The sequence below is a fragment of the Vigna umbellata genome, chromosome 1, assembly GCF_029865625.1.
Source record: "Vigna umbellata cultivar VRB3 chromosome 1, Vumbellata_1.0, whole genome shotgun sequence".
Taxonomy (NCBI): Eukaryota; Viridiplantae; Streptophyta; class Magnoliopsida; order Fabales; family Fabaceae; genus Vigna; species Vigna umbellata.
The window spans coordinates 26,761,077-26,822,024 of record NC_142165.1 but is presented as its reverse complement, the minus strand read 5'-3'; the positions used below and the strand labels follow the sequence as shown (position 1 = coordinate 26,822,024).

Genomic DNA, 60,948 nt, shown 5'->3' with positions numbered 1-60,948 from the left:
CTTATAAAGCCTGCTAAGAGAGCTTGTATTTTTTTATCTTTAACCTGCAAATGTCTTAAAAAAATAAATATTATAATATAATAAAGCAAAATATCAATAATAACCTTCAATTTAAGGGTTAAATATGTTTTTAGTCCCTAAACTATTGGCCGTTTCTGGTTTTTGTCCCTCTTTCAAAGTAAGGTACAATTTGTTCCTCATTCTTTTCGAAACGTTCGTTTTAGTCCTTGGAATTTTGGTTTTAGTCCTCATTTGTTGCTAAATGAGGACCAAATGTTTAAACAGTGTTTAGTTTTCGAGGACTAAAACGAACGTTTCGAAAAGAATGAGGACCAAATTGTACCTTACTTTGAAAGAGGAACGAAAACCAGAAACGACCAATAGTTTAGGGACTAAAAACATATTTAACCCTCAATTTAATTGACATTTAAATTTCATAACAGATTATTAAAAATAGATGGTACAAAAATAAATCTAAAATTAAAATAATGTAATATTTATCTACTTATATTTTTAATGGATTTAAAGTGATTACTAATATGAAATCATATAAAAATTACAAAAAATAAATTAAATAAAACAAACCGTATTCATGCATTAGACATATCATATTTACTGTAGATTTATTAATTAATATTTACATTAAAATGTTAATCTCATAATCTCTTTTTAGAAGTAATATTAAGAATTATATCATATTTACTAAATTAATTAATTATTGTTCCATACAAATTAAAAATGTTTATCTCATAATTTTAAATAAATAAACTTAAAAGTGCAGTATTTATATTTTCATTTACTGTAGATTTATTAATTAATATTTACATTAAAATGTTAATCTCATAATATCTTCTTAGAAGTATATTAAGTGTGACATCCCAATTATATAGGAAGCATATGTAAGACTCATGAAAAATAATTATAATAGTAAATTTTAGCATTTTATTATAATAATAATTTTAATGGATAGAAAAATGTAAATTTTGGATATAAAATTATAGTAATTCTAGAAAGAGAGGTTCAAATTTTTGATAACTTATTCAGGATTTTTTTAAAAAAAATTGAATAGTAAAAAGTGAATAGTAAAAAGTGAATAGTAAATAGTAAAAAGTGAATAGTAAAAGTGAATAGTAACAAAGGGATAAGCCATCCACGTTGGTGTAGAGTAAGATCAGATATGTTTAAGATTAAAATAATATTTTTAATAAAATAATGAATAGTAAAAATATATAGTAAAAAAGTGAATAGTAAAATTTTTTTGGCTATAAATAGCAAGGGAGGGAAGGCTAAAACTTACACCAAAATTCTAGAAACATTTGTGAGAGAAGAGAGTTGGAGGATATTCTAGTTGTAGAGGGATTCTGGAAGTTTTCGGAGAACGGTTTCAGAGGAGGAAATTAAGTCTGGAATAGAGGTAATGGGAGTTACATTTTTTTTGTATTATCTTGAGTATTGCATATGTTGCTTTTGTTTGATCTTAAATCTTAAATATGAAGTATTTTGTTTCTGTATGATTTTGAATTTTGAATGAGAACATGCTTCTGTGTTTAGATCCAAGTGTGATAGTTGTAAAATGTGATGTTGATTATGTTATGTCATTTGTATGTAATTAGTTGTTTATTTTTGTATTTTTGGATGGATTAGAAGTTGTCTAATCGGCTCTGCCAGATTCAACTTCTTGTTTCCCCAAACTTTTTACTTCTTTATTACATTTTTGGAAGGATTAGAAGTTGTCTAACCGGCTCTGCCAGATTCAACTTCTTGTTTCCCCATACTTTATATTGTTTTCCTTATTCGTTTTTTTTTTGGAAGGATTAGAAGTTGTCTAACCGGCTCTGCCAGATTCAACTTCTTATTTCCCCAGACCTGTTATTATTCTTATTATTTAATTACATTGTATTCCTAGAAGGATGAGAAGTTGTCTAACCGGCTCTGCCAGATTCAACTTCTTGTTTCCCCAGAACTTTTATTGTTCTATTTAATTTTTATTGCATCTTCCTGAAAGGATGAGAAGTTGTCTAACCGGCTCTGCCAGATTCAACTTCTTGTTTCCCCTGAATGTTTTTTTTATTAATATTATTTTGATGGTAATGGGAGCTAATTATTTTTGTATGAATTTATTTTATAAAAATATATGCATATGAATGTTGAACTGGTGTGCTCTTGTGAAACTATTTTATGACTTTTATTATATTGGGTGTTATAACTGAAACTGTGAAATTGTACATGTTGTGATGTGATGAAGTTAATCTGTTTGGAATGAGTTTGTTGGCTGGAATTGACCTTGTTGGAAGGTCTGGAGTAAGGGTTCTGTAATAGCTTGTATATGGGTATTTAATAGATGTACATATATTGTTTGAGGTTGTTGTGAGAGGAAGTGAAAATATTAAAAATTTGGCATTTCAGATTGAGAGCATAAAAGAACAGGGTAGATAATTTAAATAAATCAATTGTTAATTATTGAGGGCCTTTCTTTATTGGTAGGATAGATGAACCTTAAAAACCTGAGTTGGCACATCCCTGATCATAGAGCAGCCCTGGCCTGGTCCAGTCAATTGTGACTAGTCATATGTGCTGGCGTCGAAGGTGAGTTTGATGCGTTCAGACATCTGGGTCCTCTCCGGTGACCAATTGGGGTAAAGAAAGATCTCTACTAGGATGAAAATAAAATAAAACAAGTTGATTGTAAATGCTTAATGTTATCATGGTAAAAACTTCATATATATTTCATTTATCGTTACATTGAGCCCAGACTTTAATATGTAGTTCCTAAGATATGTTGATTTATCTTGGCTAATCTATGATCTTTGATTGGTGAAAATATGTTGAGTTATACTCGTTATGGGCAAAATGAGTTTATAATATGAAGTATGATATCTGGCAATATGTTTAATTTATTGACACCAAAACGGATTATTGTAAATCTATGATTAAAGAATGAACATGATTGAGTTAGGTGGATAAGAGGGTATGAATTGTTGATTTTATGAAATGTTGGAGTGGATATGAGAAATCATTACTTATGAAATGATGTTTACTACTGGAGTAGTATGTTCGAGTTATACCATGAGAGCTTGATATGAGTAAAGTAACACTCGAGGTTTATGAAAGCAGGCAGAAAGTGGTCTGACCATAAGGCTTTGACATAAATATATGGTTCATAAATTTTATAGAAGCAGGTAGAGAGAGGTATGACCATAAGGCTTCAGAAAGTAAGACATAGTATACAGGTGAGGCTTAAGGAAGCGGGCAGAGAGCGGTCTGACCATAAGGCTTCGTGAGTAAGCATGGTACACTTGTAAGGTTTATGAAAATGAGAAAGATGATTTTGATAATGATGAATTAATGACATCGGGATAATGATATTTTATCAATTGCAGAAATACATGATTGAAATATTTTTTTACAAGTTTAATGATTTTATGATATGGTTGGCTTACCCTTATTTGTTTGTGCTATGATCATATAACTCATGTTATATGTGAATAGATAATGTTGCAGATGCGGTTGAAAAAGCTTAGAGATGAGAGAGATGCGGGGAAAAACTTTCAGGGATTTTTGTAAAAAGAATAAATTTGTATTGGGAAAATTATGTTGTATATAAGTGAAATTTCAAATTTATGTTAAAGTGGTGAAAACTATATTGTTTAAAGTTTGTAAGTTTGGTATTGTACTTTGGAGGAATTGAAATAAAGTTTGATTGTTTATAGGAGATATCAAATTAATTTAGTCTCTACTATCAGTAATACCCTTTCATTATATGTGGGTGTTACAGCATATATATAATAAGGACGTCATCATGCGTAATATAGGGAAGCAGTTGAGAGTAAATAGGATTACAGTCATCCTCAAAATAGTTTCAGAATTTAAACTTAAACTCTAAAGAGATCTAAATATAAGCTAGAAGGAAAAACGGTATCCCAAATTTCAGGAATAACTAATAACACCACTGGAGACTAGGCGGCAGCATTGTCCTCAACATCCAAAGTCGTCTCCAATGGAACCTCCTCGCCATCTGCTCCTATCCAAATGGATGATCATCGCAAGAAGAAACATACACAAGCAATACAAACAAGCAAGGGTGAGCTAGATATAAAAATCATGTTATTCAATCACACACAACATGTAAAAGCCACTCAAACATGATACATTGACATCACAAGACTCATTGTTTTATAGACCGACTCGTCCGAACCAGAATGATTGCCGAGCTATGGCGGGTTATGCACTCGTGGTGGCCTCTACTACTTTGCAAAGCCGTTTCCAATGGGTTCCACCCTACCACACTCACGAGGTTAATCCGTTTCGCGCCCTAGAGCATACTGGAAGCCTCCAAGACTAGGACCTCCTGCTACTCCTCACCACATGGATCAATCCTCTCTACTTGAGAATGAAAGACCATTGGAGCGTCAGGAAAACCCCAAGATTGAGCTACCATGCAATCATTCTACACTAAGGATCTCACCAAGAGATCCTACACAGATGGAACTTGATTTATAACTTGGATCATACTTTCATCACTTTGTAATCATATACTTTCTGCCACAATCAACATATACACAATCTCAACAATACACATTACTCACCAGTCACAAATTATAAAAATAACATCTCCACAATTGAATCTAAGTTAATCAATACCAAGAACCAAACAACTCCAACTAACCCATAACAGCTCATAAAATGCATCAATTTGTACATACCAACAAGTAATATAATTATTGATTAACACTCACGTTTCAATATAAGAAACAACTATCCTTACTTTATTATATATATATATATATATATATACATATATATTATGTATTTTATCTTATAAATATATATATTTATATATGGATCCTTACTTTAAATTTCAAACACATAGTGACTGATTTCCTAAAATTATAATTGACTAGAAATTAACACATGATAACTTTATGCATCTACAATCAACTTGTTTTATTTTATTTTCATCCTAGTAGAGATCTTTCTTTACCCCAATTGGTCACCGGAGAGGACCCAGATGTCTGAACGAATCAAACTCACCTTCGACGCCAGCACATATGACTAGTCACAACTGACTGGACCAAGCCAGGGCTGCTCTATGATCAGGGATGTGCCAACTCAGGTTTTTAAGGTTCCTCTATCCTACCAACAAAGAAAGACTCTCAACAATTAACAATTAATTTATTTAAATTATCTACCTTTTTCTCTTATGCTCTAAATCTGAAATGCCTAATTTTAATATTTTCACTTCCTCTCACAGCAACCTCAAACACTATTTAATACCCATATACATGCTATTACAGAACCCTTACTCCAGACCTTCCAACAAGATCAATTTCAGCCAACAAACTCATTCAAAACAGATTAAATTCATCACATCACAACATGCACAATTTCACAGTTTCAGTTATAACACCCAATACAATAAAAGTCATAAAACAGTTTCACAAGAGCACACCAATTCAACATTCATATGCATATATTTTTATAAAATAAATTCATACAAAAATAATTAGCTCCCTTTACCTTGAAGTTGAGCAGTATAGTCAACTAGAGTGCCCTAACCGTGCCTTCACAGAGAAAACCCAAACATTGCCCTACAACCACCTAAATGGTGATGGAAACAACTCTTAGAGCTAGAATAGACAGAGAATCAAAAGGAGCACCATGCAACCAGTAAAGTTGCATGCCCTAAGTTCAAGAAAAAGTGGAGAAATTGACTTACCCATCCAAATAAAAATCTAATCGGATAGAAGGGAAGCTCTCAACTCCGTGAGCGAAAGAACACCACCTATTTGAAATTTCAATGGTTCAAATGAGTGCAAGGGTAGAGAGAAGGCAGAGCAAGAAGGAGAAAATGGAGATGAGTTTAGAGAGAGAAAGGGGAACTGAAAAAATGAACTCAGAGCTGGAAAAATGAGGCCTCTTCTGAGGTCCTAGTGTCCTTAGCTTCTTAGGTCAGGCTGCAGGACCCAGTAGCCTTTCATTTTCAGACTCTTACATTAAGTATTATATCATATTTACACTAAATTAATTAAGTATTATATCATATTTACACTAAATTAATTTATCTCATAATCATTATTATGCTTATATTTTAAATAAATAAACTGAAAAATGCAGTATTTATATTTTTATATTTAATATATATATTATATATATATATATATATATATATTATATATATATATATATATATAAAAGGATATTCTTAATAAAATAATTTTCAATTGCAAAATAAACATATTTACATCAGAGTCGCGAAATTAAAATAAATTAATACTTTTACATAATTAACATTAAAAGGGACTTTTTAAAATATTACTTTCTAATGTTAATTAATATATTTGTTAATCTTTTAATATATATTTTAGTTGAAATATTAATTAAAATTTATAAGGTATTTATAATCAATCACTAAGTATTTTATAATACTAAATATTGAATAGTAAACATGTTTGCATTTTTTACAGTGTTAAAGAGAGTTAAATTAAACTATTAAGTTAATTTAATTGTTATATTTATTAAAGTCAGTTACTTAAAGAAAATTCAGATTATAGATTTCAAATATGTGGTTTCAAATTTCAATATATTATTTCAAATTCTAACATTATTGGAATTATTATTTTAACTATTGAAATTTTGTATCACTTCTTTTTTCTAGGATATATGTGTTTCAAAAACAAAACTTAGATAACATATAATGATTATGCATTGTAGTACACAATATTTTTGTTCATATTTTGTACTATAATATTTATATCAAACATTTATATACAGTATAAATAAGAAATATTTTTTTAAAGGAATAAAGAATTGATTCTTAATTTATATTATTATATGTGTAAAAAATATATACCTTATATAGTGTTACTTATAAAGACTATTATTTTATCAAAAACTTATTATAAAGAATAAAATATACATTTTAAAAATTTATATGACGCACTTAAATATTATTATGGATGAAGTATAATGCGAATGAAACATAACATATGTATAGAAAATTTAAATATAGTAAAAATATTAAAAATATTTTTAATGAACATTCATGGTTTATGTAAAGAAAAAATCAAGTTTTAAACTATATTAATACAAATATGGATTTTTGATGAAGTTATTGTGTTTAGAAACTTGAATATATTATTATTATTATTATTATTATTATTATTATTATTATTATTATTATTATTTTGTTTTGGTTATCATTTTTCTTATGTTAAGTAATAATATAAAGATAGAAATAAGATATATATATATATATATATATATATATATATATATATATATATATATATATATATATATAATAGACATATTAAAAAAGTACTGCTAAATAAGATTATTTAAGTTTTTTTTATGAAGCAGTTCACACCTGTTTGAGTTACATCATTTGGGTCACATTCATGTATTGTAACTAAATCTCAGTAGTTTTGCATGTTAGTTATTATGTATCGTTATTTTATTATTTGTTATAGTATGATTATACTCATCATGTAAGTACTATTTCAATAGAAATATAGATTCAAGATCTATGTTCATCTTATAAATATAATTAGTATTCTTCGAGGAATATATTCGGTTAGAAAAGAGATGCCTTATATCTTTGGTTTTTACCTTAAAAAAAGTAATCATTTGAAAAGTTTTGTAAAATCTTTGGTTTTCTTGAAATCAATAAAACAATAAGTGATGAATCAACAATAAAAGAGAAAAGGTAGAAAAAGATTAACACAAACAATTTATACTAGTTCAGCCAAGCCTACATCCAGTCTTCGTTGTTGAAGGGATTCCACTATAAATTTGATTGAGTTTACAAGAATTTAGAGACATCCCTCTTAATGTATTTCTCACCACACTCAAAATCAAATATAGCAAACAAGAGAGGTATACCCCCACTCTCTTACAATCCTTGAGAACATTCACAACTCTCAAACCCCTCGTCAACACGCACAGGTAGACAAATACAAATTGTCAATGATGATCCTGATCTTCCAGTTACACTCCTCTTAGTGTAGATTAAATAAGAACATTTCAACCCAGTTTCTTGATAGAATCTTGTTGTGTAAGTAACCCAATTTGCACTTGATTCTTCAAGAACACCTCTTGGACGCTCTTGTAATCAAAACTTAATGAAATAGTTAGTTATGAAACTGATAGCAATTGAATTGAATTGAAATAGAGCTCAAGACACGTATTTATAGGATTTTTTGAATCTTGACGCATTATAATCGATTAAGGAATTTATGTAATATTAAGTTTTTCCTTCTGGTTTAACAAGTTTGCTTTTGTTTTAACATGTTATCTAAGCATGTAATCAATTATATAATCTCATTAGCCAATTATACATTCATTTGACTATTATGACAATTCAGGATATTAAATGAAATGGATTTGAACAAAGTAAACTTATTTAACCGAGTATACAACTTATGTAATCGATTAATTCTATACTTAAACAATTTTTTAATCCAATTTCCATTTTAAACAGATAAACTCACTTATCAAACAGATAATGGAATAACTTCGAGTTTTAATCGATTATACAACTTATGTAATCAGTTACTACTGAGCAGTTTGCCCCTATTAAGCATACAATGATATCTGAAGAAATCTAAGAGATTATATACTATGTTAAATCAATTATTTCTACCAGAAATGATATATTCAATCTGTTTAAAGTATGATTCATTTATCAATTAATGAATTCATATATCAAGCACAAACACAATAAAGATAAATAAATTGTTATGCCATTTGTGCAAGAAACCATAAAATCATTCTTTTGTTCATCATAAAAAACATAGATATAAAAGGTAGGTTTAACTCCCTCTATCAACATATTTTTTCTTAAACATTGATACACACGATATTTACAAAGATTCTAACTCTCTTATTGACTTGAGCATCGAAGAGTCAATAATATTTCCATTGGATATTAAGATAACAATGTTATCTAGATGTGAATGTGTACTTCCAAGAGTTCAAGAGAAGGAGACAAGCTCAATTAATGAAAACAAAAACAAGAACACAAGAGTAACATAAATGGCCGAATATAAACATGCTTCAAATGAACAAAGGAGAAGAAAAATGGTAAAAGATAGAAGATAGAAAAGGGGTGGGGAGCTCAAGGATGAAGACATGCTACTTAGGAGGCATTAAAGCTCACCAACCTAAGATTAATGATGTATGTTGTCACTTGAGTGATAATCTCAAGATGAGGCTTGACAAAGAATACACTCTAAGAAAATAGCTCTTTCACAAGGTGTGGTCAAATAGTGTTTTTACTTAAAAATATTCAATCATTTCAAGAGTCTTAAAGAGCTCGTTATATAGTTAAGGGTGAGGGGTCTGTTAGCAATAATACAAGCCAAAGGATGTACACCTAAAAATATTAACTAAGCTTCTAGAAATTAGGTTTAGAGGAGATGTCTTGAAATTGATAGAACCCTAATTTGGTCCCTAAGCCTCTCGTATATGTCCTTGACCTTCTAGAAGAGAATGCCAACTTTAAGTTCTTCCTTTCTCCAAACATGCACCTTATCATGAGTTACCCTAAGGTTAGGACTCTTCTCTACTCCAAGTAGTGCAATCCTCCTCCTTTTTTGGCATAAACTTACCTTACAAAATAAACAACCCAAGAGTCAACATGTCAACTTAAGTCAAGTCAATTATGATCAATAAATTAACCAAAGTCAAATCAACATAAGTCAACTTAGGAAAAGTCGAACATAAAGAAATAGAAAATAAAGATAAAGAAGAAAGGTTAGAGGTCTCCCTTATAGTCATGCTTCTAGTCACTCTCTTTGAAAGGTCTTCCATTGCTTCATAACGAGTCATGAACTCATCATATGAAATTTCAATTTTTTTATTTTTTTAGTAAATTTCAAATTCTATCGTTTTAATTATTTGAAATACCTTTTTAAAATTTTTCAATTTCAATTTCCTTTTAATTTCTTCATCCAAGCAAATAATTTTATTTCAATTAATTTCAAATTCTCCAATTAAATGAATTATTCTCTTAAATTACCTCATCAGAGTACACATTAAGTTATTTTCTATCTTTACTACCCTGCTTTCGTCATATATAAAAAGCTAAATATCTCTTATACATAAATTTATGTATTTTACTTCTTAAAAAACTTTTATTCTAGAACTAAAATACACAATTTAATTGTATTTTATGAAAAAGTATTCAATTTGTTTTACATCATAGTACAAAGATAGGAACTTTGTTGGACATATTGTATAATTTGGAATGTAATTTTATAAACACAACTAATTACATGTAACATGCATTAGGTTGTTATTTCTTATGACAAATAACTCCTTCATATACAAATTACCTGACTAATGCTGATTTTGTATGTTTAAATAATCGTAATATATATCTTCATGGGCATGACTATAGGTAACTTGGACTATAACGACAGCAGCAGAAGCATATATACATTTGTCAATTTACTATACAACATAGCGACGGAGATAATCCAACCGAGCAGGGTGCTTAAGCTTCATGAGAGCCTTGACTTCATGCTTCCGAACCATTTCCCTTGAAATATTCAAGTTCCCAGCGATTTCTCCCAAGGTTCTGTCACCCTTGCCATCAAGTCCATATCTCTGTCTAATCACTAAGCTTTCCTTTGGCTTCAAGGAATCAAGCTACAAAAAAATTCCCAACAAATGACAATGTCAATTCCATAGCATGGTTTTACAAAATTTACTAACTGGAAGGACATGACATGAAAACAACCTTCCAAAATGACTAACTTAGTCTCCAAGGAAAATTTGGAGGATCAAAATCATACATTTTCAATACTTAAGTAGATCCATTTAAGGCAGTTGAAACATGATAAACAAAAGTCGTAAAATTGCATTACTATATAAAAAATTAATCTAGAGACTTTGATTTTCCTCTTATTATGAATCACGAATAAAATTTCTGCCAGTGAATTAGTTAAGCGCTTATTTATGTATTGGAAAGTAGACTGTTCATCACTAGAAGCACGATTAAGGATCTTGTTAAATTATTTTCTTATTTTTACATTTCATGGACTTAAAAGTCTTAGGGTTTGTTTATAATTTTAGAATATATTTTAATTGAGTTATAATACAAGAACAGGCTTGACCTAGCTTTGTGGTGACTGCCTTAAAGACAAGGGACGAAAACCTACTGAAGGGCGCCATTGAGGTAAGGACCTAGATCATTTTGAGCATTCAATACATAGCTTGCACTGCACCGTCCATTGAAGATTCTATGTTCTTTGAACTGCCAAGCATCCTGGCGCATCACACTTGAAACACGCCCCCATAGAAAGCTTCTACGCTCTTCAAAGACCAAGCAAGACAAGGAAAACAGCATCAATTGGTGCGCCTAACCAAGAATCATCTAGACCATTTTAATTCAAATTTAGGCGCCAAGTTGAATGGAACTTCCTTCAACTTGGCGCCTAAATTTGAATTAAAATGGTCTAGATGATTCTGGTTAGGCGCACCAATTGATGCTGTTTTCCTTGTCTTGCTTGGTCTTTGAAGAGCGTAGAAGCTTTCTATGGGGGCGTGTTTCAAGTGTGATGCGCCAGGATGCTTGGCAGTTCAAAGAACATAGAATCTTCAATGGACGGTGCAGTGCAAGCTATGTATTGAATGCTCAAAATGATCTAGGTCCTTACCTCAATGGCGCCCTTCAGTAGGTTTTCGTCCCTTGTCTTTAAGGCAGTCACCACAAAGCTAGGTCAAGCCTGTTCTTGTATTATAACTCAATTAAAATATATTCTAAAATTATAAACAAACCCTAAGACTTTTAAGTCCATGAAATGTAAAAATAAGAAAATAATTTAACAAGATCCTTAATCGTGCTTCTAGTGATGAACAGTCTACTTTCCAATACATAAATAAGCGCTTAACTAATTCACTGGCAGAAATTTTATTCGTGATTCATAATAAGAGGAAAATCAAAGTCTCTAGATTAATTTTTTATATAGTAATGCAATTTTACGACTTTTGTTTATCATGTTTCAACTGCCTTAAATGGATCTACTTAAGTATTGAAAATGTATGATTTTGATCCTCCAAATTTTCCTTGGAGACTAAGTTAGTCATTTTGGAAGGTTGTTTCATGTCATGTCCTTCCAGTTAGTAAATTTTGTAAAACCATGCTATGGAATTGACATTGTCATTGTTGGGAATTTTTTGTAGCTTGATTCCTTGAAGCCAAAGGAAAGCTTAGTGATTAGACAGAGATATGGACTTGATGGCAAGGGTGACAGAACCTTGGGAGAAATCGCTGGGAACTTGAATATTTCAAGGGAAATGGTTCGGAAGCATGAAGTCAAGGCTCTCATGAAGCTTAAGCACCCTGCTCGGTTGGATTATCTCCGTCGCTATGTTGTATAGTAAATTGACAAATGTATATATGCTTCTGCTGCTGTCGTTATAGTCCAAGTTACCTATAGTCATGCCCATGAAGATATATATTACGATTATTTAAACATACAAAATCAGCATAGTCAGGTAATTTGTATATGAAGGAGTTATTTGTCATAAGAAATAACAACCTAATGCATGTTACATGTAATTAGTTGTGTTTATAAAATTACATTCCAAATTATACAATATGTCCAACAAAGTTCCTATCTTTGTACTATGATGTAAAACAAATTGAATACTTTTCATAAAATACAATTAAATTGTGTATTTTAGTTCTAGAATAAAAGTTTTTTAAGAAGTAAAATACATAAATTTATGTATAAGAGATATTTAGCTTTTTATATATGACGAAAGCAGGGTAGTAAAGATAGAAAATAACTTAATGTGTACTCTGATGAGGTAATTTAAGAGAATAATTCATTTAATTGGAGAATTTGAAATTAATTGAAATAAAATTATTTGCTTGGATGAAGAAATTAAAAGGAAATTGAAATTGAAAAATTTTAAAAAGGTATTTCAAATAATTAAAACGATAGAATTTGAAATTACTAAAAAAATAAAAAATTGAAATTTCATATGATGAGTTCATGACTCGTTATGAAGCAATGGAAGACCTTTCAAAGAGAGTGACTAGAAGCATGACTATAAGGGAGACCTCTAACCTTTCTTCTTTATCTTTATTTTCTATTTCTTTATGTTCGACTTTTCCTAAGTTGACTTATGTTGATTTGACTTTGGTTAATTTATTGATCATAATTGACTTGACTTAAGTTGACATGTTGACTCTTGGGTTGTTTATTTTGTAAGGTAAGTTTATGCCAAAAAAGGAGGAGGATTGCACTACTTGGAGTAGAGAAGAGTCCTAACCTTAGGGTAACTCATGATAAGGTGCATGTTTGGAGAAAGGAAGAACTTAAAGTTGGCATTCTCTTCTAGAAGGTCAAGGACATATACGAGAGGCTTAGGGACCAAATTAGGGTTCTATCAATTTCAAGACATCTCCTCTAAACCTAATTTCTAGAAGCTTAGTTAATATTTTTAGGTGTACATCCTTTGGCTTGTATTATTGCTAACAGACCCCTCACCCTTAACTATATAACGAGCTCTTTAAGACTCTTGAAATGATTGAATATTTTTAAGTAAAAACACTATTTGACCACACCTTGTGAAAGAGCTATTTTCTTAGAGTGTATTCTTTGTCAAGCCTCATCTTGAGATTATCACTCAAGTGACAACATACATCATTAATCTTAGGTTGGTGAGCTTTAATGCTCCTAAGTAGCATGTCTTCATCCTTGAGCTCCCCACCCCTTTTCTATCTTCTATCTTTTACCATTTTTCTTCTCCTTTGTTCATTTGAAGCATGTTTATATTCGGCCATTTATGTTACTCTTGTGTTCTTGTTTTTGTTTTCATTAATTGAGCTTGTCTCCTTCTCTTGAACTCTTGGAAGTACACATTCACATCTAGATAACATTGTTATCTTAATATCCAATGGAAATATTATTGACTCTTCGATGCTCAAGTCAATAAGAGAGTTAGAATCTTTGTAAATATCGTGTGTATCAATGTTTAAGAAAAAATATGTTGATAGAGGGAGTTAAACCTACCTTTTATATCTATGTTTTTTATGATGAACAAAAGAATGATTTTATGGTTTCTTGCACAAATGGCATAACAATTTATTTATCTTTATTGTGTTTGTGCTTGATATATGAATTCATTAATTGATAAATGAATCATACTTTAAACAGATTGAATATATCATTTCTGGTAGAAATAATTGATTTAACATAGTATATAATCTCTTAGATTTCTTCAGATATCATTGTATGCTTAATAGGGGCAAACTGCTCAGTAGTAACTGATTACATAAGTTGTATAATCGATTAAAACTCGAAGTTATTCCATTATCTGTTTGATAAGTGAGTTTATCTGTTTAAAATGGAAATTGGATTAAAAAATTGTTTAAGTATAGAATTAATCGATTACATAAGTTGTATACTCGGTTAAATAAGTTTACTTTGTTCAAATCCATTTCATTTAATATCCTGAATTGTCATAATAGTCAAATGAATGTATAATTGGCTAATGAGATTATATAATTGATTACATGCTTAGATAACATGTTAAAACAAAAGCAAACTTGTTAAACCAGAAGGAAAAACTTAATATTACATAAATTCCTTAATCGATTATAATGCGTCAAGATTCAAAAAATCCTATAAATACGTGTCTTGAGCTCTATTTCAATTCAATTCAATTGCTATCAGTTTCATAACTAACTATTTCATTAAGTTTTGATTACAAGAGCGTCCAAGAGGTGTTCTTGAAGAATCAAGTGCAAATTGGGTTACTTACACAACAAGATTCTATCAAGAAACTGGGTTGAAATGTTCTTATTTAATCTACACTAAGAGGAGTGTAACTGGAAGATCAGGATCATCATTGACAATTTGTATTTGTCTACCTGTGCGTGTTGACGAGGGGTTTGAGAGTTGTGAATGTTCTCAAGGATTGTAAGAGAGTGGGGGTATACCTCTCTTGTTTGCTATATTTGATTTTGAGTGTGGTGAGAAATACATTAAGAGGGATGTCTCTAAATTCTTGTAAACTCAATCAAATTTATAGTGGAATCCCTTCAACAACGAAGACTGGATGTAGGCTTGGCTGAACTAGTATAAATGTTTGTGTTAATCTTTTTCTACCTTTTCTCTTTATTGTTGATTCATCACTTATGTTTTATTGATTTCAAGAAAACCAAAGATTTACAAAACTTTTCAAATGATTACTTTTTTTAAGGTAAAAACCAAAGATATAAGGCATCTCTTTTCTAACCGAATATATTCCTCGAAGAATACTAATTATATTTATAAGATGAACATAGATCTTGAATCTATATTTCTATTGAAATAGTACTTACATGATGAGTATAATCATACTATAACAAATAATAAAATAACGATACATAATAACTAACATGCAAAACTACTGAGATTTAGTTACAATACATGAATGTGACCCAAATGATGTAACTCAAACAGGTGTGAACTGCTTCATAAAAAAAACTTAAATAATCTTATTTAGCAGTACTTTTTTAATATGTTTATATATATATATATATATATATATATATATATATATATATATATATATATATATTAATAACTTATTTCTATCTTTATATTATTACTTAACATAAGAAAAATGATAACCAAAACAAAATAATAATAATAATAATAATAATAATAATAATAATAATAATAATAATAATGAATATTCAAGTTTCTAAACACAATAACTTCATCAAAAATCCATATTTGTATTAATATAGTTTAAAACTTGATTTTTTCTTTACATAAACCATGAATGTTCATTAAAAATATTTTTAATATTTTTACTATATTTAAATTTTCTATACATATGTTATGTTTCATTCGCATTATACTTCATCCATAATAATATTTAAGTGCGTCATATAAATTTTTAAAATGTATATTTTATTCTTTATAATAAGTTTTTGATAAAATAATAGTCTTTATAAGTAACACTATATAAGGTATATATTTTTTACACATATAATAATATAAATTAAGAATCAATTCTTTATTCCTTTAAAAAAATATTTCTTATTTATACTGTATATAAATGTTTGATATAAATATTATAGTACAAAATATGAACAAAAATATTGTGTACTACAATGCATAATCATTATATGTTATCTAAGTTTTGTTTTTGAAACACATATATCCTAGAAAAAAGAAGTGATACAAAATTTCAATAGTTAAAATAATAATTCCAATAATGTTAGAATTTGAAATAATATATTGAAATTTGAAACCACATATTTGAAATCTATAATCTGAATTTTCTTTAAGTAACTGACTTTAATAAATATAACAATTAAATTAACTTAATAGTTTAATTTAACTCTCTTTAACACTGTAAAAAATGCAAACATGTTTACTATTCAATATTTAGTATTATAAAATACTTAGTGATTGATTATAAATACCTTATAAATTTTAATTAATATTTCAACTAAAATATATATTAAAAGATTAACAAATATATTAATTAACATTAGAAAGTAAATTTTAAAAAGTCCCTTTTAATGTTAATTATGTAAAAGTATTAATTTATTTTAATTTCGCGACTCTGATGTAAATATGTTTATTTTGCAATTGAAAATTATTTTATTAAGAATATCCTTTTATATATATATATATATATATATATAATATATATATATATATATATATATATTAAATATAAAAATATAAATACTGCATTTTTCAGTTTATTTATTTAAAATATAAGCATAATAATGATTATGAGATAAATTAATTTAGTGTAAATATGATATAATACTTAATTAATTTAGTGTAAATATGATATAATACTTAATGTAAGAGTCTGAAAATGAAAGGCTACTGGGTCCTGCAGCCTGACCTAAGAAGCTAAGGACACTAGGACCTCAGAAGAGGCCTCATTTTTCCAGCTCTGAGTTCATTTTTTCAGTTCCCCTTTCTCTCTCTAAACTCATCTCCATTTTCTCCTTCTTGCTCTGCCTTCTCTCTACCCTTGCACTCATTTGAACCATTGAAATTTCAAATAGGTGGTGTTCTTTCGCTCACGGAGTTGAGAGCTTCCCTTCTATCCGATTAGATTTTTATTTGGATGGGTAAGTCAATTTCTCCACTTTTTCTTGAACTTAGGGCATGCAACTTTACTGGTTGCATGGTGCTCCTTTTGATTCTCTGTCTATTCTAGCTCTAAGAGTTGTTTCCATCACCATTTAGGTGGTTGTAGGGCAATGTTTGGGTTTTCTCTGTGAAGGCACGGTTAGGGCACTCTAGTTGACTATACTGCTCAACTTCAAGGTAAAGGGAGCTAATTATTTTTGTATGAATTTATTTTATAAAAATATATGCATATGAATGTTGAATTGGTGTGCTCTTGTGAAACTGTTTTATGACTTTTATTGTATTGGGTGTTATAACTGAAACTGTGAAATTGTGCATGTTGTGATGTGATGAATTTAATCTGTTTTGAATGAGTTTGTTGGCTGAAATTGATCTTGTTGGAAGGTCTGGAGTAAGGGTTCTGTAATAGCATGTATATGGGTATTAAATAGTGTTTGAGGTTGCTGTGAGAGGAAGTGAAAATATTAAAATTAGGCATTTCAGATTTAGAGCATAAGAGAAAAAGGTAGATAATTTAAATAAATTAATTGTTAATTGTTGAGAGTCTTTCTTTGTTGGTAGGATAGAGGAACCTTAAAAACCTGAGTTGGCACATCCCTGATCATAGAGCAGCCCTGGCTTGGTCCAGTCAGTTGTGACTAGTCATATGTGCTGGCGTCGAAGGTGAGTTTGATTCGTTCAGACATCTGGGTCCTCTCCGGTGACCAATTGGGGTAAAGAAAGATCTCTACTAGGATGAAAATAAAATAAAACAAGTTGATTGTAGATGCATAAAGTTATCATGTGTTAATTTCTAGTCAATTATAATTTTAGGAAATCAGTCACTATGTGTTTGAAATTTAAAGTAAGGATCCATAATAAATATATATATTTATAAGATAAAATACATAATATATATGTATATATATATATATATATATAATAAAGTAAGGATAGTTGTTTCTTATATTGAAACGTGAGTGTTAATCAATAATTATATTACTTGTTGGTATGTACAAATTGATGCATTTTATGAGCTGTTATGGGTTAGTTGGAGTTGTTTGGTTCTTGGTATTGATTAACTTAGATTCAATTGTGGAGATGTTATTTTTATAATTTGTGACTGGTGAGTAATGTGTATTGTTGAGATTGTGTATATGTTGATTGTGGCAGAAAGTATATGATTACAAAGTGATGAAAGTATGATCCAAGTTATAAATCAAGTTCCATCTGTGTAGGATCTCTTGGTGAGATCCTTAGTGTAGAATGATTGCATGGTAGCTCAATCTTGGGGGTTTTCCTGACGCTCCAATGGTCTTTCATTCTCAAGTAGAGAGGATTGATCCATGTGGTGAGGAGTAGCAGGAGGTCCTAGTCTTGGAGGCTTCCAGTATGCTCTAGGGCGCGAAACGGATTAACCTCGTGAGTGTGGTAGGGTGGAACCCATTGGAAACGGCTTTGCAAAGTAGTAGAGGCCACCACGAGTGCATAACCCGCCATAGCTCGGCAATCATTCTGGTTCGGACGAGTCGGTCTATAAAACAATGAGTCTTGTGATGTCAATGTATCATGTTTGAGTGGCTTTTACATGTTGTGTGTGATTGAATAACATGATTTTTATATCTAGCTCACCCTTGCTTGTTTGTATTGCTTGTGTATGTTTCTTCTTGCGATGATCATCCATTTGGATAGGAGCAGATGGCGAGGAGGTTCCATTGGAGACGACTTTGGATGTTGAGGACAATGCTGCCGCCTAGTCTCCAGTGGTGTTATTAGTTATTCCTGAAATTTGGGATACCGTTTTTCCTTCTAGCTTATATTTAGATCTCTTTAGAGTTTAAGTTTAAATTCTGAAACTATTTTGAGGATGACTGTAATCCTATTTACTCTCAACTGCTTCCCTATATTACGCATGATGACGTCCTTATTATATATATGCTGTAACACCCACATATAATGAAAGGGTATTACTGATAGTAGAGACTAAATTAATTTGATATCTCCTATAAACAATCAAACTTTATTTCAATTCCTCCAAAGTACAATACCAAACTTACAAACTTTAAACAATATAGTTTTCACCACTTTAACATAAATTTGAAATTTCACTTATATACAACATAATTTTCCCAATACAAATTTATTCTTTTTACAAAAATCCCTGAAAGTTTTTCCCCGCATCTCTCTCATCTCTAAGCTTTTTCAACCGCATCTGCAACATTATCTATTCACATATAACATGAGTTATATGATCATAGCACAAACAAATAAGGGTAAGCCAACCATATCATAAAATCATTAAACTTGTAAAAAAAATATTTCAATCATGTATTTCTGCAATTGAAAATATCATTATCCCGATGTCATTAATTCATCATTATCAAAATCATCTTTCTCATTTTCATAAACCTTACAAGTGTACCATGCTTACTCACGAAGCCTTATGGTCAGACCGCTCTCTGCCCGCTTCCTTAAGCCTCACCTGTATACTATGTCTTACTTTCTGAAGCCTTATGGTCATACCTCTCTCTACCTGCTTCTATAAAATTTATGAACCATATATTTATGTCAAAGCCTTATGGTCAGACCACTTTCTGCCTGCTTTCATAAACCTCGAGTGTTACTTTACTCATATCAAGCTCTCATGGTATAACTCGAACATACTACTCCAGTAGTAAACATCATTTCATAAGTAATGATTTCTCATATCCACTCCAACATTTCATAAAATCAACAATTCATACCCTCTTATCCACCTAACTCAATCATGTTCATTCTTTAATCATAGATTTACAATAATCCGTTTTGGTGTCAATAAATTAAACATATTGCCAGATATCATACTTCATATTATAAACTCATTTTGCCCATAACGAGTATAACTCAACATATTTTCACCAATCAAAGATCATAGATTAGCCAAGATAAATCAACATATCTTAGGAACTACATATTAAAGTCTGGGCTCAATGTAACGATAAATGAAATATATATGAAGTTTTTACCATGATAACATTAAGCATTTACAATCAACTTGTTTTATTTTATTTTCATCCTAGTAGAGATCTTTCTTTACCCCAATTGGTCACCGGAGAGGACCCAGATGTCTGAACGCATCAAACTCACCTTCGACGCCAGCACATATGACTAGTCACAATTGACTGGACCAGGCCAGGGCTGCTCTATGATCAGGGATGTGCCAACTCAGGTTTTTAAGGTTCATCTATCCTACCAATAAAGAAAGGCCCTCAATAATTAACAATTGATTTATTTAAATTATCTACCCTGTTCTTTTATGCTCTCAATCTGAAATGCCAAATTTTTAATATTTTCACTTCCTCTCACAACAACCTCAAACAATATATGTACATCTATTAAATACCCATATACAAGCTATTACAGAACCCTTACTCCAGACCTTCCAACAAGGTCAATTCCAGCCAACAAACTCATTCCAAACAGATTAACTTCATCACATCACAACATGTACAATTTCACAGTTTCAGTTATAACACCCAATATAATAAAAGTCATAAAATAGTTTCACAAGAGCACACCAGTTCAACATTCATATGCATATATTTTTATAAAATAAATTCATACAAAAATAATTAGCTCCCATTACCATCAAAATAATATTAATAAAAAAAACATTCAGGGGAAACAAGAAGTTGAATCTGGCAGAGCCGGTTAGACAACTTCTCATCCTTTCAGGAAGATGCAATAAAAATTAAATAGAACAATAAAAGTTCTGGGGAAACAAGAAGTTGAATCTGGCAGAGCCGGTTAGACAACTTCTCATCCTTCTAGGAATACAATGTAATTAAATAATAAGAATAATAACAGGTCTGGGGAAATAAGAAGTTGAATCTGGCAGAGCCGGTTAGACAACTTCTAATCCTTCCAAAAATAAAAACGAATAAGGAAAACAATATAAAGTATGGGGAAACAAGAAGTTGAATCTGGCAGAGCCGGTTAGACAACTTCTAATCCTTCCAAAAATGTAATAAAGAAGTAAAAAGTTTGGGGAAACAAGAAGTTGAATCTGGCAGAGCCGATTAGACAACTTCTAATCCATCCAAAAATACAAAAATAAACAACTAATTACATACAAATGACATAACATAATCAACATCACATTTTACAACTATCACACTTGGATCTAAACACAGAAGCATGTTCTCATTCAAAATTCAAAATCATACAGAAACAAAATACTTCATATTTAAGATTTAAGATCAAACAAAAGCAACATATGCAATACTCAAGATAATACAAAAAAAATGTAACTCCCATTACCTCTATTCCAGACTTAATTTCCTCCTCTGAAACCGTTCTCCGAAAACTTCCAGAATCCCTCTACAACTAGAATATCCTCCAACTCTCTTCTCTCACAAATGTTTCTAGAATTTTGGTGTAAGTTTTAGCCTTCCCTCCCTTGCTATTTATAGCCAAAAAAATTTTACTATTCACTTTTTTACTATATATTTTTACTATTCATTATTTTATTAAAAATATTATTTTAATCTTAAACATATCTGATCTTACTCTACACCAACGTGGATGGCTTATCCCTTTGTTACTATTCACTTTTACTATTCACTTTTTACTATTTACTATTCACTTTTTACTATTCACTTTTTACTATTCAATTTTTTTTAAAAAAATCCTGAATAAGTTATCAAAAATTTGAACCTCTCTTTCTAGAATTACTATAATTTTATATCCAAAATTTACATTTTTCTATCCATTAAAATTATTATTATAATAAAATGCTAAAATTTACTATTATAATTATTTTTCATGAGTCTTACATATGCTTCCTATATAATTGGGATGTCACACTTAATATACTTCTAAGAAGATATTATGAGATTAACATTTTAATGTAAATATTAATTAATAAATCTACAGTAAATATGATATGTCTAATGCATGAATACGGTTTGTTTTATTTAATTTATTTTTTGTAATTTTTATATGATTTCATATTAGTAATCACTTTAAATCCATTAAAAATATAAGTAGATAAATATTACATTATTTTAATTTTAGATTTATTTTTGTACCATCTATTTTTAATAATCTGTTATGAAATTTAAATGTCAATTAAATTGAGGGTTAAATATGTTTTTAGTCCCTAAACTATTGGTCGTTTCTGGTTTTCGTTCCTCTTTCAAAGTAAGGTACAATTTGGTCCTCATTCTTTTCGAAACGTTCGTTTTAGTCCTCGAAAACTAAACACTGTTTAAACATTTGGTCCTCATTTAGCAACAAATGAGGACTAAAACCAAAATTCCAAGGACTAAAACGAACGTTTCGAAAAGAATGAGGAACAAATTGTACCTTACTTTGAAAGAGGGACAAAAACCAGAAACGGCCAATAGTTTAGGGACTAAAAACATATTTAACCCTTAAATTGAAGGTTATTATTGATATTTTGCTTTATTATATTATAATATTTATTTTTTTAAGACATTTGCAGGTTAAAGATAAAAAAATACAAGCTCTCTTAGCAGGCTTTATAAGTATAAATTTGGATTTAAATTTAAAGTCATTAATATGAATAAAATTTTTAACCTTTTTTTTAGTTTTTCTATTGTTGAAACCCATAAACAATTTTCAGTTTATGTTTATTTGAAATATAATTTTGTTGATAAATAATTTGGTATTGAGAAATCATTTTCACAACAGTGTTGCATTTTAAGAAATGAAATATTTTTATGAAGATAAACCATATTTCAAGTTATGAACATAATTGTATATATGCTTTTCATTGGTTTTCGAATTTTACTTTTTAAATATTTTTTTTAAAAAAATAAAATAATTATTTTATTAATATTATCTATTAAGTGATTTTTTTTAATTTTTCATTTTTTAATTTAACCTCTTTTTTAACTTAATAATTTTTTAATTAAAAAGTTACTTACAAAAAATATAAAAATTACTTATAATAAAATAATAAAAATTATTTATATTTAATTTTATAATTATAATAATAACAATAATATTAATTTTATAATTTTTATTATTATAAAAAAAATAGTACACATGCGTGTGTGTTTTCTAATTTATATAAAAGAAGTAAATTATATTGCAGCAGTAAGACTTCTTGAAATTTTAGTAAACATAGTTCTATATATTTTCTAAAAAATTAATTATATCAGTAGGACTTAAAATTTTTAATAGAGATAAATTGAAATGTAAAAAAAAAAATCATTTTATTAATCTAAAACTTTATTTCATCTAAACTCTTTAAAATTAAAGGATAACTACTCTTGTACACTTTCAATTTTTAGTATTTCAAAAGACAACAAATCTTGAATTGTTTAGTTTTCTTACTTTTGAAATGATTTATATATATCAAGACTCTCTATATCTCTTTAAAGTGATGGTTCTTAAGGGCATTGGTTATCCATATCTTATCATCTTCTTAATGCTCAATATGGGTGGGTTGGAATTGTTAGGTTATATGTTATGTTTGTGAACTTTTCCTTTTAAGTTAAAATGTTTTTTATTTTATAGAAACTAATCTAAATAATATAGTATAAATATATTTAAGTTCATGAAAGTAAGCAAATTTGTTTCTATTAATATAACCAAGATGAAAAAATCAGACTAATAAATATTTTTTACATGATTTATGTGAATGTTTTTCCCAAAAGTTCCTTCAGTTTCTCCAAGTAATCCTTTTATAAATGCTTTTATTATTGAGACTCTTCCATAATTGAATTTAATGCGTTCAGTGAAGGTTGCACTGGAATCAGAGTCTTCAAACATTTTATCATCCAAGAGTTTGCAATGACAAGATGTTAATAGTATTTTGATTGTTTTTTAAGAGGATCACCTCGTCGATGAGAGGGAAGTATTTATCTACAAAGACTTTTGAATGTTCAAGTTAATAAAAGAAATAAGATTTATTATGAGAGTAATTATCAAGGATTAAGGGTAGTCGGGCTTTACTATTGGATTATTGGTCGTGTTGGTCGAGTTACGTTGTTTGTCAACCATGTTTTGTGGCTTGTTCTGAGGTCAAAGTTGTGTTCTATGATTGTGTTAGGCGGCTTAAGCCTTTTACCTGGTGTCGTAGGATTGTAATTGTACTTTGCCTTCTTTTGTACTCGGGTGCTGCTGAGTTGACTACCATGCTGAACTTTTCTATGTTCGATGTAGTATTTTTAGAGTCATTGCTTGGTATTTCTTTCAGTGTCTGCTGAGTTGACTACCATACCTGAAGGCTTTGTTTATGGGTTTTTGTCCGCTGTTGTTTATCTGGATCCTTGTTCTAGGTTGCCACGTTTGTGGGCTTTCGCTACAGTCCAATAGTTTTGTGCTTCAACAATTTTTTTTGCTCAAGTATTGTGCTGAGTGTGTCCTATTCTAGGTTGCTAAGCTATCCCTGTGCTATCAAGGTTGAACATCATTTTTTTCTTATAATCGAGTTGATATGTCAAGTTGTTCTAGTGACTAGTCGTTGGATCATTTCTAGTGTTTGAGCAATAGGATACAAGGATTTTCTTGTTCGTGTGCTCTGGTGTTTGGAACACTGGGCTCTTTTTGTACTTGATTACCTAAATTCCAAGCTGATCACATGTTGAGATGTCATGGTGTTGAGTTGAGTTTTGTATTTGGGCATAGGAAGGTTGAGCTTCTTTGGGCTTAGGAAGGTTGAGCTTCTTTGGGCTTTTAATGAAGGATGGTGTAAGTAGGACCACCCAAATTGCTAGTTGTGCGATGCATAAAAGTTTCTTGATGGAAATATTGTTGAAATTTTACTGAGTAGACTCTTAGAAAAGAGAGATAAGTCACCATGGACAAACTAAAAAATATTGTCTTACCTAGCCAGAGTTTTCCTCAGTCATTTTTACAAATTTCCTTATAGAAATTCATGATTTTTATTAGATGAGAAATCCTAAAAATTATGTTTCAGATAGATGTTATCTAGTGCCAACTTAAGGTCATGCACACCTGTTACATTGTATTTTGTGAGTTCCCCATTTTTGTAACAATATGGAGCAGTGTGTTGGAGATGTTTGTCATTATAGACTTGGCACAAATGTTGTAGTAGGTCGAGTAACTAGATTGTTACTTTCCAACTAGATATAGTTGATCATGAATTAACGATAAATCTTTACTATGTCATTCCTATGCAGATCTTTAGGTACATCACTAACAAGAATTGAGTTTAGACTTTCTTCATGATATGGAACTATACAAGATCTAGTTTTAGATCCACCATACTTGTGTATTTTATCATTAGACCCTCTATATATATATATATATATATATATATATATATATATGTCATCCATGAGGACCAAGTAGGTCGCAAATGTCTACTTGAATGAACTTGTGACATTTTTCCTAATGACCTTCGACAATTGGGAGTGCTTGTTCGGGTGGCATTGAAATGCTAGTTTCTTCTTGAAAGTGAGTTTGATATCCTTTTTGGTCATGTTTTGATGTAGCAAAAGAACCCTGCAATGATCTATTTAGATGTATTTACGTCCCATTAATTGTAATAGCCATTAACTAGAAGACCTTGGGTCATTAAGGTCACATGATAATTTAACTTTTGTTGGATCTCAAAGAATTTCCACCAATAAAAGTTTAGCATGTTGCATCAATTGCATGGATTTTGAGCACATGTGTCATCCTTTGAATTTTCACATGAAAAGAACATTGGTGCATTGCACCAATGTATCATAAGGTGTTGCCACATAAGCCCCATTGATGAGTGCAAATAAAGACCCGTAACTTGTTGAGGCGAATGATATCATAATAAAGAGAAAATATTTATATGCATGTTATTGTTCCACAAGTATTCAATATAATATTATATCATAATAAAATATTAAAAATGAGTATCAAGATAACACTCTTCAAAACCATTTCAAAACTTAGATCATAAATGCTCGTGCCAGCATGAGTGATTATCAATAATCATAGACTATCTTTATGCAGATGATGATAGTGAATAATGTGAAGACATGATAAAGTTTTACTTGAGCCCCACAATGGGCACATGTGATCTTACCTAGATCTTGAACATGGACTTTGTGAACATGTGACAAGATCCTAATAGTGCTTTGATTGCTCCTTTGTTTGAAGAGGGTCACCTCATGAATGAGAGGGAAAGACTCACCTACAAAGACTCTCTGACGCTCAAGTCAGTAAGAGAGTTAAGATATATTATATGAGAGTAATTATCAAGTATCAAGTGTGAAGTAAGTATCTCTTGAGAGTTACTCTTATATTTATAGGATCAACATGAGTTGTGATTCTATTCCTATTAGAATAATATTTATCTAAGAAGTATAATAATAGTCTAATAATAATAATAATAATAGAATAATTAATAATAACCAAAATGTCAAACTATTGAAATTTAGTTATAATATATAAATATGCCCCAAATAGGTATTTTGAGCTACTCCATAATAAAGAGCCTAAAATAACCTTGTTGGACCGTTAACTTAATATGTCTTTTGGGTCGAGTAGAAACAACATAAAATAAGTAGGTTTTGTTTGAGTCTCATTTTTTTTCCACCCTTCATCAACAATAAGTGACAAAACACTCCTCCTTTCCTCCTTCTAAGAAGAGTTATTTATTACTAATTCACATTGTTCTCTTCAAGTTTGTTGTATTGGCAACTGGTTAGTAGTACTTGAAAAAACATGAAGGTTTCTGGCCTCTTTGCTTTGCTCTTGGTGGTTGGAGCAACTGTGATGTTCTTTAACATCTTAAGTCCAACAAGGGCCTTTGGGACACCTGGTATATATCTTCTTCCCTTGTTACTCTTTGTTTTATTTGAGAAAATTAGTTAGATATCTTCCAATAATGCCAATCAATTTCTTTGTCTTGTGTTTTGTTATTATCGCTATCCGAGTTGTGCTTGCATGCAGTGGTGGCAATTTCCAATCCAAAACTCCTTGGAAAAAACTATCATTCTTTATTTTCTCCTTTTTGTGTTTGATTTTCTGTAGTAGACAAACTATTTTTGTTATTATTCTGTTGTTTGACTTGAAACAACTATAGTGTTGTTTAGCAACAAACATTGAGTCCTTTATTTATAATCTAACAAGTTTCTAATGACATCTCAGATTTTATTGAAACCAACAGTGGTGATAAAGCCTCACGGATTGCAGAACGGAGGAAATTGAAGGTATGAATGCTTTACAATCCTTGGACTAAAGCTCTGACCCTTGATCATGCTGGTTAGAGCAATAAAAAATGATGATGATGTTATTACATAGTAAATTTGATGTGTTAATATTAAGTACCTTGAAAGTAATACCTAGAATGAATGTTACTTATTGAATAATTGATGTAAAACTTTTACACTTACAAAATGCATGAAAAATCAGTTGTGCCTTTAAGCATCCTATGTACTGGCCAATGTAAATACTTATAACTAACGATCATGCAAATTTCTAATTTTGTTAACTTTTAGAATAAAAGGTTCGATTGAACAAAACTAACATGGGATGAATTGATTTAAAGTTAAAAGTTCTACTTTTAAAAAAACTTTTCAATTATTTAAAACTTATTTTTATCAAACTTTAAACTTTGAACTTAATTAACTTTAAACTTTGAACTTATATTATAATTAAGGATCATGCAAATTTCTAAGTTTGTTAACTTTTAGAATAAAAGATTACGTTGAACAGAACTAATAGAGGATGAATTACTTTAAAGTTAAAGTTCTGATTTTTAAAACTTTTCAATTATCCAAAACTTATTTTTATCGGACTTTGAACTTATACTAAACTGTAATAACAAAATATCATAGTATTAAACTTTTATAAAATGTGTGAAAATTTAATCTTGTTGCAACGAAACAAAGAGAATAAGAAATAAAAACAAGTCATACAAAAATTTTAGACGGGTTCAAATCAATAATAATAAGTTGGTGAATCACTCTAAAGAGAGTGATCATAAATCACTATAAAAACAACCAAAACAATAGACTATTATAACCATAAATATAAAATGAAACATGTAATAAAACCTTTAAAATAATGAAAAATATAACCACAAGGAAAGAAAAACACTCTTGAATACCTGATGAAACACACCTTCTTTAAATAATCACGAGAAATGAAAAACCACCTCTTGAAAATCGACAAGAAACAAAAACACTTCCCTTAAAAATCCTTAAGGGATGAATCAAGAATCCTAACAACAGTAATAGCACCTTATCACACAAGAACCCTCTTGGAAGAACTTAAAGTCACTCTTTTAGCACAAAGGTTAAACCAAAGCTTACTATAGTAGTCATTTAAAATTTTTCTTCCTTCCATCTGATTTAGCGGAATCAGGATGCACCGATGGTTTATGAACAAAACACTTTTTAGAAGGGAAAAGTGGCAAACAAACATAATATACTGAGTAACTCTATAATTGGAAAATTGATACAACAATAACGTCTGATAAAAGTTCATTTTACAGTGTTACTACTTCAGTAAATTAAATTATTCAACGTATTGGCCTTCTGCACGTAATAAGCCTCACTTTGCATGATAAACTTCAAATGGAAAAAACAAAATGATTAACAAAAAAATACAAAACCCTTCTCACCTCAACCTGCCCTATGCAAATGGGAAATGCTGGTAAAAAGATTAGTGTCCTTAGCCTATGAAGCATACAACTTTGTAAGTTCCTCATTAAAAGTCTTTTTTATTGCCTCCCTCTTGAGTTTGAGAGCAGCAGTAACAAGGCCAGACTCAGGGGTCCATGGATCAGAAAGCAATTTAATTTTTGAAGGAATCTCAAATTTCTCCAGATGAGCCTTCTTTCCCTCCTGCCAATAGTTTCATTAAGAGAACTTCTATTCTTAATATTTTTCACAATATTATATACAATTACGTGAGATAAAAAAAAGGAAGAGAGAAATGAGAAATAAGATGCGCTATTTGATAGAAAGGGATTGAAAATTTGAGGTTTAAGAAAATGTTAAAGGAATATTTTAACTCGTTCACAGACTAAGATAACAAAGGAGGAACACATGGAATGTTGATTCAAAGAATGTATGTATGCATACTAGAAAAAGAGCAAACCTTTTCTTTTAATTGTGAAATTTGGGACTCACACCAAACATAACTAATAACAGGGAACTAAGTGGGATATCTTTGGTGTAACGTATGTTACAAGATATAAAATCAAGAACTAATATCAAGTTAGAAATGAACTTTACAACCTAATATAAGCCCCTTTGTCTCCTAGGGACTTTTTATAACATGCAAATTTTATACAAGTAAACATCACCAAATCTGTATAAATATATAAAAAGGATGAAACACCAGCTACATAAATCTACACGGCATGTCTTTTTAACCACATAAGCAAAATCTTATAACTTTGCCTTCCTTGGCTTTTAGGTTACTTTTATCTTGGATAATCGGCTTGTAAAGGGAGGTTTACATCCACTTATATACTTTAAACTGACTTTATCACTAGTCAATATGAGACTTTCAATACACCTCCCTCACGCCGAGATATATACATTTTGTGTGTGGGATTAGACATCAATGGATGGTTCGGTAGTGGCTCAATAGCGGGTGAAATGATATGTCCAAAAAACATAAATCTCATTACGATAGACTCTAACTTATAGCTCTGATACCATGTTAAGAAATGAACTTTAAAACTAACTCAATCCCAAAAAATCGGCTTGTAAGGTGAAAGTCAATATGAGACTTTCAATACACCTCCCTCACGCTGAGATATATACATCTTGTGTGTGGGATTAAACATCAATGGATGGTCCGATAGTGGCTCGATAGCAAGTGGAATGATATGTCCAAAAAAAACATAAATCTCATTAGGATAGGCTCTAACTTATGGCTCTGATACCATATTAAAAAATGAACTTTAAGACTAACTCAATCTCAAAAAATCGGCTTGTAAGATGAAGTTTGCACCCATATATATACTCTAAATTAGTCTTATTTCTAGTTGACGACGTAAGACTTCCAACAATAATTATTGGTTGTTTTCTTTAACCATGCAGAAATTAGAAAATGCCATCTCAATTTGATCATTCTTATTGTCATGATAAAACGCCAAATCAATGACTTGGTTTAAATAGTATAAGTCAAGGATAGAGGACAGCACAATAAAATGTAAATGTCATGGTCACAATAAACACACAATTATGACCCTTTTGTAAAAGGAGGATCACTATTTTCCAGATGATAAAAGCTTTTCAAGACATTGAACAAGATGTATCATATTCATATTCAAAAGTGGCCCTACTCTATTTATAATAAAAGAAATATAGGCTAAACCCAAAATACAAATAAGGACTAATAACAAACAAACTAAAGATAAAAGATAAAGATAAGATAAAGATAATATATCTAACACTCCCTCTCAAGTTGATGCATACAAATCGTATGTACCAAGCTTGTTACCAATTTAATCAATAAAAAATTAGTGAAAATATTTGCTTTTGCACTCAAGTGACACCAAATTGTTAATGATTTGCGAAGACGACATAAAAGATGAAATATCAACCCAAAAGACCTCCTTGAGCAACAAATATGGGAGGTTGCTCCATATAAATTTCTTTTTGCAAATTGTCGTTGAAGAATGCATTATTGACATCCAATTGATAAAGAGTGCAAACAGAGGTTAACAAACAACTAATAACAGCTGTGGAGAATAATATTAAACCGCGGTGGACAACCGCGAAACTTCGACAAAGAAGATTACCATCAATAGCAGACAACAACAAACTGTAGGGACTAAATTGTCATTAGTAATTGATAGGGGCCTGCAATGGTGGACAACAACAAACTACAAGTACTAGATTGCCATCAGTAACGGATGGTGGCCTGGAGTGGTTGACAACGATAGACTGCAGGGACTAGATTGGACCACATAGAAACAGTGAAGGTAGAAGATCTGACTCTTCAAAAGAATGGTCTTCTTTATTCATCAAAGCACCTAGAAACAGACTCTCCCAGTGGTGAACATTGGTGGACAAGGCAACAAATAGTGGACAACAATGAAAAAGACTCTAGTAGAGAACTGAAATTAGGAGAGTAGGACTGAGGTACTCAGACATAGGTTTTGAAAGATAAAATTCTTAGGACTACTAGTCGAGACAATCAAAATCGTGTTATCATTAGTCAAATCTAGAACTTCGACTATGGCAACAGAGGGTGTCGGTGACACTGACAGCGGCGGTAGACGACAGTGCTGCTGGTTGCAACAGTAGACAGCACCGCCGACAGCGGTAGGTGTCGTGACAGAGGCGACAATTTGTTTTTTCTCAAAAGAATCTTAGGCTCTAGATACCATGTTGAATATAGTGAAAAAACTATGTATGAAATTAATCTCCCTCTTGTTGAATATATACATATTTATAATAGAAGAAATATGGACTAAGTCTAAAATACAAATAAGGGATAATAACAAACTAATTAAAAATAAAAGATAAAGATAATATATCTAATACTTCTCCTCAGGCTGGTATATACAAATCGTATGTACCAAGCTTGTTGCTAATATAATCAATAAAGACATAGTGAAAATATATGCTTCTACACTCAAGTGACACCAAATTGTTAACGAATATGACATAGAAAATAAAATATCAACCCAAAAGAGAGCATGTGAAATCCAAGTTGCAACTTTTAACCATTCCAGGTTTTTCGTGTACAAAATATGGTGTTACATGATTTGTTTTCTAAATTTGCATATGTGGTTGTTTGAATACAAGACAAACCCGAGATAAATTAGGACGTAACTCTAAAGTTAATTACAAAATTTGCTTTCGTTAACTTTTAAGTCTATAATGTATTATTGATTTAGACAAGTGTACTTCCTAGAATATGACATTAATTCCTAATCATTACCAATAGATTGTTAAGAGAATTTAGGAAAGTGGGCATACCTTTACAAGTGATGCATGCACCTCCTTCACAGTTTCTTCTTTTGCACACAGATCTAAAAAATTGACATATGAAATTCCTTGTTGTGAAGCCCATTCCTCCAATGTGAACTGAGAACCCACCACAAGTGCCACACAGTAACTGTGGAAAGGGTCAGCATGGACCATAATATTGTCCACAAAGGGACTAACAATAAGAGCTGCCTCAACCTGCATTTAATAAGTTGGTCATGTAGGAAAATGTTTTAGAATGGTGCATGGTGCATGCTACAAAGTTGTTGAAAAATATGCCTAAATACCTACAACATGAAGATGGGAATTTTAATTTCTCAGAAAGGAGTAATATTTTATCAAGTTATTTTAAGCATAGGATACACTTAGAATTTGAATTTCCCGTTACACTTTTAACTCCAGTATAGTGCCAGTAACACATTCTCTAACAAACCTTTTACTATTGGCTAAATTTTCTTAAAACTACAAATTTTAATGATTCTTACTTTCACAGTAATGGATTCCGATCTTGATCCTGCAGTTTTTTAAAAGTTTTAACCAACACTGGAATGAATGTTAAAAAGAGCATGTTTGAGAGTTTATTGCTAACACTAACAACTCTAAAAATTGCTAACACTAATAACACTAAAAAGAGAGCTTAGCAATAAAAGTATTAGTGGTCCTTTCAATAACACAACTTTTCCTTAAAAAAACAAAAAAGAAGTATTATCCATATATACCTTTCCCAAGGAGACATATTCTCCATGCTGCAGTTTAACAATGTCCTTTTTACGGTCAATGATTTCAAGGCATCCATCTGGATGAAATCTGCCAATGTCACCAGTGTAAAACCACCTCATGCCTCTTTCATCAACCTTCACAACAAGTACAAATTAATCTCTTCCTCCCCCCACATAAAAAAAGTGTAACAAAATACAGACAGACATTGGACAGAAAAAATGTGTAAGATGAAATCTTTCAAATTGACTAAACAGAACTTTTATGGCAATAGTGGAAAATCGGAAGTGATACATTATCCCAGTTTTTTCTCCCCAAAGAAAAATAACAGAAAAGACCATCGATACAAACCTTGTACGATTCATTCGTTTTTTCTTCATTTTTGAAATACCCTAGAGTGACATTTGGACCACCAATTACAATTTCTCCACGGGGCATTGGTGAGTCATTTGTTAAATATCCACCTTCAGGCCAGTTGATTAGCTGTGGTAAGAAAAGCAAATGTTCATTAGAAATACTCTTTCACGGATACCAGAAAGAAAAGTAAACTGCTATGATTAGATATCTAGAGTAGAAAATACATAATGATGACTCAATCTTGAGGCCCCTTTACATTGCACCATTATACAAGGAAGATCATAGATTTTATCTATTTCTATAAAATTTTACGAGCTACAAATCACCAATGACAACAAGATTGAAGAAAAAAGGGAAATAGTTGACATTCAATACATCCACTTTAGAGTTGTGAGAAGGCCTCCACAAAGTCGTAAAGTACATAGGTCACACTTGGAAACATTCAAACAGTACTTAAAAACATTTATGGATAGATTTGAAAATATTTTCTATTTTGATATATACATATAAAGTACAAACCTCAGATAGGTTAACTTTTTTGAGTGAGTAAAACCTAGGACCTCATGCATATACATCTCAAATCTCCTACCACGGGGTCAACTCTAGTAGTTCAAATAGGATACAATAACACCAGAAACATCTTTCAAAAAACTTAAGAAAAGGTACATGCTCACAAGTTACTTAAGACTAGAGCACTAGTTAAAAATGGTAGAAAATCAATGACAACCATGGTTATAAACAAGACCTTTTGTGAAAAGAAAATGGTAAAATGAGTATAGAAAGAGAACAAGCTTCCTATTCTAGTAATTTCTCCACTTGCTAAGAAATTTTACATAACGTGACTTAACAAGATTTACTCAAGATAGGTAACCCATGCATATATACACGACCGTGTTGAATGATCACCATCAAGAATTGTTATCCGAGTATGATTGTAAGGTTTTGTATTACTTCTCCTTATTAATGTAGCAAGGTCCATGCTATGACATTACTCCCCTCCCCATAAGCAAAAATAAAAAAAAATGTGCCATTCAAGTTGCATGAAGATAAATTGATCTAATCTATAATTACCTTAATAAATGAGCATGGAAGAGGTGGTCCAACACGACCAACAGAAGTGTCATCAACATCAGAGAATGTCCCACCAGCACAAGTCTCTGTAAGACCATATCCTTGACCGATTGGAGCACTGAATATGACCATACATATATGAAAAAATATAATAATGGAAATGCAAAAAGGCAAAAAAGCACTGGAGTAGAAACTAGTAACATTTCCTTTTGTGGAACACTCAAAAGTGAATGAAGTAATTTATCCTTTAGAAGGTCATTCCACACATAACACATACATCGAATTTTAAAAGGAAAAATGCTGGCCCACAAAAGATTCAATTTTTCTTTGTTTACGGCAACTATCAAGGTCAATTACAACTTCCAGAAGTTACGTTTGAAATTTTCATCACAAGCCTCCCTATCTAGATTACATACTCTTTCATAATATTCTGACTTGTGTTGGTTCAGATTGTTTTGGGAGAAAATATAAAACATTCGTTTCTCTAAAATAAGAAGTGAGAAATCATTACAAGGTTGATAGAACAGTATCCTAATATTTATTAAGTCTGATCCTCAAGTTGGTCCTCTAGGCTTAAAGTTCTAATGGTCAACCAGTATAGTAAAATAAATGGTCAAAACTTATCACAAGTTTCACCACACCACCTAAAACATGAACAATAATTGTTGGGTATCCAAGTGTGAGTCCAAGTCCCACATTTGATAGAATTGAGAAAGTAGGACAGTATATAAAGATAAAAGACCCATTAACCCATTGCCTTAAGGTTTTGGGTAAAGAGTGGTGTCGATCCCTTGTATAGTTGGCTCAGATGTTATTGGTGTTTGTGCAACCCACATGGAACTTCCTCCTCGATAGACCCAACAGTGGTATCAGAGCCAACAGTGGTATCAGAGCCGATGGTTTGTCTTGATGACCGGCTCGGACGAGTATAAGCAAGCTCCGTTAAGATACGGCCCTTGGAAAGGGCTACTCGCGGTTGTGGTTAGTTGGGAATGCTTCCGCTGGAGGGGGAGTCTACCTATGTGGAAGAGACTCACCCTTGAGGGGGAGATGTTGGGTATCCAAATGAGTCCAAGTCTCACATTGGATAGAATTGAGAAAGTAGAGCAGTATATAAAGATGAAAGACCCATTACCTTAAGGTTTTAGATAAAGAGTGGTGTCGATCCCTTGTATAGTTGGCTCAGATGTTATTGGTGTTTGTGTAACCCACGGGTAACCTCCTCCTCGATAGACCCAACAATAATATCTCTTCAAAGTTAAAGATAAGCTAATATTTGACATGTCTATGCATGATGCAATTTAATACAATGGTTATGTTTTGGAGAATATTTCTTTCTCTTTTGATTAGCTTGTAAAATAGGGTTTTTTTCAATCGACACTTATTTTATATGGATTTCAACTTTGGAAAGATTGGCTAGATTTGAGTTGATTTGTCTTTCATGTATAGCACGAATGGTGAGAACCAGAAAAAGAAGTCTTCAATTAAAGAAGAAATTGGAGAACAAGATCTCAAGAAGACAAATTAAAGAATATAAAAATGTAATAAATTTAGAAGAAAGTATCCCACATGAAAAACGTAGCTTGAAAATAGGCCTAGGTTAGAATAGCTTGTTTGGTTTTTAGAATAAGTCTAACCTAGGGTAGAATAAAAAAACCCTGAGTGTATATGTTAGGAGCAATCCCAAACACTCCTTAAAGGCTTGTAGTGCAATAAAAGAGCACATCCTCTTCATTTAAAATCACACCTTTTTATAATAGAATACACTTTAACTTGAAAACTTGAGAGTGAAGTTCTTTTGTGAGAAGAATGAGCTTGGTTGAGTTTTCCCAAGATCCTCTCTTCTTGTCTTCTTGGACTCTTCAAGAAGAGTCTCAAGAGACCCTCAAGGATCTTAGCCACCCTACCCGTAGACCCTAGGGTGTGTACACCTCTAATAAGAAAATTCTTGAAAAAGAAAATGAATTTTATTATTTTCTTTCATGTCTATTACATTCACCTTATCTCTATTTGTAACAATCTAATCTTCTAAAAAAGGGAAATAAGAAAACAATATACTGAAAAATAAACTAGAAGATCCTACAGATATTTTCTCTAATGAGGAAGATTCTATAGATATTTTCTCTAATTAGGAAGGTTTTCCTCTAATTACAACATAAATACTCCATCCTTCCTCACTCCTTTTCCATTTCCACTTGCACTATCATTGATTGTCTTATTCATTCCATTTCTTGCATCTAATTGTGTAATCTTGTTGAGATTCCACCCTTCTACCTTTTCCACATCCTTTAGCCATCAAGATACACCCCAAAAGCATAAACACCATTTGCCATATACACCATCCACCAACACTCACCAATACCCCATACCTAGACTATTTGGCCATTCCTTTCTGCAACAAAACCCTATAAAAAAGATGGCCAAAAAGATCCAATCATCTTCCAAGACTTTCTTGGAAGCTTGTTTCTCTTTTGTGTCTTGGGTTCTTGGGGACTTCTAGTGGACTTTCCTGGTCAGGAGCCTTGAGAGGACCTCATCATCAATGAGCTTTTGTGTTTTTGATGTTCTTGGTTTCTCTCAGGAAAATGTCTTACCCTCTACACTTTTTCACTCATTTTTATTCCAAAATAAAATTAATTTTTATTTATTTCAAAGATAATGCATACATGTAATGACAAGACTGACCCGAGACAAATGTTGATGAACTTCTGGGTATCACCAGAAAGGGGAGCACCACCAGATAGTATAAAACGGATTCGGCCGCCCAGAATAGCTCGGACCTTTTTGAACACAAGAAAATCCCAAAGAGCCTTTTCCAAACCCCAAGCTCCAAGCCAACTACCATTAACTGCTTGCATCCTCCGGGCATAGGCTAAATAAAACAATTTCTTTGGCAATCCTCCTGTTGCATTTACCTGCATTGACAAGCTTTTAAGTCCTCAATCTCACCCAACTAGACCATGTTTGGATAAACTTTTCTATAAATAGCTTTAAGAGATAAAACTAAGATAAAATGCATTGAACTTCTCAAGCTAAAATTAACTCATACAGTTTAGTTTCTCGAGAAGCTATATAAAAACTAGAACTTTTATATATGTAAAGTGTATCAGTTGATTTTGGCTAATGCAAAAAGCTCAATTCATTTTACCTTCTTTTGTATTCTTCTATATGAGCAAGAAAAGTTCATCCAAACAATGCAACTAGCTTTCTAACATACATGTACCCTTGACGTGTTCAATGTAGGAGTGCAATCACACAAGTCACAAATCAAAGTACCTTCTTGAACACTCCATCACGAACACGATCAAGAATTGCTGGTACAGCTGCCATTAGAGTTGGACTCAGTGCAGTAGCATCCCCCTTTGTTCCTTTCTTAATCTTGTTTGATGTGTCAGTAAGGGTCAAAGGAGATCCATATCCTATAGGAACTCCAACAGCTGCCATCAAATTCTAACTTGTATGCAAGTTTGTTAAAACATGAAATAAAGGAGAACAGAAGAAATTAATATGGAAATAAAATCAATGCCCTTAAAAAAGAAATATTCATAGAATGTATTCAAGAACACTGTATTCACATACCTCAGCTGCTAATTCTAAGATATGAGCCATCGGCAAGTATGCAAGATATATATCCTTGGTCCCAATATCGGGAACAATGGTCATGACAGCAGAGAGTGTAGCTAAGACATTGCCATGTGTCATCATCACACCCTGTGCAAAAGAAAGATTAAAGAAATAGCAAAATAACATTAAGGTTAAACTACTTGTTTGAGCCTAGTTGTTTCCATTTTAAGTTTTAGTCCTTGTACAAGAAAACTGAAAAGTTTAGACCACGCCTAGTTTTTTTGTGAGAGCAGATCATTTATGTGGCGGTTTCACTGTCAGAAATTGTTTTCTAATGCTAGTAAAAAGGACCAAAACTAACTTTTTGTTCGTGCACAGGAACTAAAACTTTAGTTTTCTTGAGCAGAGGCTAAAACTTAAAACGAGGGAAACTATAAGAGCAAGTGAATAACTTAACCCAGTATAAATAAGAGAATAAAAAGGGAACAAAAAGAAGCCAAGAAAACATATTTTAGACAGTCTAAAACACTGTGTAGAGCAGTCAATCAAGTAAAAGGATACAAGAAATTGAAATTGGGAGAGCTACACATCTCAAAGATGCTTCTGACCTTGGGTAATCCCGTACTTCCACTTGTATACATTATAACTGCAACATCTGCTGAAAGTGGTAAATCAGCTTCAACAGGGTTTTCTCTGCCAAGTCTCTCAACCTCAGAGAACGAAGTGATTGTCCAGTTATATGCAATAGAAGAGGCATCAGATGGGATATCATCATCCATGCAAATCACACGTTTCACTGTGTCAAGTTGTCCACTTATATTTACTAGTGTTTTCATTTCTTTTCGCCCACAAATTACTGTTGTAACCTCTGTCTGGAAAAGGTTTTTGAAAGTGAGTTCGTACCAAAACAAAGAGCACACAAACTTAAACAAGGCAAACACAAACATTTCAGCAAACCATATTAAGTTCTAGAAAGTAAAAAACAACTGTGAGAACAAGCCCTGGCTATATAAACAACTTTACGAGACAGATTCAATTTTCCGAAGCTCAATAAACTAAAAATGCTAGAACTTATTGGTTGAGGAAATGTGTGATGTTCAAGTTTGCTCACCAAAAAATTGTGGACAATAACATAGTTTATTTCTTTAGAAAACCTACAAACTAACTACAGCCTTGTGTTAGTTGCTTATATAATGCCACCTCATGATGTAGCCAAAATTTGTTTGGTGCACTGAATTGAAGAGGATTTAGAAATTGCAAGAAGCATTTTATACATTGACATTTGCTGTGAAATAGAATTGTGTTCATGACATTCTAGTACTCTACCAGATAGCCAGTCATTGATTGCTACTGTGCATTTCCTAGCAAAGTTATTAGTTAACATACATCAAAAGAGGCTGGCCATATTGCTTTAGAAATTTAATCACACCTCTTTCCTTTTTTTTCTCATATGTCATATACGTGACAAGTGCTAAAAAATTGATCCATCGTATATATACAATCAAACGTGGCAAACTCGTATTATCCAAGGGTAAGATCCACTGGATTGTGATGAGGGTATACAGCAATTAGCAGAACATCCCAGGCATAGATGTGTGAGAAATAAGAGACAAAAGAGGAGTAACAAAAACCTCATTCAATGAATATGATAAAGCTTCCTCTCCCAATGATGCATACATAGTAACTACTGTCACATTTCGCCTGAAACAACCCTGAAGAAGCAAAAAGAGGGAAAGAAAAACCATGTCAAGTTATTTCCCCCTTATTATAGGGAAGAGTTATCGGTACATATTATCCTTCCTATGCAAAGAAGTTGTTTTCACATTGCAGTTCATGACAATTGATATCAAAGTGCAACTTTACCCATGGACCAAGTGTAACCTTCTTTAAATGTCACGAAGGTGTAGTTTCTTTCTATCTTGCAAAACTTTAAAGACAGATTTTATATTTCTTAAGTAAGTTTTTCCAATCAAATTTCCCACTTGATAAATAAAAGAATGGCGATGACTCTAATGTGCAAAAAAACAATTCCAGCATTACCATAGAAGTGTGACCAGTTCGTGTGTAGTGAATGAAATAAGTAAAAATTAAATAATTGCCACCAACATTTCATCGAGTAGAAAATAAATAAATAAAAATTCACAAACATGAGGTGTTAGAATCAAAATGAAAGTGTGTTCAAGTCAATAAATTTCTGCAGATATAAAATGTCAAGCGTAAACCTATATTTTTATAATTACGTAAATCTAATCTTACTCATTTTTACACAAAACATCCTATCTTACTTAATTACTTAATAAATTTAAATATTTTCCAGAAAACTGCCTCAGATACATTTTATTTTCCATACTTTTCAATTTCGTGAACTTAATCCCATAACTTTTTGCAAAAAATTCATTTTTCTACCATCTTAATAATAGAATTTTAATTTATCCTTGAATTTAATATTTCACAAAAATCTTGATGTAACATGACACCATTGTCATAACATTTATAAGACCGACACTTTAGTATGTTATCATCACATTAATATTTCTTATCAAACAAAAGATGTTAAATAAAAGTGTACACTTAAATTCGTAGAAAAAGCAAATCCAAAAAAGAGTTTAACCAGACAGCAGAACCTGAAGAGCCATAAACCACTCTTGGCGCGTGTCAGCGAAGATGGCGGCGCGTTCCTCCCTGGCATGTCCGAGGAAGGCTAACCCGGAAGCGAAGCTCGAAACGACATCGAAGACCGTATCGTAGGAGAGCCAGCCGTAGTCTCCCAAGTGAAGCTTCTCGAACGACCTGCCGTCGGGGCTGCTCTCCACTTCCCTCGCCAGCACCACGCGCGTGCCAAGGAGGAGCCTCTCCGCATGCGTTTTGCACGCCTCTTCGAAGAGCTCTGCGAGCGTGGCAACGCCTTCCCACGCGCTCTGGACCGGTGACTCAAACCGGCTGTTTCGGACAACCAGACCGGCCTCGCCGCCGGTTTGGACCGGAACGCCGCGTCTTTTGGGAGGATTCTTGTTGCGTACGAGAAGCGTGACGAGGAGAGGGAGTATGACTCCAAAAATGTAGGGACTCATGGTGTGCGTGTGTGTGTGTGTGTGTGAGAGAGAGAGAGAGAGGCTTAAATTAAGTAAACGGAAGAGAAGAGAGAGAGAGAGAAGAGAGTGTAGCTTTGGGGAGAACGATGCAGTGAACGTCGTTGGAGTTTCAGTAGGGAACGAGTTCCCCAACTTGATTTGGCACAAGTGCTTTCAGATTTGTTTTGTCGTCAACTTTTCTTTTCTGTTCGTTGGTTTTCCTTGGATTAGGTTGCCAACGTGGAAACAGATGCCTACCCGCAAAAGCGGAGAATAATGGAAAGGAAATTATTATTCCACCAAATTACACTACTAAAGTCTCCAAAAATTCTTTCCTTCTTTTTTTTAATTTAATTTTTATAACATTTTTTAAAGACATATTACAGCTGTCGAATAATGACGGTAATCACGGTAATTTTTTTACACAAATTGTTTTTACGCTTCTTACGTAATTTCACTCTATATATATATATATATATATATATATATATATATATATATATATATATATTGATTTTAGTGAGGAAAAAGTAATTAATTTGAAATAAATTAAAAATAAGAAAATTAATTGCACGTTAGAAACTGAAAATATCGGTTTTTGCACCAAACTAGGCATATTTGCCTATAATATTACCAAAATGGGCAAATTCAACCAAATTTACGAAAATGGGGAAGTCGTGGGGGGCCCAAACGACTTCAAATGAAGAAGTCGTGCCCCCCCTGCACGACTTCACACTGTTCATAGCAACAGTGTTGAAGTTGTGCACCCAAAAAACGACTTCAAGACCTTGTAATCGATTACAATGTAATGGTAATCGATTACAGAGTGTTGAAATCATGACCACCCTGCACGACTTCAAATTTGTATGCCACCAAAAGCATTGGTAATCGATTACAAAACATGTGTAATCGATTACCAGGTTGTTTTGGTGCAAGGCAGAAGAGGACGCTCGTCCAGCCAGGCAGAGAGAACGCTCGTCCAGAAAGCTAAGAGAACGTTCGTCCATCTAGCTAAGAGGACGCTCGTCGAGATGCGCTCAGTGGACGCTCGACAGGAGAATTGGACGCTCGTCCATTTTCAGTGAACGCTCGTCCACATACAGATCGTCCGCGCCCGGGCGCGATTTTTCCAGAAAGTTTCACGCAAGAGTGCTTCTTCCAACATAACCCACCTGGTAATCGATTACCAAAATGGCGTCATCGATTACCAGTACGTTTTCTGCCTTCACATTTCCAGTCTTGCAGGGGTCAAGATTTCAACATTGTGTAATCGATTACCAAAAAATGGTAATCGATTACAGGACCCAAAAGTCGTTTTTGGGGTGCACGACTTCAACACTGTTGCTATGAACAGTGTGAAGTCGTGCAGGGGGGCACGACTTCTTCATTTGAAGTCGTTTGGACCCCCCACGACTTCACTTTTAGTCAATTTTTGCCTACTTTGGTAATAAATACCACACTTTTGCCTACTTTGGTAACAAAGCCGAAAATATCAGTCAAATTAATTTTTTTTAGAAAAAACTTAAGTTACAATTATTTAAAATGAAAAAAGGTTTGATGTTAAATTTGTATATATAGTCAAAAATCAATTTAATATATAAAATTGTTAATATAATTGTAACGTGAGAATTCAAAATATGAAATATTCATTACAATTTAAAAAACTTTAAAGGAATAATGTAAGTCATTCAATTTGGTAGTTAAAGTGCATTTTGTTCACACCCTAGCAGTAAATAGCTATTCAGTTAGGATGGTAAAAACGAATCTACGTCCTTCGTTTAAACTCGATTCAATAATTGTTTGTCAAAAATGACTCAGATTATATTAACTTGCCAAATGAAAATGGATTAAATTTACAATCTAGTCTAACTCCTTAAGTTATCATTTAGATTGTTTCAAATACTGGTCGAGTTGTTTTAGACATTGACTGAGTTGTATCAGACTTTGGTCGAATTTTGGTCGAATTGTCGGACTGTGTTAATATGAACTGTCACGGCATTGGTTCAATTTTCTTTTTATGATGTCAAGCTGCTAGCACGACTAACCCATGAGGTTGGCCTGCTAGGTTGTCGGGCTTGGCGGGTTGGTTCAGGCTCCAAAATTGAAAACGTTGTCCCAGCCTACCTTTTTTGACCAAGCTAGCAGGCTTACCCGTCGAGCTTGGCCCTTTTCGCCATTCCTATCAGTGATGGTTTGTAGAGGAGAAGACTTCACATGTGGAGCATTGGTCGTGCATCTTGTAGAGTACTCGTTCATGATTGTATGTTCGAGGTAGTTGGATTTGCACACGTGGTTAGAGGGTTGTTGATTAGAAGGAGGTTAGTTGCTTAAGGAATATGTATGACTTCTTCTTTGGGGTTTCATATTCCTTAGGGTTGCTTACAAGATCAAGATAACAGAAAATCATCTTTCTCTAAATTCTTCTTCATAAGATGTGTGAACACAAAAACGTACATTTGCTTAGGTCCTTAATAATGTGTGTAATATTCATTTGTCCCAATTACTTACTCCTTGCATGGCGTATTTTTGTTAACAAAAGGGATAAACCTCATCCACATTTACCTTTAATATGTTATTACTTAATTATGACTTATCTTGCTACTTACATGGATATGTGAGCATCTCATTCCATAGTATAGTGTTGGTCGAGATGTTTTGAACCCTCTGATTTATGTGGACATGTAAGTTGAGGTGTCTTCCTCCTCGACCTATTAGTATAATTATATTCACTATTATCAGCTATACGTAGGATATCATTAAAAAAACTAAAGAAAAAAAAATTAGAACAAAAATTAGAAATTGAAAAACTATTATGATGACACTTGTATATTCTACTAACTTTTTTTATATAGAATTAAGAGAAAATAAATAATGTAATTAAAGTATTTTTATAAAACATTGTCAGAACCCTTAAAAACCCTGAGTTAGTGGAAGCCAGGTGTAGGTGCAAGGGTTCTGAAATTCAGAAAGTGGAAGACAGGTGTGGGATGCAAAGTGGACGATCGATTTTGACGATAGTTTATAAGTTAAGTTTGCAAAATTCGTGCCATTTTTCTGCATGCACCATTCTCTTCCAAATATTCTGAGTTCTTCATTTCTCCTACTTCTCTCTACAATCTTCTTCTTCTTCTCTCTAAGAATTCTCATCTTTTTCTTCTTCCAATCTTTAATCAGACCACGTTTGAGTCTTCCTGGTGTCAGGAGCTTTCTTTTGCACCGATCAAGTTGCTGGTTTGAGCTGGTAAGTTCATTCCTCTCTTAGAACTGTTGTTTTCTGGTACATGCAAACCAAGTTTTTGGTTTCATGAGTTATCATTTCATTCTGAACACACTTTTGGTCTTTTGATTGGTTTAGTTTCATAAATCTTGATCCGTAGGATTCTAAGATTTCTGGTGGTGAGCTATTATATTCAAACTATGAGCTTTCGGCTAAGTTTAAGAGGTAAGGGAAGCTTATATAATTTGATTATGATTCTTGTTCTAAATGGTTGTATGTTTGTCTGATCATTTGATGAATATGGAGTATGGGTGTTACTGCATGTTTGTTTGAATGAGGGGATAATTTATAAATGATGTGAACTGGGTTGAGATAGTGTTTGATCTTTAGTCTGCAACATTTTGCGTAATTCTGTGTTTGTCACCGAGAGTCATTATTGACCGTTCGGTTTTTCATTTGGGTATTTGGTTTGAACTAGATTCTTCTTCTGTAGAGAATTTCAGTTAATGACCGATCGGTGTTTCTCTTAGTACTCTGGTAAATAAGCGTTTGGTCTAAGTATAGTTTTCTCTTTGTAAATTAGCTTAGTTAAGGTATTCTATAATATCTAAAATTGTAGATATTATAATTATCCTTTATTAAAAATAAGTGTTACATAATGGTATTAGATATATCTATACTCCTTCATTCTTGGTATAAACTAAGTAGTGCTCGGTCTTAAATCCGGCGCTCGGTCTCAGCGATGCTCGGTTTTAATCCAAGCGCTCGGTCTCATCATAATACTCAATTATATTTTTTGGAATAAAAGTGTTCGACCCTCGTTTGTAGTGTTCGGTTTAAACTCTTAGGTCTCAGATAAAAACTTTCATAATCTTTTGTTAGGTTTAATTATATGTATTCTATAGTATTCCATACATTCCTTGAGTTCTGTTAGTAAAGACCTTTCGGTCAAAATGGTTGAGTATCTAGGAAACATTCCTTATTATTATAAGTGTTAGGCTTCTGATGAGTCTTGTCTCGTATGGGTCGTTCGGTCTTGTTCCGTGGATTAGTGAAAGACCGCTCGGTCTTACACTAAGTGTTCGGTTATGATAATCTAAACAATATTCTCTTGTGTCGGTCTTACTTCTAAGATTTAGGTTATCTCCTTAAACTCTATTTTAAGATGGGATCTGGTTTTATTGGTTTGGTTTGACTGTATTGATAATGAAGTATGATGACTTTAAAGTATGATGTGATTTAAATGGTATGGATATGAAAGAGTATTCATGGGAGGAATATCTCAAGATTTGTTATGGAATAATAAAGTATGAATGTTGTCATGCTAAGGTGGCGTTTATCCTGATATTCTATGATTACTCATTCTCAAGTAGAGAGGAGTAAATCTTGTGTGAGAATGGCAGGAGGTCCTAGTCCATAAGGTTAAGATGTGCGATGTAAGAACAGACTAACCTCGGGTTGCGGCGGTTGAGGGCATCCCAGCTACTACATGACCCGGGTGCACAAACGTTGTAGCTACACAGAATTCATACAGTCCGGATAGTCAGAGTCAAATGGTTGGTCATTCCATGCAATGATGAATAATTATGGTTGGAAATGTATGATTGGTTGTTGAATAATTGACTATGGAATTATATCAGATTTATGAGAAATATATGTCTTACTGAATTAATTAAATTACATAAGCTTACCCTATTTCTTATCTTGTATGTTTTGTTCATTCTGTTGTTATTCCTGTTGGAATGATCATCCTGTGGATGTGAGCAGAAGGGGAAGAGTGCTTGTTGGAAGAAGCCTTGGAAGAAGTGGAGGTTAAGGCTGAACCTTAAGACCGTTCGGCAATTAGAGATTTTCTTTCTATATAACTGTTCAATTAAGATTGTTTTATTGGAACTGTTCGGTCCAGTATTTAGCTTTGTAAAATTTTAAATTCTGTAGTATTTTGTAAGGTCATTCGGCCATAAACATATCCTTCCTTTCTGAACTAATCTGTAATATTGTTAATATGTGAGTATTCTATGATATGGTTTTATACTATATTTTTGGGATGTTACAAACATAGTTAATATAAAAACATTTCGAATTAAATTAGATGTGATCATGGATTAACATTTTTCAAATTAATATTCATTTTGTTAATTAGATTAAATTGGATGTGAGATCAACATAATCAACTTTAACATAGGATCAACTCAAATATAAACTCAACTTCATTTGGCCAAATCCGTCTTGATCCCACTGGAATTCGACTTAGACTTAGACTCAATCAAACTTAGCTTAATATTGGACCAACCTAACCTAATTCCTATTAGAGTTAGCCTGACTCATGCCTACCATGGCTTAACTAAACATAGGATTAGACCCACTTAGCTCGATGTGGCATGGGTTCAACCTAACTTAGCTTGACATGACACCAACCTGATGTTAAGACAAGATTTTCTAGAGAGACTAGATTGTCTAGCCACTCGAGTTTTAAGTTTAACATACAACACTTAACGAAAATATTGTTTAGTGAACTGTAACGTCTAAGAGAAGTGCATGAACGTACTATACTTTTGTCTTTTTTGTTTTTTCTCTCTTTATTTGTGCAGATAATGACAACACCAAACTTTACTCAAAAGCACTACACACATATCAGAAAGACATTGAGAAATAGGAAAACATTCTTGAAATGTTTCCCTAAAGCTTTATGTTCTGCCATAGTCGTACAAGCTCTCATTGTTAAAGCAATGTTGCTCTTCCTAAGATGCAAAAAAGTACAAATCTTCGTACAAGAAGCCACTTACTCTAAAAAAGGTCAACTCTTTCTAAGTAACGATAATCTCTCGAATAAAGCTATATAAGGAGAACTCACAGAAGAGAATAGAAGAACTTTTGCTATCATTGAATCGTTACACTGTTATCTCTCTAAAAGTTTACATCGTCTTATTCTATTCTTAGAAAAAGAAAAAAGTCTTTCAAGTTATCATATTTCGTAGTATTGAATTTATCCTTTCTTTAAGATTTATTTGAATATATACTTGTAATCAAAATACTGATTATGTTTGTTTATTCATAAGTGAATTAAAACACTTGTATTATTTAACTTAGTTGAGTTAAACATTCTAGATAGGTTGTCTAGGGTTGATACCAAAAATGGCTAAACTCAGACTAGTGAAGTTGATTAGGGGAACTAGAAGTTGTTGATAATAATTGTATACCAGGAGAAAGTTATACTTGTTTGTGATCTTGTATAAGATTAGTGGAACCCCTTAAAAGGTGTTAAGGGAGACTAGACGTATCTTAGGTTGAGTGAATCACTATAAAAATACTTGTGTTATTTATTTTCCTGTTTAAGACGTTTTCCTAAACACTTGCTTGAAATCACAGGGATCTAACAATTACTACAGTTTATCTAACACTCGCAATAGTTATTAAACATTGTTTTTGCAAAAAGTTTTAAAACATTATATGTGGGATTAATCTCCCTTATATTGAATATACACATATAGTACTCTATTTATAATAGAAGAATATGGGCTAAGCCCAAAATACCAATAAGAAATAATAACAAACTAACTAAAGATAACATATAAAGATAAGATAAACATAATATATCTACACTCCCCCTTAAGCTTGTGCATACAAATTACATATACTAAACTTACTACTAATATAATCAATAGACTTAGTGAAAATATATGCTTCTACACTCGAGTGACACTCAATTGTTAATGATTTACGAAGACGACATAAAAGACGAAATACCAACCCTGAAGACTCCTCCTGAACAACAAATCTGAGAGGTTGCTCCATGTAAATATCTTCCTGCAAATCGTCGTTAAGGAATGCATTGTTGATATCCAGTGGATAAAGAGGTCATTGTTGAAGAGCCACTACGACTATAGATAGACTAACAAAAGCCGTATATTTGCCATGGGAGAAAAAATCTTATATAAACGGGTCAAATGCAATGGTGACAGAAGGGAAGTAGAAGAGACAGTAGTAGAAGAAGTCATGGATAAACAGGAGAGAGAAACCTTAAAAATCCAATATTCTCTAATCAAGGCACTTGAAAAAGAAAAAGAAAACAACCTCAATGCTCTAAATAAATGTCTAAGAGGAGACGAGACGTACGACCATGCACGATGAACCTAAAAAGGAAAAAGAGCAACCTCAACACTCCGAATCACTGCAAGACGTGCTACCATGCATGAAGGAAAAGGGAGCAAATCCACAACTTCAAAAGACAAAGGCACTAAGAGAGTGTAAGAGCTCCGATGAAGGCATCTAATGGTACGGTGGTCGCCTGACCAAGACAATCAATACGGTGTGATCGTCAATCGAAACTATAACTTCAATAATGACAATGGTAGACAATGGCACTGCCAGCAGCAAGAATAGGCAACGTCGCTACCGACAACGACAAATATTGTGGTAGAGGCAAAAAAAACTTTTTTTCTCAAAGGAACCTAGCTCTGATAATATGTTAAGAAGTGGACTTTAAGCCTAATTCAATCCCACAAAACCGACTTGTAAGATGAGGTTAACATCCAATTGTATACTATAAATTAACCTTATTTCTAATCAATGTGAGACTTCCAACTAGACTAAATGTTATCCTACTCAACCTAGTTTTAATCATGTCAGGATCAATATGGTTTTGATTGAACTAGGATCAACCTAAGCTTAACCAACCTCAAATGAATTAGACTCACTTCAACTCTATCAAATGTAGACTCGTTCTGCATCAGGTCGACTTAGACTTAAGCTAACTTAACTTGAGCTTAGATTAACTCGACTTAACTTAAGCTTAGATTAACTCGACTTAACTTGAGCTTAGACTAATTCGACTTAACTTAAACCTTACTTAACCTAGTTTTAATTGAACCAAAATCATCATGTAACAAGCCTAACTCAACTAAATATGGTTTAGTTCTAACTCAAATGAACATGAATACGCATTGATTTGTCTGAATGCAAGTTTATCCTAATTCAAATAGTGCTACTTCACTTAGATATAAACATTTCATAAATTAAAATGATCAAAAAGCATATTTATTTTTAATTTTCAAAATGAAAAAATTTATTCCATCTATATCCAATCTAAATTTAATTAAATGAACTTAAAACCAAAAATATGAATTTAAATTTAAGATAATTTTATTTAAATTAGAGTAATATAAAATTGAATAATTATTGATTAAACTTTACCGTTTGCATTTTTTTTTCTCACCTTTAATTCTTATAAAAGAATTGCAAACTAATTTTTATTGGAATATCACAAAAATAGCTGAAAAAAAGTATATAATAAGTTTACGGAGATAAATAGTTCAATATGTTCGGAAGCTATAATAATAAAATAAAACTAAATTATATTACAATATCCTTAATGGTATTTTAAGATCATCTTATAAGATCATCTTATAAGATCATTTAGTTGTCTTTTACTTCATAAAACAGGTATAATAAAATACAAATATGAATGACAAATAGTATATTTTTCTTCCCAAAAGAATAGTGCCCCTCAAACACTGTATGTATATGAGGTAAACACACAAAGAGCTTGGTTAGTTAATTCTGTTGTTGCAATATATTAAAAAAAAGGAAAACAAAAAATAGTCTTTACATTCTCTTAATGCTGAAAAGGCTTAGTTTGGTCCTGTTCTTGGATTGGTTTGATCCTCAGGTGGTTGCCCCGGGGTTACGGTCCTAGATAAAATTTCCATCATAGATTGAACGGCCCCTGTTAGATTCTCCGGAATTTGCTCCATGTTTAAAATATCTGCCCCAAATCTAATTTCACTAGNAAACAAGTTGATTGTAGATGCATAAAGTTATCATGTGTTAATTTCTAGTCAATTATAATTTTAGGAAATCAGTCACTATGTGTTTGAAATTTAAAGTAAGGATCCATATATAAATATATATATTTATAAGATAAAATACATAATATATATGTATATATATATATATATATATATAATAAAGTAAGGATAGTTGTTTCTTATATTGAAACGTGAGTGTTAATCAATAATTATATTACTTGTTGGTATGTACAAATTGATGCATTTTATGAGCTGTTATGGGTTAGTTGGAGTTGTTTGGTTCTTGGTATTGATTAACTTAGATTCAATTGTGGAGATGTTATTTTTATAATTTGTGACTGGTGAGTAATGTGTATTGTTGAGATTGTGTATATGTTGATTGTGGCAGAAAGTATATGATTACAAAGTGATGAAAGTATGATCCAAGTTATAAATCAAGTTCCATCTGTGTAGGATCTCTTGGTGAGATCCTTAGTGTAGAATGATTGCATGGTAGCTCAATCTTGGGGTTTTCCTGACGCTCCAATGGTCTTTCATTCTCAAGTAGAGAGGATTGATCCATGTGGTGAGGAGTAGCAGGAGGTCCTAGTCTTGGAGGCTTCCAGTATGCTCTAGGGCGCGAAACGGATTAACCTCGTGAGTGTGGTAGGGTGGAACCCATTGGAAACGGCTTTGCAAAGTAGTAGAGGCCACCACGAGTGCATAACCCGCCATAGCTCGGCAATCATTCTGGTTCGGACGAGTCGGTCTATAAAACAATGAGTCTTGTGATGTCAATGTATCATGTTTGAGTGGCTTTTACATGTTGTGTGTGATTGAATAACATGATTTTTATATCTAGCTCACCCTTGCTTGTTTGTATTGCTTGTGTATGTTTCTTCTTGCGATGATCATCCATTTGGATAGGAGCAGATGGCGAGGAGGTTCCATTGGAGACGACTTTGGATGTTGAGGACAATGCTGCCGCCTAGTCTCCAGTGGTGTTATTAGTTATTCCTGAAATTTGGGATACCGTTTTTCCTTCTAGCTTATATTTAGATCTCTTTAGAGTTTAAGTTTAAATTCTGAAACTATTTTGAGGATGACTGTAATCCTATTTACTCTCAACTGCTTCCCTATATTACGCATGATGACGTCCTTATTATATATATGCTGTAACACCCACATATAATGAAAGGGTATTACTGATAGTAGAGACTAAATTAATTTGATATCTCCTATAAACAATCAAACTTTATTTCAATTCCTCCAAAGTACAATACCAAACTTACAAACTTTAAACAATATAGTTTTCACCACTTTAACATAAATTTGAAATTTCACTTATATACAACATAATTTTCCCAATACAAATTTATTCTTTTTACAAAAATCCCTGAAAGTTTTTCCCCGCATCTCTCTCATCTCTAAGCTTTTTCAACCGCATCTGCAACATTATCTATTCACATATAACATGAGTTATATGATCATAGCACAAACAAATAAGGGTAAGCCAACCATATCATAAAATCATTAAACTTGTAAAAAAATATTTCAATCATGTATTTCTGCAATTGATAAAATATCATTATCCCGATGTCATTAATTCATCATTATCAAAATCATCTTTCTCATTTTCATAAACCTTACAAGTGTACCATGCTTACTCACGAAGCCTTATGGTCAGACCGCTCTCTGCCCGCTTCCTTAAGCCTCACCTGTATACTATGTCTTACTTTCTGAAGCCTTATGGTCATACCTCTCTCTACCTGCTTCTATAAAATTTATGAACCATATATTTATGTCAAAGCCTTATGGTCAGACCACTTTCTGCCTGCTTTCATAAACCTCGAGTGTTACTTTACTCATATCAAGCTCTCATGGTATAACTCGAACATACTACTCCAGTAGTAAACATCATTTCATAAGTAATGATTTCTCATATCCACTCCAACATTTCATAAAATCAACAATTCATACCCTCTTATCCACCTAACTCAATCATGTTCATTCTTTAATCATAGATTTACAATAATCCGTTTTGGTGTCAATAAATTAAACATATTGCCAGATATCATACTTCATATTATAAACTCATTTTGCCCATAACGAGTATAACTCAACATATTTTCACCAATCAAAGATCATAGATTAGCCAAGATAAATCAACATATCTTAGGAACTACATATTAAAGTCTGGGCTCAATGTAACGATAAATGAAATATATATGAAGTTTTTACCATGATAACATTAAGCATTTACAATCAACTTGTTTTATTTTATTTTCATCCTAGTAGAGATCTTTCTTTACCCCAATTGGTCACCGGAGAGGACCCAGATGTCTGAACGCATCAAACTCACCTTCGACGCCAGCACATATGACTAGTCACAATTGACTGGACCAGGCCAGGGCTGCTCTATGATCAGGGATGTGCCAACTCAGGTTTTTAAGGTTCATCTATCCTACCAATAAAGAAAGGCCCTCAATAATTAACAATTGATTTATTTAAATTATCTACCCTGTTCTTTTATGCTCTCAATCTGAAATGCCAAATTTTTAATATTTTCACTTCCTCTCACAACAACCTCAAACAATATATGTACATCTATTAAATACCCATATACAAGCTATTACAGAACCCTTACTCCAGACCTTCCAACAAGGTCAATTCCAGCCAACAAACTCATTCCAAACAGATTAACTTCATCACATCACAACATGTACAATTTCACAGTTTCAGTTATAACACCCAATATAATAAAAGTCATAAAATAGTTTCACAAGAGCACACCAGTTCAACATTCATATGCATATATTTTTATAAAATAAATTCATACAAAAATAATTAGCTCCCATTACCATCAAAATAATATTAATAAAAAAAACATTCAGGGGAAACAAGAAGTTGAATCTGGCAGAGCCGGTTAGACAACTTCTCATCCTTTCAGGAAGATGCAATAAAAATTAAATAGAACAATAAAAGTTCTGGGGAAACAAGAAGTTGAATCTGGCAGAGCCGGTTAGACAACTTCTCATCCTTCTAGGAATACAATGTAATTAAATAATAAGAATAATAACAGGTCTGGGGAAATAAGAAGTTGAATCTGGCAGAGCCGGTTAGACAACTTCTAATCCTTCCAAAAAAAAAACGAATAAGGAAAACAATATAAAGTATGGGGAAACAAGAAGTTGAATCTGGCAGAGCCGGTTAGACAACTTCTAATCCTTCCAAAAATGTAATAAAGAAGTAAAAAGTTTGGGGAAACAAGAAGTTGAATCTGGCAGAGCCGATTAGACAACTTCTAATCCATCCAAAAATACAAAAATAAACAACTAATTACATACAAATGACATAACATAATCAACATCACATTTTACAACTATCACACTTGGATCTAAACACAGAAGCATGTTCTCATTCAAAATTCAAAATCATACAGAAACAAAATACTTCATATTTAAGATTTAAGATCAAACAAAAGCAACATATGCAATACTCAAGATAATACAAAAAAAATGTAACTCCCATTACCTCTATTCCAGACTTAATTTCCTCCTCTGAAACCGTTCTCCGAAAACTTCCAGAATCCCTCTACAACTAGAATATCCTCCAACTCTCTTCTCTCACAAATGTTTCTAGAATTTTGGTGTAAGTTTTAGCCTTCCCTCCCTTGCTATTTATAGCCAAAAAAATTTTACTATTCACTTTTTTACTATATATTTTTACTATTCATTATTTTATTAAAAATATTATTTTAATCTTAAACATATCTGATCTTACTCTACACCAACGTGGATGGCTTATCCCTTTGTTACTATTCACTTTTACTATTCACTTTTTACTATTTACTATTCACTTTTTACTATTCACTTTTTACTATTCAATTTTTTTTAAAAAAATCCTGAATAAGTTATCAAAAATTTGAACCTCTCTTTCTAGAATTACTATAATTTTATATCCAAAATTTACATTTTTCTATCCATTAAAATTATTATTATAATAAAATGCTAAAATTTACTATTATAATTATTTTTCATGAGTCTTACATATGCTTCCTATATAATTGGGATGTCACACTTAATATACTTCTAAGAAGATATTATGAGATTAACATTTTAATGTAAATATTAATTAATAAATCTACAGTAAATGAAAATATAAATACTGCACTTTTAAGTTTATTTATTTAAAATTATGAGATAAACATTTTTAATTTGTATGGAACAATAATTAATTAATTTAGTAAATATGATATAATTCTTAATATTACTTCTAAAAAGAGATTATGAGATTAACATTTTAATGTAAATATTAATTAATAAATCTACAGTAAATATGATATGTCTAATGCATGAATACGGTTTGTTTTATTTAATTTATTTTTTGTAATTTTTATATGATTTCATATTAGTAATCACTTTAAATCCATTAAAAATATAAGTAGATAAATATTACATTATTTTAATTTTAGATTTATTTTTGTACCATCTATTTTTAATAATCTGTTATGAAATTTAAATGTCAATTAAATTGAGGGTTAAATATGTTTTTAGTCCCTAAACTATTGGTCGTTTCTGGTTTTCGTTCCTCTTTCAAAGTAAGGTACAATTTGGTCCTCATTCTTTTCGAAACGTTCGTTTTAGTCCTCGAAAACTAAACACTGTTTAAACATTTGGTCCTCATTTAGCAACAAATGAGGACTAAAACCAAAATTCCAAGGACTAAAACGAACGTTTCGAAAAGAATGAGGAACAAATTGTACCTTACTTTGAAAGAGGGACAAAAACCAGAAACGGCCAATAGTTTAGGGACTAAAAACATATTTAACCCTTAAATTGAAGGTTATTATTGATATTTTGCTTTATTATATTATAATATTTATTTTTTTAAGACATTTGCAGGTTAAAGATAAAAAAATACAAGCTCTCTTAGCAGGCTTTATAAGTATAAATTTGGATTTAAATTTAAAGTCATTAATATGAATAAAATTTTTAACCTTTTTTTTAGTTTTTCTATTGTTGAAACCCATAAACAATTTTCAGTTTATGTTTATTTGAAATATAATTTTGTTGATAAATAATTTGGTATTGAGAAATCATTTTCACAACAGTGTTGCATTTTAAGAAATGAAATATTTTTATGAAGATAAACCATATTTCAAGTTATGAACATAATTGTATATATGCTTTTCATTGGTTTTCGAATTTTACTTTTTAAATATTTTTTTTAAAAAAATAAAATAATTATTTTATTAATATTATCTATTAAGTGATTTTTTTTTAATTTTTCATTTTTTTAATTTAACCTCTTTTTTAACTTAATAATTTTTTAATTAAAAAGTTACTTACAAAAAATATAAAAATTACTTATAATAAAATAATAAAAATTATTTATATTTAATTTTATAATTATAATAATAACAATAATATTAATTTTATAATTTTTTATTATTATAAAAAAAATAGTACACATGCGTGTGTGTTTTCTAATTTATATAAAAGAAGTAAATTATATTGCAGCAGTAAGACTTCTTGAAATTTTAGTAAACATAGTTCTATATATTTTTCTAAAAAATTAATTATATCAGTAGGACTTAAAATTTTTAATAGAGATAAATTGAAATGTAAAAAAAAAAATCATTTTATTAATCTAAAACTTTATTTCATCTAAACTCTTTAAAATTAAAGGATAACTACTCTTGTACACTTTCAATTTTTAGTATTTCAAAAGACAACAAATCTTGAATTGTTTAGTTTTCTTACTTTTGAAATGATTTATATATATCAAGACTCTCTATATCTCTTTAAAGTGATGGTTCTTAAGGGCATTGGTTATCCATATCTTATCATCTTCTTAATGCTCAATATGGGTGGGTTGGAATTGTTAGGTTATATGTTATGTTTGTGAACTTTTCCTTTTAAGTTAAAATGTTTTTTATTTTATAGAAACTAATCTAAATAATATAGTATAAATATATTTAAGTTCATGAAAGTAAGCAAATTTGTTTCTATTAATATAACCAAGATGAAAAAATCAGACTAATAAATATTTTTTACATGATTTATGTGAATGTTTTTCCCAAAAGTTCCTTCAGTTTCTCCAAGTAATCCTTTTATAAATGCTTTTATTATTGAGACTCTTCCATAATTGAATTTAATGCGTTCAGTGAAGGTTGCACTGGAATCAGAGTCTTCAAACATTTTATCATCCAAGAGTTTGCAATGACAAGATGTTAATAGTATTTTGATTGTTTTTTTAAGAGGATCACCTCGTCGATGAGAGGGAAGTATTTATCTACAAAGACTTTTGAATGTTCAAGTTAATAAAAGAAATAAGATTTATTATGAGAGTAATTATCAAGGATTAAGGGTAGTCGGGCTTTACTATTGGATTATTGGTCGTGTTGGTCGAGTTACGTTGTTTGTCAACCATGTTTTGTGGCTTGTTCTGAGGTCAAAGTTGTGTTCTATGATTGTGTTAGGCGGCTTAAGCCTTTTACCTGGTGTCGTAGGATTGTAATTGTACTTTGCCTTCTTTTGTACTCGGGTGCTGCTGAGTTGACTACCATGCTGAACTTTTCTATGTTCGATGTAGTATTTTTAGAGTCATTGCTTGGTATTTCTTTCAGTGTCTGCTGAGTTGACTACCATACCTGAAGGCTTTGTTTATGGGTTTTTGTCCGCTGTTGTTTATCTGGATCCTTGTTCTAGGTTGCCACGTTTGTGGGCTTTCGCTACAGTCCAATAGTTTTGTGCTTCAACAATTTTTTTTTGCTCAAGTATTGTGCTGAGTGTGTCCTATTCTAGGTTGCTAAGCTATCCCTGTGCTATCAAGGTTGAACATCATTTTTTTCTTATAATCGAGTTGATATGTCAAGTTGTTCTAGTGACTAGTCGTTGGATCATTTCTAGTGTTTGAGCAATAGGATACAAGGATTTTCTTGTTCGTGTGCTCTGGTGTTTGGAACACTGGGCTCTTTTTGTACTTGATTACCTAAATTCCAAGCTGATCACATGTTGAGATGTCATGGTGTTGAGTTGAGTTTTGTATTTGGGCATAGGAAGGTTGAGCTTCTTTGGGCTTAGGAAGGTTGAGCTTCTTTGGGCTTTTAATGAAGGATGGTGTAAGTAGGACCACCCAAATTGCTAGTTGTGCGATGCATAAAAGTTTCTTGATGGAAATATTGTTGAAATTTTACTGAGTAGACTCTTAGAAAAGAGAGATAAGTCACCATGGACAAACTAAAAAATATTGTCTTACCTAGCCAGAGTTTTCCTCAGTCATTTTTACAAATTTCCTTATAGAAATTCATGATTTTTATTAGATGAGAAATCCTAAAAATTATGTTTCAGATAGATGTTATCTAGTGCCAACTTAAGGTCATGCACACCTGTTACATTGTATTTTGTGAGTTCCCCATTTTTGTAACAATATGGAGCAGTGTGTTGGAGATGTTTGTCATTATAGACTTGGCACAAATGTTGTAGTAGGTCGAGTAACTAGATTGTTACTTTCCAACTAGATATAGTTGATCATGAATTAACGATAAATCTTTACTATGTCATTCCTATGCAGATCTTTAGGTACATCACTAACAAGAATTGAGTTTAGACTTTCTTCATGATATGGAACTATACAAGATCTAGTTTTAGATCCACCATACTTGTGTATTTTATCATTAGACCCTCTATATATATATATATATATATATATATATATATATATATATATGTCATCCATGAGGACCAAGTAGGTCGCAAATGTCTACTTGAATGAACTTGTGACATTTTTCCTAATGACCTTCGATAATGACCTTCGACAATTGGGAGTGCTTGTTCGGGTGGCATTGAAATGCTAGTTTCTTCTTGAAAGTGAGTTTGATATCCTTTTTGGTCATGTTTTGATGTAGCAAAAGAACCCTGCAATGATCTATTTAGATGTATTTACGTCCCATTAATTGTAATAGCCATTAACTAGAAGACCTTGGGTCATTAAGGTCACATGATAATTTAACTTTTGTTGGATCTCAAAGAATTTCCACCAATAAAAGTTTAGCATGTTGCATCAATTGCATGGATTTTGAGCACATGTGTCATCCTTTGAATTTTCACATGAAAAGAACATTGGTGCATTGCACCAATGTATCATAAGGTGTTGCCACATAAGCCCCATTGATGAGTGCAAATAAAGACCCGTAACTTGTTGAGGCGAATGATATCATAATAAAGAGAAAATATTTATATGCATGTTATTGTTCCACAAGTATTCAATATAATATTATATCATAATAAAATATTAAAAATGAGTATCAAGATAACACTCTTCAAAACCATTTCAAAACTTAGATCATAAATGCTCGTGCCAGCATGAGTGATTATCAATAATCATAGACTATCTTTATGCAGATGATGATAGTGAATAATGTGAAGACATGATAAAGTTTTACTTGAGCCCCACAATGGGCACATGTGATCTTACCTAGATCTTGAACATGGACTTTGTGAACATGTGACAAGATCCTAATAGTGCTTTGATTGCTCCTTTTGTTTGAAGAGGGTCACCTCATGAATGAGAGGGAAAGACTCACCTACAAAGACTCTCTGACGCTCAAGTCAGTAAGAGAGTTAAGATATATTATATGAGAGTAATTATCAAGTATCAAGTGTGAAGTAAGTATCTCTTGAGAGTTACTCTTATATTTATAGGATCAACATGAGTTGTGATTCTATTCCTATTAGAATAATATTTATCTAAGAAGTATAATAATAGTCTAATAATAATAATAATAATAGAATAATTAATAATAACCAAAATGTCAAACTATTGAAATTTAGTTATAATATATAAATATGCCCCAAATAGGTATTTTGAGCTACTCCATAATAAAGAGCCTAAAATAACCTTGTTGGACCGTTAACTTAATATGTCTTTTGGGTCGAGTAGAAACAACATAAAATAAGTAGGTTTTGTTTGAGTCTCATTTTTTTTCCACCCTTCATCAACAATAAGTGACAAAACACTCCTCCTTTCCTCCTTCTAAGAAGAGTTATTTATTACTAATTCACATTGTTCTCTTCAAGTTTGTTGTATTGGCAACTGGTTAGTAGTACTTGAAAAAACATGAAGGTTTCTGGCCTCTTTGCTTTGCTCTTGGTGGTTGGAGCAACTGTGATGTTCTTTAACATCTTAAGTCCAACAAGGGCCTTTGGGACACCTGGTATATATCTTCTTCCCTTGTTACTCTTTGTTTTATTTGAGAAAATTAGTTAGATATCTTCCAATAATGCCAATCAATTTCTTTGTCTTGTGTTTTGTTATTATCGCTATCCGAGTTGTGCTTGCATGCAGTGGTGGCAATTTCCAATCCAAAACTCCTTGGAAAAAACTATCATTCTTTATTTTCTCCTTTTTGTGTTTGATTTTCTGTAGTAGACAAACTATTTTTGTTATTATTCTGTTGTTTGACTTGAAACAACTATAGTGTTGTTTAGCAACAAACATTGAGTCCTTTATTTATAATCTAACAAGTTTCTAATGACATCTCAGATTTTATTGAAACCAACAGTGGTGATAAAGCCTCACGGATTGCAGAACGGAGGAAATTGAAGGTATGAATGCTTTACAATCCTTGGACTAAAGCTCTGACCCTTGATCATGCTGGTTAGAGCAATAAAAAATGATGATGATGTTATTACATAGTAAATTTGATGTGTTAATATTAAGTACCTTGAAAGTAATACCTAGAATGAATGTTACTTATTGAATAATTGATGTAAAACTTTTACACTTACAAAATGCATGAAAAATCAGTTGTGCCTTTAAGCATCCTATGTACTGGCCAATGTAAATACTTATAACTAACGATCATGCAAATTTCTAATTTTGTTAACTTTTAGAATAAAAGGTTCGATTGAACAAAACTAACATGGGATGAATTGATTTAAAGTTAAAAGTTCTACTTTTAAAAAAACTTTTCAATTATTTAAAACTTATTTTTATCAAACTTTAAACTTTGAACTTAATTAACTTTAAACTTTGAACTTATATTATAATTAAGGATCATGCAAATTTCTAAGTTTGTTAACTTTTAGAATAAAAGATTACGTTGAACAGAACTAATAGAGGATGAATTACTTTAAAGTTAAAGTTCTGATTTTTAAAACTTTTCAATTATCCAAAACTTATTTTTATCGGACTTTGAACTTATACTAAACTGTAATAACAAAATATCATAGTATTAAACTTTTATAAAATGTGTGAAAATTTAATCTTGTTGCAACGAAACAAAGAGAATAAGAAATAAAAACAAGTCATACAAAAATTTTAGACGGGTTCAAATCAATAATAATAAGTTGGTGAATCACTCTAAAGAGAGTGATCATAAATCACTATAAAAACAACCAAAACAATAGACTATTATAACCATAAATATAAAATGAAACATGTAATAAAACCTTTAAAATAATGAAAAATATAACCACAAGGAAAGAAAAACACTCTTGAATACCTGATGAAACACACCTTCTTTAAATAATCACGAGAAATGAAAAACCACCTCTTGAAAATCGACAAGAAACAAAAACACTTCCCTTAAAAATCCTTAAGGGATGAATCAAGAATCCTAACAACAGTAATAGCACCTTATCACACAAGAACCCTCTTGGAAGAACTTAAAGTCACTCTTTTAGCACAAAGGTTAAACCAAAGCTTACTATAGTAGTCATTTAAAATTTTTCTTCCTTCCATCTGATTTAGCGGAATCAGGATGCACCGATGGTTTATGAACAAAACACTTTTTAGAAGGGAAAAGTGGCAAACAAACATAATATACTGAGTAACTCTATAATTGGAAAATTGATACAACAATAACGTCTGATAAAAGTTCATTTTACAGTGTTACTACTTCAGTAAATTAAATTATTCAACGTATTGGCCTTCTGCACGTAATAAGCCTCACTTTGCATGATAAACTTCAAATGGAAAAAACAAAATGATTAACAAAAAAATACAAAACCCTTCTCACCTCAACCTGCCCTATGCAAATGGGAAATGCTGGTAAAAAGATTAGTGTCCTTAGCCTATGAAGCATACAACTTTGTAAGTTCCTCATTAAAAGTCTTTTTTATTGCCTCCCTCTTGAGTTTG

At 31.6% G+C, this 60,948-nt stretch overlaps 2 protein-coding genes and 2 long non-coding RNA genes across 4 annotated transcripts in view; 1 reads left to right on the top strand and 3 right to left on the bottom strand.

The window, feature by feature from the left end:
* Positions 1 to 10,232: 10,232 nt before the first annotated feature.
* On the bottom strand, positions 10,233 to 11,409 carry LOC148205026 (uncharacterized). Its single transcript, XR_015782996.1, has 2 exons — positions 11,163 to 11,409; positions 10,233 to 10,650 (listed from the first exon to the last, which is right to left on the bottom strand). It is a non-coding gene; the product is annotated as an uncharacterized LOC148205026 (long non-coding RNA).
* Positions 11,410 to 11,478: 69 nt separating this feature from the next.
* LOC148205025 (uncharacterized) lies at positions 11,479 to 12,616 on the top strand. Its single transcript, XR_015784981.1, has 2 exons — positions 11,479 to 11,677; positions 12,187 to 12,616. It is a non-coding gene; the product is annotated as an uncharacterized LOC148205025 (long non-coding RNA).
* Positions 12,617 to 28,473: 15,857 nt separating this feature from the next.
* On the bottom strand, positions 28,474 to 41,028 carry LOC148205024 (long chain acyl-CoA synthetase 9, chloroplastic-like). Its single transcript, XM_088102175.1, has 11 exons — positions 40,351 to 41,028; positions 39,358 to 39,438; positions 38,335 to 38,598; positions 37,742 to 37,873; positions 37,439 to 37,612; positions 36,848 to 37,077; positions 34,163 to 34,280; positions 33,086 to 33,217; positions 32,737 to 32,871; positions 32,009 to 32,215; positions 28,474 to 28,909 (listed from the first exon to the last, which is right to left on the bottom strand). Exons 1-11 carry the CDS (start codon positions 40,795 to 40,797, stop codon positions 28,742 to 28,744), a joined length of 2,088 nt encoding a protein of 695 aa, XP_087958301.1. The 5' UTR covers positions 40,798 to 41,028; the 3' UTR covers positions 28,474 to 28,741.
* Positions 41,029 to 60,613: 19,585 nt separating this feature from the next.
* Positions 60,614 to 60,948, bottom strand: part of LOC148205023 (long chain acyl-CoA synthetase 9, chloroplastic-like) — a 12,608-nt gene continuing 12,273 nt past the window's right edge. The window contains exon 11 of the mRNA XM_088102167.1: positions 60,614 to 60,948. This exon is cut by the window's right edge and continues 101 nt beyond it. Within this exon, the coding sequence (XP_087958293.1) occupies positions 60,882 to 60,948 (67 nt within the window). The 3' untranslated portion in view covers positions 60,614 to 60,881.

What these genes read in the sequence shown, in the direction of transcription:
- LOC148205024 (XM_088102175.1), bottom strand. Translation starts at nt 40,797, where the DNA reads ATGAGTCCCTACATTTTTGGAGTCATACTCCCTCTCCTCGTCACGCTT. An exon ending in GAAGTACGGGATTACCCAAG is followed by an intron (nt 37,874 to 38,334) that starts GTCAGAAGCATC and finishes TCTTTTGCACAG; the next exon opens with GGTGTGATGATGACACATGG. An exon ending in GTGATGGAGTGTTCAAGAAG is followed by an intron (nt 37,078 to 37,438) that starts GTACTTTGATTT and finishes TTGTCAATGCAG; the next exon opens with GTAAATGCAACAGGAGGATT.